The sequence below is a fragment of the Blennius ocellaris genome, assembly GCF_963422515.1.
Source record: "Blennius ocellaris genome assembly, chromosome: 23".
Lineage (NCBI taxonomy): Eukaryota > Metazoa > Chordata > Actinopteri > Blenniiformes > Blenniidae > Blennius > Blennius ocellaris.
In genome coordinates this window covers 16,956,307-17,024,634 of record NC_137672.1, presented here as the reverse complement: position 1 = coordinate 17,024,634, position 68,328 = coordinate 16,956,307, and the positions used below count along the sequence as shown (strand labels likewise).

The 68,328-nt window shown below is 42.2% G+C and overlaps 3 protein-coding genes across 3 annotated transcripts; all 3 read left to right on the top strand.

Moving 5' to 3' along the window:
- Nucleotides 1–13,389: 13,389 nt before the first annotated feature.
- On the top strand, nt 13,390–19,608 carry ccnb3 (cyclin B3; the record flags this gene model as incomplete). Its single annotated transcript, XM_080519330.1, has 11 exons — nt 13,390–13,473; nt 13,636–13,719; nt 14,914–15,035; nt 15,123–15,288; nt 15,370–15,468; nt 15,587–15,679; nt 15,863–16,000; nt 16,782–16,937; nt 17,028–17,177; nt 18,925–19,055; nt 19,138–19,608. The coding sequence occupies 11 exons, from the start codon at nt 13,390–13,392 to the stop codon at nt 19,253–19,255; spliced, it is 1,341 nt and encodes a 446-aa protein (XP_080375456.1). The 3' UTR covers nt 19,256–19,608.
- Nucleotides 19,609–35,107: 15,499 nt separating this feature from the next.
- On the top strand, nt 35,108–39,371 carry LOC308147310 (chymotrypsin-like protease CTRL-1; the record flags this gene model as incomplete). The annotated part of the gene is made up of 6 exons (XM_080519417.1): nt 35,108–35,165; nt 36,704–36,724; nt 37,367–37,529; nt 38,271–38,536; nt 38,618–38,763; nt 39,045–39,371. The coding sequence occupies 6 exons, from the start codon at nt 35,108–35,110 to the stop codon at nt 39,369–39,371; spliced, it is 981 nt and encodes a 326-aa protein (XP_080375543.1).
- Nucleotides 39,372–46,402: 7,031 nt separating this feature from the next.
- Nucleotides 46,403–50,489, top strand: LOC308146872 (tryptase-like). Its single transcript, XM_080518837.1, has 6 exons — nt 46,403–46,516; nt 47,596–47,616; nt 48,325–48,487; nt 48,923–49,188; nt 49,270–49,412; nt 49,741–50,489. Exons 1-6 carry the CDS (start codon nt 46,459–46,461, stop codon nt 50,140–50,142), a joined length of 1,053 nt encoding a protein of 350 aa, XP_080374963.1. The 5' UTR covers nt 46,403–46,458; the 3' UTR covers nt 50,143–50,489.
- Nucleotides 50,490–68,328: the final 17,839 nt, after the last annotated feature.

The window sequence follows — 68,328 nt, the reverse complement described above, 5'->3', positions numbered from 1 at the left end:
GCTCTCATTGCTCTCATTGCTCTTATTGCTCTCATTGCTCTGATTGCTTTCATTGCTCTGGTTGCTCCTAAGCTCTCTATTATTTCTCTAGTTTAGAAAGGGGAAGTGAAATGACAGCAGGAAAACAACAAGTTGTTGTTTTAGAACCATATAACTCACATTTTATCAAAATAAAAGTAATTTCTTACAGGACCAGATGAGAGCAGGTGTGTTTTCTTGTATTTTAAAAAGCCATTATAAGAATAATATTTTTTTTTAAACTTAACAAATTGCTAATAATAGTAAACCCCCGAAAAGCTGAATATTAAAAAGCCTCCTAAGGCAAATGTTTTATTCAATTCATTTCTTATTTCATGTTTCATTTAGTGTCTTGATGTTTTTATTGAAATGAATTATAATTAGGAATGTTGAAGAACAAGATAATAATTTAAATAACAGGTAATTCCTTATTTATTCATTTATTTATTTACTTGTTTATTCATGTATTTGTTCATGTGTTTATTTTTTTATTTTTTTATTTATTTAGGTTGGTTGTTTACTTATTTGATCATTCCTATATTCTTTGCGTAACAATTTTATGAATTATAGCAAAGAAAACAACAACCACAAACTCATGAGAAATGAATTAACCAGAATCTTAATTAAAATCCTCCCATTTCAGCTCCATTCATACAGTAATTCACTTCTCGCAATAGAAAAACGCCTCAAACTGATATCTGGTTATCAAATAAACCTCGTTTGTGAAGCTGCATGATCGGTTTTCTTGTCCCTGCAGTGATTGGGACGTGCTTTGAGCGATTCCAACACGTGTTTGTTTGTATAACTGTGGTCTGTTTGAGAGTTTTGCTCTGTTTGAGAGCAAATATTGACCAAACGCCCTCCAGTTTACCGCCACAGCCCCAGTTAAATATTTGATTTTCAGCCTCCAGAAACACCATGAAGCCGCACCGTTGGGACGCTGAAGAGACGAGACGTCGTTGAGCGACAACCCCCGACGTCGAGATTTCATTTGTGTGTGCAGAAGAGAAGGAACACGAAACCCTCAAATCCCCACTTTCCCCCCACACAACTTTTATCTTGGTGATCTTGGTGGAGAATCATGATGCTGCTCATATCCTCCCATAAACAGAGAATCTGAGGGAAGGAGACAGGCAGAGACAGTGTTTACAGTTCGGCTCTAAACAAGAGCTTTTCCTTTGTTTCCTCTCCATCGCCACAAACAGCTGGAAAGCTGTAAGTATGCGAGTGTGTGTGTGTGTGTGTAGTGCCAAATCTGCTTGTCGTGGATGGGAGACATCAGTTCTGCTCCATCAGGAAATACTTTCCACTTTTGGAGAAACACGACACAGTGTTGAGGACCCAACGGTTCAAAAGTGGGACACTGCTTCACGAGTCTCCGTCTCCAGGAATGGACAGATGTGACGCTTCTCTTCCTCTCCTGGTCGAAACCGAGTCTCGAGCGATTGTGACGAAGGTCGGAAGGAGAATCGAAGAAGAAGCAAATCCGACAGACGTGAAGGTGTTTGCTGAGGACGAGGATGAGGTTGCAGCTCTTGAAGGCGATGAGTTTGACTCCAGGAAGCGTGAAACGACGAGACGACGTCTAAAAAAAAAAACCGACGTCCACACAGGAAATCATTACTTTCTGACAAGCGTCCCTCTGAAATATCGTAAATAAAATAGAAGGTGGATGTAATTCAGTTTGACATTTAAGTAAATGTGGATAGATCTATCTATCTATCTATCTATCTATCTATCTATCTATCTATCTATCTATCTATCTATCTATCTATCTATCTATCTATCTATCTATCTATCTATCTATCTATCTATCTATCTATCTATCTATCTATCTATCTATCTATCTATCTATCGTTAATTATATTAGTTTTTGATCTCTTTGATCTCTTTGATATTGTTTCCCTCATTTAATTCGGTGTTTTTCTATCTTTACTTGTGTTTCCAGGGCTTATGTTCTTTTTCTTTCTTTTTTTTTAGGCGATGAGAGGTCGTTTTTAAAAAGCACCAACATTACACCACTAATCTGCGTCATGAATAAGTATAAAACCAGTATGGCAGCTTCGTTAGTCGTGGAAACAGCTTTTCGTGCCTGAAAGTCACCAAGCGGAGCGAAACGCTCTTCAATCGTTGTTACCATCAGTAAAAAAAGAAAAAAAGTCATCTTGTGGCTCGGAGATTAAACAGTTGCTAGAAGTGCATTCTCCACGCTGCTCCTCCGAGCCAGGAGCCAACCCTTGTAAAACAAACGGATCGGAGCCGCACAAACACACCGACAGAACAAACCGCACCGCGTTTATATGTTCGGAGTTCTGTTCTTTAATCATACTGGCGCTAACTCGCCAGCTCCACACAGGGAGGACTTGAACCGGCAACGCTCTCGCTGTGAGGCGACCGTTCTGTCCGCTAGCGGTGCACGACTCATTCAAATGTCCCGCCGCCGTGTGAAGTAGACCCAGTTCACACGGCGATGGCGAGAACGGTAAACTGTTTACGTGACGACGGTGGTCAGAGCCGCTGGAAACGCAGCTTTTTGAAAACGTTCCACAAAAATGTGAAAAATTCACTTTGAAACGTAGACATGACTTCAGTCAGATCGATTCTGTTTAAATGTAATAAAAAATAAATAAATAAAAAATTGCACAATGATCAAGAAAGAGATTTTTTTTATTTTGTTTAAATTTTTTATCCAAACATCTTCCTCTCACTGTCCAACATTGTAAATCTGATTGGTGTCACATGAAAAATGTTCCATTGTTCTCCGTGCTTTCGTTTTTCTCATTCCCTTGTGTGAGGCAAGTCTGGAATTTGAATTTAAAAACAAACAAAACAAAAAAAACCAACAGACAAAACTCATAAAATCTATTTAGAACTGTCAACAATCTGGATTCTCTGCGAGCCACGTTGTGACACAGCGACTTCTCATACTGTTTCCTCAAACATGTGTCTGATTAGTTCATGTGCGTATTAGAAATGAATATTAGTAATATTGTAATTATGAATCTGCATCTCTGGCTCTTTAGTTTAGTTGATCGACAAAAAAACGGGTGGAGACACGCAATTTGAATTTGGATGTTAAAAAAAATAGAAAACAAATCTGCAGCGTCTTCAAGACAGAAGTGACTCAACGTCTCTGCCGTTTCCCCTCCTCACATAGAGTCACTCTGTTCATCCTCCGTGTGTCATCACACATCTTCCCTTCATTTCCCCCCCTTCAGCTCCTCCCTGGACCCCCTCCTCCCTCTTTCTGGCAGCTGTCGGCCCCATAGCACATGTTTCCAGATGTGCAGATGGTGTTGTGTGCTCCTTGGACACCGCAGCTGTCCAACTCAGCCCTGTGCAGCTTGTCGGGAGCCTCGGCGCGTATATTTGTTATAGTTGTGAGTTGCGACTGTCAGAAAGCATCCAGTGGTGAAAAAAAGAACAAAAAAAAAACAAAAAACAAAACCTCACCGGTGATCAGTGGTGGGAGTTAAACGTTCAGACAAAGCATTCCGTGACATATTGTGTAGCAGAGCTCAGGGATGATCACACAGTGCAGCCAAGGCAGTGTGTGTGTGTGTGTTTGTAGTACACACTGTTGGACTGACCCGTGTATGTAAGCATCTGAAAGTCAGATTATCAGATGGACGTTTCCAAAAGGCTTGAAGTTTCCGTCTCAGTAGAACTGAGGAACTGCGCTGACGCCATTATCTTATTGAAGGACCGGCTTGGAGTTGAAGTAGTGCAAAATGTATGTATGTATGTATGTATGTATGTATGTATGTATGTATGTATGTATGTATGTATGTATGTATGTATGTGTTGATTTAATTTGATAATTAGATATATGAGAAAGTGCTTCAAGGGCTGAAGAAAGCCAGAGTCATAAATTAAATTAAATTAAATTAAATTAAATTAAATTAAATTAAATTAAATTAAATTAAATTAAATTAAATTAAATTAAATTAAATTAAATTAAATTAAATTAAATTAAATTAAATTAAATTAAATTAAATTAAATTAAATTTGAAAAATATCTTTACGGTACCTTTCCAGCTTCCATGGAAGTTGCTCCAAACATCCAATGGGAGCAGTTTTGATTTCAGTGCCTTGCTCAGGAACACTTCCACACAGAGGATCAAACCTGCAATGTTGCGGTTGAGAAACGACCGCTCTTCCTACCACCCCAATGAACTATGGGAGACATGAGATCAACCAAGCCGACAGGCAGTTGCCAACAAGTTCTCAATTTCTCGGTCATTGACGGTGGATTTGTTCCTTTGGGTCCTTAACCCATCGTTTCTGAAGAGGCGGCAGAACAAGAATACGTTCTTTGACTGTGTGACGACTTGTGTCACACATGAATTGAATTGTCACATATGAAAACATTTTATTGTTATGGGTTTGAACCAAAAGGTTAAATCTCAGTCACATGTGCGGAAAAAAAACCCCCAAATGGTTTTTCCAATGTTTAAAAAAAAAAAAAAAGTGATGTATTTTCTCAGTAAATGGCACTAGGGTTTGTCTCACTCAGTAAAAAGGCTCAGTGATAGTACGTAAGTGAGTGTTGGAGAAATACTGCAAACAGATTTTGTTTCTGACATCCATCCACGTTCGGACGTTTGAGTCGTGTGAATGGAGCCAATCTGGAGAGCAGAGATCTCAGAACCCCGTTGGTGATGCGCTCAGAACCAAGCGCCAGGAAATCGTCAGAGAAGCCCAATATTTGTGTCCAGCTCTTTCATGACACGTCTTGTGTAACATTTTATAGAGATGTGCTCATGTCGTTCTGAAAGAATTGTTTAAAAGTGAAGGATTGACATCCTTTGTGGTTCTGCCTTTTTTTTTTTTTTCCATCTTAGTCGTATATTTTCATGGAGATCAAAGAAGAAAAGGCTTCTATGTCCTCCTCACCGTCCTTCAGCTCGTTTGGGGATTTAAAAAACAAAACAAAAACGGAGCTTTTCTCAGATCAAACAAGAGACTTTGGACTAAAAGACAAGTACAAATCTTGACTTTTAACTACTTGCAATACTGAATACCGATATGAGCACTTAGTAAATGTTAGTAGACTGAATTATATTACTCCATACACAAACAGAGTGGGCTCGATTCCCTATCTGTCCACATGTCGAAGTGTAAGAAACCAACGTATGGGCTGCGCGCCTTGCTCAGCAGCTGCCTCCAATTGTCAACTCTGCGTCGACCAGCACACGTCCAACAGCCTTGAAGGCTCCAGTATGATACTGTCTGTGCAGTATGTATAAGTACTGTAGGCCGGGATCGCTGTTGGTGAGTGTATTTGTCACACTTTGATCATGTTTGGCAAGTGGCATCCCTGCTGTGTGAGCCCTGAAGTTCTTTAGCATGTAGCATGTAGCACGGCTCAGAGGGAAATCCTCCTAATCCACTGAGAAACTGAACTGATGAGCGATATCGGGGATCTTTTACGAGTACGAGTAGTCCGTGTCGTATCTGACCAGGTATCGGTATCGGCATCAGCATTGGTATCGGCATCGGTATCAGCATTGGTATCGGTATCGGCATCAGCATTGGTATCGGTATCGGCAGCGGCATCGGTATCAGCATTGGTGTCGGTATCAGCATTGGTATCGGCATCAGCATCCGTATCGGTATCAGCATCGGTATCGGTATCAGCATCGGTATCACCATCGGTATCGGCATCGATATCGGTATCAGCATTGGTATCGGTATCAGCATTGGTATCGGTATCAGCATCGGTGTCAGCATTGGCATCGGTATCAGCATCGGTATCGGCATCGGTAGCAGCATTGGTATCTGTATCAGCATTGGTGTCAGTATCAGCATCGGTATCAGCATTGGTATCGGTATCAGCATCGGTATCGGCATCGGTATTGGTATCAGCATTGGTATCGGTGTCAGCATTGGTATCGGTATCAGCATCGGCATCGGTATCGGTATCTACTCTCACTGGTAATCATAAGCAGGAGATGAGACGAACAATAACTGCCAGAGCTCAAACCTTGAACTTGACTCTAAATGGAAAGAGTTCCAGTAAAACCTCGGTGTTGTTTCACTTTCGTTGCACCGCAGTCAGGCTGTGTTAACACACACTCCGTTTGGAGAACACACACTTTGTTCTCGGCACCACTCCCTCCTCCAAGTGGGTGGTGGAGTCAGCGATATCGTGCTTTGTGTGACTCTTACGTGTTTTGTGAAATCCAAACATGAAAGAGCAAACAAAAAGCAGTGATCACGCACTTTTGAACACTCAAGACGTGTGAGCGAACTGAGCCGATGACCTATAAAAAGTGATGACTAAGAAGAACAATAAAACCCCTGTAATGGAAACTGTTGTTTGGAAGTTCAACAAAATCTCTTCCACTTTGGGTTTTGGCAGACGTCTGTCTTCGAATTAGTGAAGACGGAAGAAAGTCGAGGGCTTTCAGTTCTCCGCTTTTATGGACAACATCGCTGTTTGTTTAAGAACCGCGGCTCGCTTTTGTTCCAGATCTGATCTCAGCGAGAACGCTAGCAATGAAAATGAGTGTTCATTGAGCCAGAACACAAAGTTATCCTGAATGCCAATGTACTCAAGCTTCGTCCCCGGGAGGATTTAATCACGCTGGATCGAGATAATATGAAGCTGATTCACAGAGATGTTTTTATACAAAATTCGAACTGCTTCGTCCCTCTTTTTCTGTAGTTTTCAGACAAATTTGACACTTTGGAATAGAATAGAAACACTTTATTCATCCTTGAGGAATGTCTTATTGCCACTGGAAGGAACATATTTGAGTCATTTTTATCTATTTCGTCTTTGTTCTATGCAATTTTGCTCGTTTGTTTTCTTTTGCTGAGATAAAAGTCCTTCAGAAAAAAGATCCAGGTGTTTAAGTAAAAACAAAAATAAGATAAAATGTTTATTTAGGTGTAATTTAGCGAAAAGCTTCAGGGAGCCACTACAAAAGGCCCACATGTGGCTCCAGATCCACAGGTTGCTGACATCTGGCAGGGCTTTAAACTGGGATTAAGGCAACCCTTTCTCTTGTGCTGCCATCTAAAGGTCAAACATGGTTACTGCAGGTAGATGCGGTTTATAACCCAATAATCCACTTTTAGCTGAAACCATTCGTCCTAATACACAAAAAGTAAATCATTTCTTTGCTGTGTGTGGCATTTCTATGTTTCATGTGTTCGCCAAAGGTAACCAGCAAGATTTTAATCCCAGCAACTTGTAAACTATCTCCACTTTGATTTAAGTAACTGTTGAGAGTAATCCAAGTCACTGAACGGCAATGGCAATTTGTAGATTGAATGAGAGCAATAAATAAAGCAGGAAGTACAGATTTCACACATGTCAGATCATCTTTATGTGACTTCATGTGCATTTGAAAATATACAAACTCTGAAATAAAGATTTAAATCTTGACCTTTTATTACAGCCGATTCCTCAGAGTCTCTGTGTCCAAGTGTCCAGCGAATGTTATTTAAGTGCATAAGGACTAAAACTCAGACATCTTGGCAGCGTCAAGCGACGACGTGATGATGGTTTCAGCCATTTGCTGAGCGAGGAGATGAAGGTCCCCGTCCTCCGCTGCCCGCCCGCTGCTCTTCAAGCCTAAGACCATGATTTGGTCCACGATTTCAAACGAGAGCGCGTCGGCGAAATCTTCCACTCCGGTGGCGCGCCGAGGCTCACAGTCGTCTCCCGACGCGTCGTCCGCGGAGAGGGAGTCCATCAGAAGCTCCGCCAGCGCCGCTCGATGCTCGTCCATGGCGTGGGGTGAGCCGCCATCTTGATCCTTTGGCGTCGGGGGAGGGGGCGACGGCTGGAACTCCTTCGCCAGGCCCCCTTTCAGCTTCTGCGAGAAGCTCTTCCTGCTCCTCTGCAGCTCGGGGAAGAGCGGGGTGGTCGGCGGGGCGTCGGGGTAGTCCAGCGAGCCCACGGCGGGGAGGCCCGCCCGGGTCAGGGGCGGACGGCGGCGCCAGCCGAGGAGCTCGGTGACGGGATCAAACTGTCCGTCTGCGTCCCAGACGAAGGTTTGATCCGGCTCGGGGCCGACCGCGCGGCCCCTCGCGCCTCCGCCTCTGCTCGCCTCCATCACGGCGCGGTCCAACACCGCCGACGCCAGCCCCTCGCCAAACGTCTCGCGGCTCTGGTTGAAATCCGCCTCGTCCTGGCTCACGAACGACTCCATTATGCTCTCCGACATGTTTCGGGCAAACTCCTCGACAGCTTTCTTGTTTTGCGAGCGTCTCTCGGGGCCTCGCGCATCGCCAACACTCCCTGGCTCTGGCACCCTCCGCTCTGCACAGACTGTCTGCATCGGATCCTGCGAGGATGAAAACAATATTCTTGGTAAAAAAAGCGAAGGAAATTATCTTTTTTTTTTTTTTTCTTTCCCCCTGCGGCCATTTTTGTTCGCGGTCAAATTATGGCACCGGGTAGAAGAGGAGCGGCGTCGACGTGCCAACATGCCTTTTAAAGCCAAGCAAGACATACATATTCACACAGCACGGCGTTAAAAGCCTGTCAGCTTTTCCTCTACAACTGTTTCACATCAGCTGACAAATGGATCAAGTTCAACTTTAAAGAGTTCTTTATGTAAAAAGAAAACCCCCAAAAACAGTGACGACAGGAAGTAGACTGAGATAAAACTCCTGAACCACAGCTTGTCACCATATGAGCCGTCAGGCAGGACGTGACAAGCAGGAAGTGGATGAGAGTGAATTAATTCCGCCGCAAACTCTAGGTTTTTTTTTGTCATTTTTAAAGCCGCCAGTCAACTTTCAAATGCATGTTTTTCACAGGGGGAAAACAAACGCACATTTTAGTTGAGAGGACACATGAAGTCCAATTTCAACTGAAGCGGTTAAAACAGTGCCTTAATACTCTTTAAAGTTACTTTTTTTTTAATTTCTATGTTGTAGCGCAGAGTATATGTGATGAAAAATGTCAGCATTTTCACGAAACTAAACAATTACAAATGAAAACGACTACAATCTGAACATAAGTTGATTTTAATGAAACCTTCTGGTGCAAAAATTCTTAAAAAACTTCTAACTGTTGCATTATACTTGTTCGACTCCCCTGTTTTCAAGCCTGAACGTGCATTTTCGAATACTTCTTTCTGTCAATAATGCATAAGAAGTAGGATTTAACAGAAGATTTACAGATTTTGTAATTAAAATCTTCAGTGCAAATGAATCTATTTACGAAAGTGTAAAATACTTTCTTGAGATTGACCACGGAAAGCCATTTAACTTCAATAAGATGTCATAGAAACTGTTGAATATTTGTGGTTTAGTTGATCAGTGAAAGTCGATCCCAACAATCTGAAAGTATTGTAAGTAAAGTATTGACTGAATATTCATGGCGATATCAACACGTGTAAAATAAATAGTCAATCTGCCAAAATCAACAAACGGCACTGCTTTGGAGAGATTATTATTAAATAATTATAATTTTTATTAAAGCAAAATATGTCTTGATTAATACATAATAAGTGTATATTCAGCTTATCTGCAAGTTTTTACACTTTTTTTTTTTTTTTTTTTTACTTTTCCTGTAGCATCCAGGATTGGAATTGGGGTTTTAGCCTGTGAGCTGGATTTTACTCTTTGAAGACAGTTGTTGCTCTTAAAATCCTTTTTTAAAATAGAAACTGACTGGATTAAAGGTTTTGGAGTGTTTGAGCTTCCCAACTGGTTGTATTCTCGCATATTTGGAGACCGCAGAGGTGAAAAAGTGATGTGAAAATCTGCAGCTTCCTCATCTTGGTGAGTTTCACTAATTCACACCGTTCCTCAACTTGACGGTTTCAGTTTCACAATTCCCGTGATTATGAGATGCGAGTGCCGCTACAATGACACTCAGATCCAACCAGAGTTCACCCTCGTCACTCGGCTAAACTCAAATGACACTTTTCGACAGGCGTTACTCGGTGAACCACATCCTGGGTTTTCGAGACGAGGAAGGAATGAAGCGCAGATGGGCGAGGAATTACTGTTAAAACAAAGAATGCTTTCTCTCGGTGAGTTTGGGGGACTTGGACATCCTGATGAGCAGAAGGACATTTAAGGGAGTGAACATCCCTCGGTGATCCTGCGTTGCACAATCCCGTCCAAACAAACCGACGAAGGTGGCGGCTTATTTGTCCACGCCGACACGCCTCGTCTTCAGCCTTTGACGCGCAAGCTTTTGTACTTCTTGAGATCAAAGGCCCGATTGTACAAGCCAAAGACTGTCGGAAAGAAACGGTCCTAAAAGATCCGTTCCTAACGTTTGTCTCGAAGCCATGCTGGAAAGGAGAATTTGTAAAAAAAAAACATGCATAATGCAACAGGATGGAGATTGGAGTCATTTTTTGTGCTTTGAGTTTCTGCGAAAGAAATAGACATTCCCATTGCGCGTACTCAAGAAAGAAAAACTCTAAAGATTCTAGTTAAATGTTATTGTGGCACTATTTTACCACTCGAGGTGAAATTGGGCCCTTGGCTTATAAAAGGCAGCACTTTTCCTGTCGCTTTTACTTTTATTTTCACTATGAACAACTTTCTTCCACTTCCACGTTTAGTGATTTAAGCAAATGTAAAAGGGGTCAAAGAGGTCGTGAGTAATATTTTACCACCCGTTTCCCTGAAAAGAAATAAAATAAGAAACAGGGACGACCCATTATACTTTGCCTTCGAAATAACTGCTTCTCTTGCGTCAGCTTGATGAAAAACAGACCAAATTACACAGAAAGAAATGTTACGTTACGAAAATGAGAATGCTAAAACCCTTACTGTATATAAAAGTCGACATTTTTATTGACGATAACACCAGTTTAGAATGAGAAGAGCTCAGTTGGATGAGATTAGAATCTGAACTTTGGCTGTACGAACAAGAAAAACATGCAAATCAGACGCAGGAAACATCGTTTCCAACTGCCAGCGTGGAAATAAACTCACCGACTCAGGTTGTTGCCGTTGCAGCTTCAGCGTCTCTGACTGCAAATGAGTTGATGTGGAAGTGGTGAGACAAGTTTTACTCTCACTACTTCCTGAGATGGAGAGAGAAAAAGGTGGTGGTGGTGGTGGTGTGTGTGTGTGGGGGGTTGCAGATATAGACAGGCGTAGTTTAACAGCCACAAATAGCTTTTATTGTTTAAAAATGCACAGAATGATTGAAAGTAATTTTGCAAAAGTGACTCTAAAAGGCTCGTCATTGTTGGCAAACTTCCCGTCAGATTCACATCAGTTGGTTAAATTATTAGAATTTTGGGGAGGAAAAAAATTACAATAATTTCTGCTTTATCTGAGAAAATTGCACAATTTTTTCCTAAATTTGTTTTTTTCAGGGTTAAAAGAGAAAGTCACTCGATGAACTCTAAACCTACGCAGTTTCTCGAACAAGTGGTTTTAGTTTGTAGTTCCATAGGTAATACAAATGACTACTATGGTCTTGCATCTTTTTATTGGTCACAATTTTTCAAAATAAGGTTTACGACTTAGGGTGTCGCATAAGATCCCATTGGGGCAGTTAAATAAAATGTTTTTGTACCAACGAGACCATGTCTTTAGAGAAAATTAGTTCTTGATTGACTTACTTAGTTAAATAAAGGTAAAAAAAAAACCAAATACATTAACTTATATTCAGAGTATACGAGGCAATATTGCTTTATAGTTTTGGGGAAAAATCATAACTTGTAGGAGTGGCAATAGAAATGTTTCAGTATGTCAATAATAAGTGGTGTGGTGATGTACCATGCTGGGATGAGCTCCAGCTCAGTGTCACGCTCAGGTGGATCAAGCCGCATAAAAGATGGGCGTGAGAAAGAAATAATGAAATTCAACTCTGGATTTCTTTCTCGTCTTTTCGTGTGGAAACGCCTTGCAATTAAATGTTTTCCTCAAACTCTCGCCATGTGTGCATAACCACATTTCATACCACACATTTTAAAAGATTCGAACAAAAGTAATTTCTCAATGAAAACGCCCATTTTTATAATGTTTTAATGGATTCGTCCTGAAACCAGAGCATTATCTCATACTCAGTGTATGTTTTACATCCCACTTATGCGTTTTAAAAAAAACTTTCCCCGCACAACATATGGTTGTGAGAAAAATACGCTTTATGAAAGGGATTATTGTTCATGTGGAGACAATGTGGGACATTATCTGAGGGAACCTCAGCCTCTACCATGACCATTAGTTTACACTTAATGCATCATGGTCACTTTTATTTTCATTTTTCTTCTTACGCCTAAAGCCTGTGAGTCTGTGAGTGTCAGCCAAGGTCATCCTGGGTCAATATTGAACCTGGGATCTATGAAGTTATATAAACATGTAGACATGTAATCTTTGTTGATGTTTCTGTAAAAAAACAACAACATTTGCTTCAATTAGCGATTATAAAATGAAAAATGTATTGTCACCATTAGATTCCTTCCATGCTTGAACATGTGTGTGTGTGTATGTATACATACATATATATATATATATATATATATATATATATATATATATATATATATATATATATATATATATATATATATATATATATATATATATATATGGTATACATGGTAATTATTAACAATGAAAGTTTGTTACAACGTAAATGTAAAATAATCTGGAAATAAAATGTAAAAAACGTGATTTTTTTTTTGACAGTTGAAGCCAATAAATCTATTATTTGTTTGCTCACGTGTGTCACGTGAGAATGTCGCTCGTGCCTCAGCCATGACAGAAAACGTCAATATCCGGTCTGTATTTAAATTTACGTTGATTTCCAAGCGGTTTGAAAATTTACAAACGCTCCTGCCTTCGGCGTTCCCGTCGGCGGCATGAGATGGGCGGTTATCACGCTAAAAATCACTGCCAATCTAGTTTTACGGTTCAGTTGGACATTATGTTCCTTAAAATATACCATCATTACATTTTGGGACAATAAATAATTTTAACGCTCTTTGTTAAAGTCGTCATTTCATTCACACCGCCCAGCCGGGCGGCGCCATTCAGGTAACCCAGCGCTTCTTTGAAGTTGGCATCCTCACCGACTCCCTGATTGGTCCGCGCAGCTCAAATTCCAGCCAATCAGAGCGGAGAAGCTGCGGCTTTTGATTCGGGAAGCGGAGAGACGGACACTTTTGTGTGTGTGTGTGGACGACTACAACTCAATCTGGATTATTTCCTGCAGGTTTTTCTTCTTCTTGATACAAACACGTGGTTGAAGTAAGGAGCAAATACCACAAAAACAGGTGAGATACGTTGATTTTCTACGTGCATGGATTGTTTTTTCTTTTTTTCGGATTGTTGGAAGGGTGCACCGCACCCGCGCCCTGTTTGGATATAAAGCTGCAGAATTCTAACTATTTTCCACTGTGATATAAAACAGGACTGAAATTATAGACAGTCATGCCTTTTCCGAGGGGAAAGAAGCCGAGCGCTGCAGGCGGGACTAAAACGTCCAAAGTCGGCGCAACGAGCACCGAGAACCAGGTAGAAACCACGCATTGTTGTTTTTCCTCGTTTTTCATGGTTCACTCAATCTGTGCATGCGTGTAACCTCTACACATCACACCCTGTGCAGTGCAAGTAATTTGTGCATGCCTGTCTGGTGTATGTTTTGCAGAAACTTAACTAATGTGTTGTTTATTGCAGGAGGAAGGTTCCCAGGTGAAGAGGTCTTCCTCTCCTCCTCATGGAGCTCCTAAAAAGAGAACTGCCTTCATCGACATCACCAATGTAAGTCCCGATTGAGCAAAGATCTGGGAGTCGTGCGACTTTTGCACCCTCCAGATAATAATGATCTGAAACCACACTTAGGAAATGAGAGTAGAGAGCTTTTATTCCTCCCCAGGGGGAAACACAAACTTACAACAGCTCAAGGTAAAAGGTGCAGAACTGATAAAACTAAGGAATTAAAATATGTAAACATATGTAAATATCTAACAAAGAGCAAAAAAAGAGCACAAAAAATAGAATATGTAAAAATATAACAATCCAGTAAAAAGACAAATCCTCTAAAAATAGAGTAAATTGAACTCAAGACGATGCAGCTTTAAAAAAGCTTCTCTGCGTGATATTTTGACATTTTAGGACCGTTTTCAGTTTCTCCTGCAAAACTGAACTCTGCAAGAATGAAAAATAATGATAATTATTAACTTGGGGGAGAAACAAGCACACTGGCACTAAGTTCCATATTTTTTTTGACAAAGATTAACCCTAACCCATGTGTGAGGATTCTTTCTTTACACATTATCTGATCCATGAAGCTCCAGACTGAGGAGACGTCTGACTTTAAGGGAATTTACTTCTTTTTTTGCTCTCTTCATTTTGGTTTTTGTCCATCGAAGGTGAACCGGGGGAGAGAATTCAGACCAGCGCCGACATGGTGGCCTTAACATCTGATAGTAATGAAACAGAAAATGACTCCGGAAACAAAACCGACACAAGGATCTCTTGTGTTATTTGAACAAACCTCAAAGTTTTGCGATTTCTATCCGGTCCTGATGCAGTCCGCCAGGTTGTGTGCGACTCTTGCATTTCCATCCTAAGCCATCATCTCACTCTGAGTCACATTTTTTGGTTTTTTTTATCACGGTTTGTCTTCGAGATGAGCTCAGCGTTTGGTTTTTGATCGTCTCTCCCCCCGAGGTGCTGCTCATTCCCGGCATGTGCCTGAATTCCCGAACGTCACTTTTAATACCGGGCGTCATCTGCCGGGACGTCCGTGTGTAATCTGTCTTTCGGCGGAGGAAATGTGTCACGTGTTGATTTGTGGTGATTTCACAAGGATGTGGCATCTTCTCTCATGACGCGTAGATTAGAGGCTCTGGTCAGTGTTAACGGAGAAAGAAACGACGAAACGCACTCTCACTCGTATCTAGCGAATCTGGTCGTATCTGACCAGAAGTGTGTCTGTAACTTTGCTCGCAGGCTCACAACTTGCAAATCAGCCTTCCCGTCAGGAAGAAGGACGCCGGGAAGAAGGACGCTGGGAAGAAGGCCACGAAGAAAGTGGCCGCGGTGCCCGCGAAGAATCAGGCCAACCTGACAAAGTAAGTTCCCTTGTCGGGACGTCTGCAGATCTGCCTTTTTCTCCCCGGGGGTCGTCTTCAAGTCTCGGCCTCGCTTGCGCCTTGCAGGTCCTCGTCGGTGAGTTCGGAGGGGACGACGTCCGAGAAGACGGACACCGAGGAGGACGAGAAGAGCGAGGGCTTGAAGACGGACGCCTCGTCCCCGGTCGTGGAGCCGGCAGACGACGCGCCCCCTGCGGTCCGCGAAATCCCCGCACACCTGCGGAAACAACACGTAAGAGGAGGAGGAGGGGGAGGTGGGAAAATGGCGTGTAAATGTTGGCCGGGAAAATTCATGCATTTCTAATTGTCGCAGATTCCGAAGGAGTTTGACATCGACTCCGAGAACTCCGAGGACGGCTTCATGTGTCCCGAGTACGCCAAGGACATATTTGACTACCTCAAGGAGAGAGAGGTGAGCAGTCTCTCTCTCTCTCTCTCGCTCTCTCGCTCTCTCGCTCGCTCGCTCGTTGTAGTCTGTCGACGAAAGCAAAAAAACGCCATCGCTTTGTTTACGCGCCTCCGTCTTGCAGGAGAAGTTCGTCCTCTGCGACTACATGCCCAAGCAGCCGAGCCTCAACCCGGAGATGAGGGCGATCCTGATCGACTGGCTGGTCGAAGTCCAGGTGAGGAGGAGCGCCGCTCGCCGCCCGTCGCCCCCGTTTCCACGGCGTTTCCAGCGAAAATGCAGCGTTTTTCGTTTCAGCGATTTTTCCATGAAAACGCTGAAAACGATGCGGTTTCCCCCGTTGGGTCACTGGTGGGCGCTGTCGTCTGCGATTCACCGGATCTCTTCTTGCCTCGTGCAGGAAAACTTCGAGCTGTACCACGAGACCCTCTACTTGGCGGTGAAGATGACGGACCACTTCCTGGAGAAGTTCCCCATCCACAGGGAGATGCTGCAGCTCGTCGGCTCCACCGCCATGCTGGTCGCCTCCAAGTTTGAGGTGAGGAAACGCGGGAAGCTCAAACATGCTGGAGTTATTTATTTACTTATTTATTTCCCTCCTGGTTTGTCCAATCAGGACAATTAACATGGAGGAAGCTGGAGTTTTCAGGATTTCGTTTTTATTGATTTAAGTTTTAAGTCGTGAAAATGAAGGCAGATGTTCTCTCGGCTTTACACACGTCGTATATATTGTTTTATACTTTAGTTATGTCTGATCTAGATTATTTTCCAATGCATATTAAAATACAAGGTGAAAGTGGCCAATTCGGGTTGAGGCAATGCAGAGAAGATTTTTAATTTAGATCTGTAAAACTGGGAAAGTTGAAAAGATATGAGTTGTTTTTTTTTTGCCTGTTTTTAAAAGTGTATGTTCACAATAAACTGGACATCAAGGAAATGGACAAAAAGAAAGAAAAAGTTAATGTGATTAAAAAAAATCTAACTTAATAAATGTGAATAGAAAAATGACTTAATTAGTTTCACAAAAAACAAATTATTACGACCAGAAATTATTTCAATTTCATCATAGTCAATTTTATTGAAACCCTCTGCTGCTCAGATTAAAATGAAAAATGGGTTCTTCCAATGAATAACAATGTTGTTTTAATTCGTTTTTTTGCAGCCTCAAAATGCAATTTGTTATTAAGATACGCACAAAAAAAGCGATCGGCTCTATAAGCTGATTCAAATCCGTCGGCACAGAAAGAGTTAAATTGCAGCAAAATCGCACGTCGAGTCGTTTTTTTAACACGCGGTTCGTTTCCTCCCTCGCCCCGCAGGAGCGCAGCCCGCCGTGCGTCGACGACTTCCTGTACATCTGCGACGACGCGTACAAGCGGGAGGAGCTCATCGCCATGGAGGCCAACATCCTGCAGACGCTGTCGTTCGACATCAACATCCCCATCCCGTACCGGTTCCTCAGACGCTACGCCAAGGTGTGCGTGCGTGCGTGCGTGCGTGTGTGTGTTTACGTGTTTACACGCTCGCCGTGCGAGACCTCGCTTCACGTTGTCCGTCCTCCGCAGTGTGTGAGCGCCGGCATGGACACGCTGACCCTCGCCCGCTACTTCTGCGAGATGAGCCTGATGGAGATGGAGCTGGTGACGGAGAGAGGCTCGCTGCTGGCCTCCGCCTGCCTGCTGATGGCGCTAGTCACCAAAGACCTGGGAGGCTGGGTAGGTCGCCTTGGTAGATAGATTTGTGGGGGGCGGGGCTTGTGTGACTTCCTGTGACGTATGACGCCCCCAAAGAGAAACACTTTCTTCTCCTCTGATCCGAAAGTATCTACTTTTCTAAATTCTGACATGATTAAGGACAAAGTTCTGGTTCATCTGATCTTTAACAACACAAAAAAAAAATTTGATTGGGGAGAATAAATGGAGTTCTTATCGACGCTCGCAGGAAAACGCGCTTCAGCAACCCTCTTTTCAAAATATTTTTCATCCTTGCATGATTTGTATTGAGTGAATTTCCCTTCCTGTAGGTTCAGATTATAAAGTCTTGTCTAGTTTTTTGGTTTAATGGCGTAGTTTGAAATGTCTGTCGCTTGAATAGATCATTTAAAGGCATTAAAAGGAGTACATTTTCAGTTAAATTACCGAAATCAGAAGTTGTTCAGACGTTCGGCCTTAAAAACGAGCCGAAGACGATTGTTGTTGATGATTTTTATTTTGAATTTCCTCACTCGTTTTGGCGGTGCCGCTTCCTCCGGCGCAGACGCGCGACGTCAATGACGTGGACGTCAATGACGTGGACGTTGCATTTGGACGACGGTTCTATTGAAAGACATCAGATTGGGTGAATGTCGCATTTCCGATTTCTCCACACCGTCACAAGACGGAGTGAACTTGACATCGGCTCAAATAATAAATTAAATAGGCTATGTATTTTATGTTTATCGATAATATTATGAAATGTGGATCGTTGCCGCCGTGCGTCACTGTCTGGTGTTTCGGTTTCACTGGCGCCCGTGTTAACTGGTGACTCCGGCTACGAGCTGCGAGCAGCAGCTGATGTGAAAATAAGACGAACTGGAAGATACTTTAATGGAAATGCAGTTGAACGGCGTTCGCCAGGACGGCTACGGATTTATATTGGGGTTTTTAATATCTGCTTTTAAAAAAAGGGACGCTGGAGGAAGCCGGGTCACCAGTTAACAGGGAAACCAATTGATCCAAAACATCAAAAGCGAGGAGAGTCACGTGGAGTAAGGCCAAGCAGCGCCCACTAGTGCAGTGTTTTTCAACCACTGGTGTTTCCTCCAGATCTCGTCAGGTGTGCCGTGGGAAATTATCCAATTTCACATTTTTTTCCTAAAAAACATTTGCTCTCACGGCGACAGTGTGTTGCAGAGGAATCATGTATAAATACTCTTCACCACTAGAGGGCAGCACAGAACTTTGCCGGTGAAATGTAAAGTGACAGACGTCAGTGTGGTTCATCTCCACCTCCTGCTACCATCTTGTATCAAAGTACTGTGTCAGTGACAGTGATGGAGAAGTTTTTGAAAAGGAAGAATGTGAACCAGGATCTCAGCTCTTCATCCATCAGGTCCAGGTTTCACACTGAGGGAGGCACTATTAAAAAAAAAGGACTTTGTTTCTGTATTTACTTGATTCCTGTTGATAAAACTTTGATGGGAATGACTTTATATTGTTAATGTAGGCTACAGAGTTTAACATTTTAATATTTTTGGGTGGTGGTCGCTCAAACGTCTGCGTCTGGAGAACAAGCCTCTTTCCAATTTGAATATAAATTGTTTTCCTGCGTTATCACAGCGGCGCTCGGGATGTCTGGTAATTTGATTTAGTTTTTTTGGTTGTTTTTTTTTACTCCTGAATCACGTGACCCTTATGTTTATATAAGACTTGATGACTTTCCACATCTGGATGCCGCAGCAAACGCCCCGTCTCGTCTTTGCAGACCCCCTGCCTGCAGTTCCACTCCGGCTACGCGGCGTCGGACCTGGCGCCCGTCGTCAGGAAGCTGTACGGGATGCTCCTCGCGCCGCCCGACGACAAACTGCGAGCCGTCAGGAACAAATACTCGCACAAGTGCGTTTGGGACGAAAACACAAGAGTGAGCTTGCGCAAAAATGGAGATTTGAGAAACTTAAACTCTTCTGGTTTTTTGCAGGGTGTTCTTTGAAGTTGCATCTCTGCCGCTGGTCGACTCCGACGTTTTGGAAAACGTTTTAGCGCCTCCGTGCGACGCCAGTCCACCAGATCTCGACGTGAAACCTAAACTTGAGTGAACGTTTCTTTTAAAAAAAAAAAAAGCACTATGCGTTGTATATAAACTGTTAATATGTTTAATATTTATACGTTTTTGTCTGTCTTTTATATAAATCTTCCAGTGCGTGACGGAAGTGAGCCAGGGCATTTGTTATCAAGTGTTTTATCTATTTTTAATAAGAATAATTAGTAAAAAAAAACAACAACAACAACAACTTTAATTCCCAGTTGAAAACCCCTTTCATGTGTTTTTGTAGTTTTAGACTGAAGCCAAGGTTCGGAGTTTGATGCGTTTCCCCCCCAAGTTTTATAGGTTTGGCAAATTCAGCGCCTCTTAATGTGTGTATTATATTGTACAGTGTTTATCACGTTATCCTATTCTAATTATTTGTATAAAACACAACCACCGGATGAAGCATTGCATGTTTTATTTGGCTGACGATACACATTATTGAAATAAATAAGTGTTTTGTTTTTTTAATGGTTCCTAATATGGTGAATTGTTTGGGTTTTTTTTTTGTCTTCTGGCATTGAAGTCATGTATGTGGGTGTGTAGTTTTGTATACTGACCACTAGAGGTCAGTAGTAGGCCGAGATGCTTCAGGAGCTCCTCCATTCATAGAGAAGCACATTGAATAATATTGAATTTAGAAAATGATTCACCCTTTTTTAAGAATGGGAAGCTTGTGATTTGATTTTCAGCAATGGACTGTCAGTCTAATGCAGCTGGAGCTCAAATAACTTCCATTTAAGCTACTTTGAAGAATATTTTCAACACAAACTCTTGCTCTCAAAATGTAATTGAACGGATGCTGACGTGGTGAAGCGTATAGATCATCGAATATGAATCGAGATCATGACGTTAGTCACTCGGGTGGCGGAGAGACGACTCCAAACTCAATTTCAAGCCAAATTTAATTAAACATTCTGGTGCAAAATACAGTGAAATGTCTAAATAAAATTCTCCTATAGCTGTTGCATGATGGGTGTTTTTACAAATTCGCCCTGACGGCATGACTTGGTTTTTGAAATATTTACCATTTGCTTTATTACTTCACCCGGTTGGATTGGAACCCTCATGCGGGCTGGTTTTTGGCCCATGGGCCTCATATTTGACACTCCATTTCTCATATCGTCACATTTTTATTCCTGCTCATAAACCCGGCCGACTGAAACGGTAAGATCTTTCTCTGATTGATGGACGCCTCGCTTCGTTACGGCGAAAAAGCTTCCGGGTCGAGATAAACGTTCCGTCTCCTGAAATCCTCACCATATGGAGGATCGTGTAAGAAATACAGATTTCGAAAATCGAAAAGAACATCGTTCTCATTTCGAGAAGGTTTGAAGTTCTACTTTTTGTTCAGCGGCGTAGAAAAGATGGCGGAGACCGGCTCGCTGTGTGCGCCGCCTATTAAATCCGATATTCCATCAAAACGGGATGGTCACACGGGAAACCGCTGGGAATTTACGTCCCGTTTACACGACAACGTTTCACGTGACGACATCTAATCCCTTAAAAAAAAAAAAGCAGTGTGTTTCCATTGCAGCAGCAGACACACTGACGACGATGTAATTAGTATGCCGGGGCACTGGAGGGCGCTGTTGCTTGATTTCGTAATGAAACCACAGACGAACTAGACGCTATAAACGTGAAGAAAATGGCGAGAACCAGACGTCCGTATGGACTGGATGACACATCGGATGCGATCGGGGGTGAGTCTCAACTATTAAACTACTGATCTGGACGATAAAACCAGAATACGGACCGAGAGTCGTGGCACTAAGTGTCTGCCATGTTTGTTTACAAGTGGATGATCAGTGACAGGCTCCTGAAACTGGCTTGTGGATCCCTGTCGGTTTCCCTCCAGCGGCCCTTGGTCGCTCACAAGGCTTCCAAACTGTTTATTCACTGGATCAAACCGAATTGCACATGTATGCTGAATGTGGATTTCTGTGGTTGAGTCGTGGCGAAAGATCAAAGGAAGTCGTCCCGATCAAAGTGGTGCCGGTGCAGATTGAGTCCAAGCTGCCAAACTTCATATGATGTATTGATCAGTGGAGGAGATGGAGAAGTAGGGGGAGGATTGTGGGGAGGGGGGGGGGGGGGGTTCCACTCTGTTAGCTTTGTACAGTTGGAAGAAGCTGGAGGAGAGCTGGCAGCCTTCCAGTCTTTATTTCTCCCTTCTGAGCTGCAGCTGCCTTTCAAGATTTCAGCTGAGCAGAAAAAAAAAAAAAAAAAGGAGATTTTCTTGTTCAGTTTCTCTCTCAGCGTTCACGTAAAAGATCTCCATGAGCAGCTCTCGCCAGTCGCCCTTTCTACCTTAAGACATCGACTTGATCGCATCAGTAGACATGGGTTGAGCTCAGATAAGCTTGTTATCGGGCTTCAAACTGCGTGCACAGTCATGATGTTTCTGTCGCTGGCGCTGGATGAATTCCGCCCCCACCTCCTCCTCCTCCACCTCCTCCACCTCCTCCCTGCAGTCTCGCACCCTGCTTCCAGATCCACACGCCACTCAGCCAGTTTACAATTTATTCGGAGATACAAATAGTCCCGACGCCGCGGATGAGACGTTAAACAATGTAAAAAAACAAACAAAAAAAACATACGTATGAGGAGAGTTGGCTCTGTGGAGCTCTGAGGTACGAAGCATTTGGAGGATCATTACTTCTCGTCTGGATCAAGAAGCTTTTCCTTCACAGATATTCAGAGCCGTTTCTCACTTCCTTACTTCACATTGTACATAAACTATAGAAAAGGTTTTGAGGGAAAAGGTGGAAAATTGGGGGGAACGAGGGCCAAAGGCTGCAGCCTCGAGAAACACAGGGATTCAGAATGCTTGAGGCATTACTGCTTTTTCCTTTTTAACTTGTTTTCAGAACAGAATCTGTGGACGATTGTTGGACAACTCGTCCACGGATGAGATTTCAGAATTTTTTGGAGAAAATAAATTCTCTCCAATGTCCTTTTACAAGTCGTTATTTCTAATTGATATTTTATATATTTTTCATGTATCTAGTATTTGTCCATATATATATATTTAGTTTAGCCTTTGTTTCTTTGTTGATACTCTCTTAAGGCAAGTAAATACATTTTTAGGAATTACGTTTGATGAAAAGCTCAGTTGGAAGCCGCATATAAAGTAGCAAAATTTGCAAAAAAAATATGGCGCCATAAATAGTTGTGCACATGTGCGAGTAGAAGGACAATGACAACCGATACAATAAGAATACTAATAAATGTGTAAATGCGAAACTTTTCCAAAACAAACACTTTTCACTCGAAATGTTTCAATATAAACATTTCCTAAGAGATTTCCAGATATCCAAACTTTACAAGCATGACAAAAGTTACACTTTTCATGACTCTGAGTAGTTTTTTTCTTGTTCTTCATGGTGATTCTGGAACGATCCACTTCAGGAATTCTTCTCCCTGAAGTGGATTCAGAACTCTTCAACTTTTTAATAGAATACTGTAATCGCTATTCAGGAACTTGTCTTGATTGTCTTAATCGTTGTGGAAGTTTTAATTTCTGATTACTTCTTTTGTAATGTACAAACATTGTGTCTTGACAAGGCTCCTTTAGCTAAAGAGAGTCCAATTACTTAAGCTTGACTCAGTGTCAAACGTTTGGTTCAGAACTGGTTTAAAATCCATAATGTTTAGGGATTGAAACATCTTCAACTGATTCTTTAATTTGATTTTATTGTCATTTAGCAGGATTAGCTGCAGCCAGTTAGGACCGTGACTTGAAATGAAATGAAGCAGGCGTTGGTGAAGCTACTCTCCTCCAATACCCAAATTCACCCCAATTCAGACAAACTTTCTCGTGAGAATATTTAAGTTGTCGCTTCCAGTTGTTGATACTTTTGCACGAAAGTCCCGTATTTGCTCGTTATCTAGTGTTTGTCCATGCAAATCCCAGTTCTTGGTCTGATATATAGATTTGCGAAAAAAAGACACTTCCTATTGTCTCTGCTTACATGCGTTTCACTTTAAATAATTGTCTTTGCCGCCATTAGCATCCCCCCCCCAGCTTGGACGGCGAGGAAAAGGGCAAACCTCACCCTGTCCGAGGAAAGAGGGATTGAGCCTGGAAAGACGGAGGAGGCAGGGGAGAAATCGGATGAGCCAAAAACAATGGAGCTTCTCGGATTTAGCCGAGGTTTTTCGAGTGGCGATTGTGTTTTGTGCGCGAGCGCCAGACGTTTCAGCCCCTGAAACAAGTCGCATGAATATGGATGCGGCGGCAGTGGCGGCGACCCGAGCCGCGGAGCCAATGAATAAATATATCATCAGAGACACTCATGTGGGTGTGAGAGTGTTTAAAAATTTAACAATATCCTTAAAAGGTCACTTGAAAACTGCTGAGTGGCTGAAGGAAAGATTGCAGATGGCCTGAAGGGGATTACAAATGGAATAAAAAAAAAAAAAAGCCAAACGTCTTACTTTCTGACCCGTGCAACCAAGTTCTTTAAAACTGTAATGAAAAATCTCCCCAAACAAGAGCGAGGTAGGAAAATAGAACTTACGTTTTTTTGAACACTTTCTGTTCCCGGGCTTTGCTCCCTGATGTCTTTCTGGTCTTTCCAGCTGATGACAGATGGCAGCGCTAACGTGTCCTCATATTGTCGTCGTCACAGTTCACTGGCAAAAAACTTCACTGTTGGTAGAAAAAAAAAAAGTGCTTTAACCCTTGGATGCACAACCTACCAATGCCCACACTCTTCCACAAGTGGGGTCAAAAATGACCCCAATTCAAATCAATGCATTTTTGCAATATACTGGGTTGTTAGCTTCAAAATCTTTAAAACAAAGAGTGGTAATATTTTCATATTCTAGGTATTCCTCATAAAACATGTTTGTGACATGAGCCCATTTGCATTTTTATTTATTTCTTCATTAATTTTAAGAAATTGCAGTTTTTGTATCACGACCCCACTCTTCCACAAGTGGGGTCAAAAATGACCCCAAGCAGTTCCTATGGAATCTTCGATGAAACTTAATTTTTAGCAACTCTGACAGTCCCACTTACACATCTGACGTCAGCGGTCTCACCACCCTGGAGGTCATTTTTTACCCAGCAATGTACATGTAAGTATTATCTCCATTTATGAACTTATTTTTCATTGACAGATTATGATGTGTGATGAAATTAGTGATCATTTTTCCCACCGCCAGTACGTCCAGTTTGTTATATTAATTTTGTAATGAAATGTGATTCTAGTCTGATCACATCGTGCTGAACGTCAGACCAAACAAAGAAATGAGTCATGTCTTTGTTGAAGTGATGTGTCACACATACAACACAAAGTAAGTGAACTTGTCTTCAGGTGCTTTTAATTGTTTTAGGCTTAAGTGTTTTAAGTGTCTTATTGTTGCTTGCTTCTTTTCATCAATATGTCCCACAGACACTATATGCTCATGAAAGGTGAGGGCTATTTGGCGAGCCAAATAAACAAAGCAAAAGGATTGTTAAAGGACACCAATCAATTGACTGAGAGCTCAGCTTAAATCTCTGCCATTGCTGAATAGAACTCAGTTTATATAGACAACAGCTACTAGAATAATCTCTTATTTCGATCAGTTCATGACTTCTCTTCACGCCAAAGCACTGCAACCTTTGAAGCTAAAATATCCCTTTTACATCAAGAGGAGGGCTTTTTTTTTGTTAACATGTAAACGAACGTGTAGATTTCACATTTTATATAATAATAATAATAATGATGTGGCGGCTGTTAGGATCCAGGCCTCTCACCCAGAGGACTATGGGTAAAGGCGTGTTCCAAGATTCAGCTCTGCCTCATCCTTCGTCCTGCCACAATGATAATTCTCTTTGTGTTGCACACAAACACAGTGTCCATAGTCACACTATAAAATCAGCGAAAAGTTTAATTTACACCCTTAAAACTGGTCATAAAACGCATCAGGAAAATAGATTTTTACTCTGCATTAAAATCAGTCACGGATGTGGCGGTAGTGGAGAGTTCCAGAAATTGGCGAAGGAGGCTCCGTCGCCCCGGGTTCTGCGCTCGGCTCTGAGTGGCGTTGATGGATTTGTCCATGAAGGACACGCCGCATCACGACTGGCGCTGAATACCAACGTGCGAACATCGACCCGACAGTGAGGCGACACCACGGCGAGAGAGAATCATGGGTTTCGGCTTTTATTTTTTTCCTGCCCCGGGGGCTTCAACAGGCAGCCGCCGCCGTCGAGCGGTAAAACGAACTCCCGGTTCATCAGGACATCCAACAGGAAACTCTGGGAAAAGTTTGTGTGATGCAGCGAGAGAGCGAAGTGGAAGTGAGTCTCCAATAAAAAGGCTCCAAATTTTTTTTTTTTAAATCACTGGTGGTCATGAGGGTCGGAGGTAATCTGAGTTCACTAGGAGAGGAAAACATACACACATTCCCGCCGAAGGCCCCACACAGGACGCTTGATCGTATTTGTTTTTGTTAAATAAATTCATCACACTGTTTATTATTTTTTTCTCTCAGCTATTATGAATAACCGACACTGACTGGGTGAAAAAACACTTTTCAAATCCAACAAAGAGCAGCATTTCAAAAAAGGGGCTTTTCTTCCGTTCCATCATTATTATCTGTCAGGACCAACAATGCATCTGGGTCTTGAAAAGAGTGTGTATACGTGTGTGTGTGTGTGTGTGTGTGTGTGTGTGTGTGTGTGTGTGTGTGTGTGTGTGTGTTGAGTTGTGTACTTTCTACGCTGCTTTCATCTCCGTCCCGGATCGGGAGAACGCAGCACAGAGGAAGGATCCACTTATCCTCTCTCTTCGCCAAGTTAGGACCCAAGTTCGCCGTCCTGAAAAAGAGGAGAGAGAGTAATGATATGTGTGGACAAAGAAAAAAAAAAAAAAGAGAGCGAACCCATCGCGGCGCCCAGCAGGACCGACGTCTGTAAGAAGGATGAAGGATTTGGATATGAAAGGGGAGCGTGGCGGCAGAAGCTGCTGTGAAATCAAATAAAAAAAACCTGGCCCCGGCACGGCTCAACTTTCCATAATTAAGTGTTTGATCTGCTTAGAATGGATTTATTCCCCTCACCTGTGATTTTTTTTTTTTTTGTGAGGCCAAGGTGAGAAATCAAACCTATCGAAACTTCGTCCCCCCCTCCTGAGCACAATGGCTCTACAGCAGTATAAGATGAGACCGGAAAGAAAACTTCTAAAGTTATAGAAGTACAACAGGGAGATTAAACAAACGCCTATTGTGTGTTGTTAATCCCATAATTAATTGATTCCGGCTGAATGTGGGCAAGAATAGATCAACTTCACATCATCTTTCTTTCTTTCTTTCGAGCGGTGGGAATAGTATAGACGAGCGAGAACCAGCAGATGGCGGTAGTGCAACTTCACGGATGCCAACTGTCGTTAAACCCAAATGAAGAAGAAGAAGAAAGGGGGAAACTGTCATCAGGGATGAAAAAGTGCAGTTGAGAGAGAGAGAAACAGTCATCAGGGACGGTGAGAGAGGTGGGAAACAATGTAGAGAGATAGAACCAGCAGATGTCGTGTTTTTCTCACGCGAGCTGCAATTTATTAATTTCGTTGTGCTGAGATTCTATTGTAATGCAACTTTGAGGATGCAAACTGCCATTTAACCCAGAAGAAGAAGAAGAAGAAGAAGAAGAAGAAGAAGAAGAAGAAGACTGTGGGTGATTTACAGAACAATAAGGTCCTAATTACACAGCGTTTAAAGTGAAAAATCCTTTTGATTTAGAAAAGTTTTGCATTTACACAGCAGAGTTTCGTTTTTGTCAATATCATTTTATTTTGAAAGTCCACAGGAGCTGGGGTAGATAACGTCCCCCAAAGTAATCGGAATAAAGTTTGGCGTGCCGCCGCTCAAATCCTGGTCTTCCTGTCAACTTCTTTAAAGCACAAAGCCGAACATCACGCATGGAAAAGGTAGAAACTGTGTGTGGGAGGAGTGGAATTGCAGCCACCTGACGCTCATCAGGGGCTGATTGCTTCCTCCCTATAAAAGGGAAACGCCGAGCGACACACAGCAGTTGAGCACCAGGAACCAGATCAGCAAGAGCGAGATCGGAGGGGGTTTAATTCATGAAATGGTGATCGGTGAAGCCGACGTCTCTGTGTCCATCTGAGGCAGTGAACCAGAAGACAAGAGTTTTCTGAAAGCAGGGTTTAAAAAAATGGGATTGAGAGGGGATACCATTTAAAATGCCGCCTTTGCTTTGAAATATGGACGGGCAAGGCACACATTTGCTGTGAACGATGATGTCATCGCCCTCACCGCCTGCTCGGAAAAGTCACTTAATGACAACAACAATATACAAAAGAAACTACTGATGCTATTTGGTTTAATAAGGCCAGATGCAAAATTTCTCAAAGACGAGTTTTCTTTCATGCTGTGCGTCTTCTCTGTTTTTGATGCATTTCTGTGGCAGCACCCCCTACAGGCCTGGCATGTGTACTACATCATTTTCAATGATTATGTCCGCCAATATTATATAATGTGTATATTCGTTTGTCGGTCTGTTCGCAAGTCTACGTCAAAACCCCTGCAGGGATTTTGTTGAAAGTTTCGCCATTAAATTTTTGATCTGGAAATTTTTTTCCTCGGAGTCCAGGTCAACACTTGGCGGAATATCTATATTATCTATAAATATCTGATTGCTCTTGTTTTGATGGTGCTTTGGATGTGGTAAAAAAAAAAACAACCAAAAATGTTGAAAAAACTTTCACGTAGTGTTTCTGTTGTCACAGCCGAGGCAAACACACACATTTACACTTATTTACTCACATTCTCATGTCGCCGCAACCTGTTTTCACTCTGCAGTTGTTTGTGTTTGTGTTCGTTCGTGTGACGGAGAGTGGTGACAATCCACCAAACTAATGATGCAGGAAAACACTGCTTGAGGGAAAACGACGCTTGCACATGAGAAAAAGGATGACAAAGGACAACAAAGCGAGGGAGAGCTCGTCTTTGTCTAATGAGCCTCAAACACACAAAACCTGCGCGATTAAATGTGTGAAGAGCTGATAAGAGCGGAGTGTTCTGTCGACTCGCGAGTGAATATAATCACACACTGGAATGCTAATGGATCAATACGATAATTAAACACAGGCAACCATCAATCATAATAAATTAATCTATGATGATGAATAAATGACATTAATTAGAAATGAGATCCAATTATAGCCGGACATTCTGAACCTTGGAACAAAAGAAGCAGTATCCAGGGTGAATGGCCAATATTTCCTCTTCTTAATGTCGTGGATTTTCGAGTTCCTATCTGACCAGAATCAGTTCTTCCCATTAGGAATAGTTCATAAAATATGAGTGTGCATTTGAAGGACAAATTGCAGCATTATCAGGACGTGACATGGCGATAAAGAACTTAACATGGGAGTGATGGGAAGAACGACCTTCTCCGATTCAGGCGGCTCTTTAAAAACGAAGGCGAGGGAAGATTACATTGCCAAGACAAGAGATGAATGCAGGGTTTAGTCCTTAATCCTGAATGTAATTTGCTACTTAAACCTATATTGCAACGGATACATTCACACATATTAGCCTTTTAACCGTGAAATGCCGGGGCTTTGTCACGTAGGGTGATGTAAGACGCTTGTAATGAGAGAAAAATCTGCTGCTGAGGAGGATTTCCTGTGCAACTGGGAAAAGTCGACCTGTTCAGAGGAGAAAAACTGGAGTGGGAATGATGACCACCGCCACTAACGCTAGGATTTGATATGATGGAACATATAGTATTGCAAGTTTCTCTATTGTCAGCGTTTCTTGTAGAATATAACCACACAGTTAAGAATTGTGTCCTGCTTGGGCACCAATTGTCCTGCTGGCTGGTGAACGTGGCGCCGTCAAGCTTCTGCAAGTCGTACTGAATGGCGAACAAGACACACGGAGAACCACAATTCTCTTGCTGGTATCTTGGCTGATTTCTTGTGATATTCTCATCCTGCCATACAAGGCAGCAGGGTGTTTGAGGTGTGGCTTTAAAAAACATTCCTGGGTGGCGTCCAGTTCACTCAGTTGGTGTCAGTTAACTGAATTGGTGTAAATTAACTTAATTAGATGCACCCAAAGCCATGAGATCATCACCTGGGATTTTCCAAGTTGTTTATAATAAACTTTGCATATGGAAACTTTTGACTACATAGAAAATAATAAATACATTCTCGAGAAATTCAATCAGTCATTATTTTGGCATTTGACAAATAGGAATAATTACTAATATGAACCGACCTAAAACAAGAGATGTTTAGTCTGATTTAACTTCTGACATTTAAAAAAGACAAACAAAAACCTTACGTATGTTTTTATACAGTGTGTGTAAACTGTGGTTTCAGTTGTCGGATTCAGTGACAGAATTAACATCTGTTCAAAAACCAGTGGAGAAAGTTGTGTGGTGTCACTAAAGAAGCCTGCGGCTGATGTAAAACCAGTGGGAGGAGCTAAGCGTGTGGTAATGTGTTTAATGTTCAGGACAAGGTGGCAGAGGTTTAGTCACGATGGCGGTGCTGCAGGTCGCGCGTGGTTTGACGTTGATGCTCCTTGTGTTTAACCAAGGTGAGAGAAAGTTTTACAATCTACTCACATTACCTTTCTTTTCCTGTGCTAAAAGAGAAATGTTTTGGGTGATTTATTACCTGTTTTGCAGGATTACATTTTTTTTAAATTTCAACTTGAAATGCATTACCCGCAATAGTTTATTTTTACAACTCTAATGCGTATTCAAAACTACAGATTTTGTGTTTCTACTCACAAACTGTTTAAACTGCAACTTTTCAAAAAGTGGAGGGGGAGGGCAATGCTGCCGATCTTTAAGAACAAGGTTGATGTGTGGAGCTGCAGTAACTACCGAGGTATCAAGTCGACCAGCCACACCATGAAGGTGTGGAGGAGAGTTGGTGGAGACGAGTTTCAGGACTATTTTGTGACAGAAGATTTGCAGGAAGAGTGAAAGGGCAGTTCAATAAGACGGCGGTGAGACCGGCTATGATGTCTGGTCGAGAGACGGTGGGACTGTCCAAAAGACGGGAGGCCGAGATGAAGATGTGAAAGATGAGACTTTCATTGGGACGGACCAGGATGGACAGGATCTGTGCTGGTTATCACAGCAGCAGCCTCAAAGTTGCAGTTGCAGTTTAACTTGGCTCAGGTCGATCTGCTTAAAATCTGTTTTATATTGTTATTGTTTTGAACATGTCACCATATATCAGTTAGTCGTCTGCATACAAACGTTAATCACTGAAGCTCACAAGTGTGTCTTTATGTTCTTAATTTCAGGTTGTCATTCACAGCAGCCCCGTAAGTATCAGAGTTTTCCTTCTATCAGCAGTAATTTAGAAACCACTGTCAAAGGAAGGTGCGGGTAAATTAGCTCTGAAAGAAATGATTCACCAAACACTGGACCTGTACAGTCGCTTAAACAGTGTTAACTGGGAGACAAAATAACCTGATCTGCTGCATTCATCTCATGATTACGGCTGTTCTGGTGAAAACACACATTTTTCACAGGAGAAAACATCCAGTGAGAATTATGGTCTATTTAGAGATTTACTTTACCTGCAAATTGGGAAATACAATGTCGATTCATCTGGAGATTCTAAACTGGTTTGGAAAAAAAAGCAACAAATGTAAAGTAGGAGGTCTTGAAATGGTAAATAGACTTCACTCCTATTGCACTTTTCTACGGCGTGAGACGTCCCAAAGCACTTTACATCACCACACACACACACACACGCACACACACACACACACACACACACACACACACACACACACACACACACCAATGGAAGATGCAGTCACTCCAATGAGAGCAATTCGAGGTTCAGTGTCTTGCTCAAGGAAACTTCGTCATGTGGACAGGTGGAGATGGGAATCGAACCTGCAACCTTCCAATCGGGAAGGTGAATAATTCTGTAACAACATCTCGGTGATAAAAATATAAATTTCCAAATACTTCAATGAGTGAGACTGGAGCAAGTTTGAAATGAGACAATTGGTGCAGCTTGACCTCTCGCGGGGTGCTCCTGCCCTGGGCAGTGCCCACCGACAGTGGTACGAATGAAGCACAAGCGTTGAGCCAATGCCCACTGATGTACGACTCAGAAAATCAGAATGCACTGAGACGGTTTTGGTTCCTCAGCCCGTGATCCGCAACACAAACTCCCATGTCAAACATCCATACTGCAGGGTTGCATCATCAATGAGAGCGCGTGCCGAGAACTGAGGTCTGTTGTATTTAAAGAATGAGAATCGCTTTGCTTGTAATAGTTTGTTTTCATTTTGTTTTTTCCAGAATGTGGCGTGGCTGTAAATAACAACAGAATCGTTGGTGGTCAGAACGCAGTTCCAGACCATTGGCCCTGGTTTGCAGCTCTAAAGATTTCTGGTGTCTTCAGATGTGGGGGAACCCTGATCAATAACCAATGGGTTCTAACAGCCGCTCGCTGTCTGTTAGCGTAAGAGAACAACTGCCACACATTGACATTATATATATATATATATATATATATATATATATATATCATATTGCGTTTTCTACCAATAAGTCATACATAGTCAGTTTTATGTACAACATACTTGAGGACAAGTTATAGATGCATCCCCCGAAAAATACAGATGAAAAATGAAAAATGCTGCAAATAGAAGACTTGGTTTTGTGACAGGAAGCAAAGAAAAAAAAAAACTTTTTTAATTTCATCTTCAGGTTTTGGCAAAAGATGTTTAATTGAAAATCAAATTTCATCTTACAGTAACAACTCCTTGCATCAAAACAAAGAGAATGACTTTGAGTTATGTATGATTAAAGCTGTCATGTTGCTGATGCAGATGTCTAAAGATGGAAAGGGCCTCTGTGACCCCATTTACACCACAGCGGTGCTCGAAAACACAACTTTAGAAAACAGCTCCCTGGGTGAAACTTTGTGAAAATGCTCTGAATGCATCAGTAATAACTCATATAAGAAGTAATTATACCACCCAAGACGAAAGAGGTCCTAGAAAGTGTGCCAACCTTTAACTTTGATAAAAAATAGCACATTTATATAAAACTAGTAACTCCATGACTCAGACTTTTTTTTTGTTTGTTCTATTTCTTTCTGTCCTTCAGAAATCAGGCGAATGACACAGAAGTCTTACTCGGCCTTCACAGCATATCCAATCCAGGCGCCGATGTCGTGAACATGACCCTTGATGAGGTCATCTGCCACCCTGACTACAACTCCTCTGATTCCACCTTTGAGAATGACATATGTCTTCTGAAGCTCTCGGCTCCAGTAAATTTCTCAGAGAGCATCCAGCCCATCTGCTTGTCCTCGAGAAACAGCACCTTCCACACTGGGGTCCGCAGCTGGGTGACTGGATTTGGTTTCACTGGTAGGATGCACATTTTTGAAGGTTCCTTTTCGTTTACCCGCCGCTGGATTCCTCACAAAGTTCTGAAATCTGTCCAATTAGGTAACTACACTCTGGCCGACGTCCTGCAGGAGGTGAACGTACCAATAATGGGAAACAATCAGTGTGCCTGCTACAGCAGCTACCTGCAAATCACGGACAACGTGATCTGTGTTGGCAACGAAACGGGGAAAGGCTCATGCCTGGTGACCAAACCTTTCTGTGTTCTTTTTAAGTAGTGCATGACAGCAATGTCTTCACATAGTGCAGGAGAGCCTCTCAGAGAGGATTCTGGGAACGTGACGCCTCCACTTGAAATAAAAAGGCTCTCTGATATAGTCTGATATCGAAGATGATATATTAAAACTCCTCACAACGATCACACCTCATCTGAATGTGAAAATATTTTTTCACCAGGGAGACGCTGGAGGCCCACTGATGATCAAAACGTCCACATCCTGGGTCCAGGTCGGAGTTTCGAGTTTTGATAGAAACTGCGGCTTTTTCCAGAATCCCGGAGTCTACACTCGTGTGTCCCGGTACGAGGACTGGATCAAAGAGACTGTCAACGGGTCAGACGTTGGCTTTGTGAACTTCACCTCTCCAGGCGTTGACCCAGACTCAAGCTTCATCTGTCACCCAACATCCACTCCTCCTCCCTACCCCACATCCCCTCCTCCTTACTACACCACATCCCCTCCTCCTTACTACACCACATCCCCTCCTCCTTACTACACCACATCCCCTCCTCCTTACTACACCACATCCCCTCCTCCTTACTACACCACATCCCCTCCTCCTTACTACACCACATCCCCTCCTCCTCCAAACACCGCACCTCCTCCTCCTCCCAACACTGAACCCCCTCCTCGTTTCCTCACCAAACCCTCTCCTCCTCCCTCCACCACTTATCCCTATGACGTAACCGTCAGAGAGGACGACAGCATCTTCGGCAGCGGAGAAATCTGATCCACTTCACTCATTTCTTCTCCCTCTGTGTCGTCAGTTTGTCGCTGCACATGTTGGTTGATGGTGATGTGATGTGATTTCAGTCATTTACTCTGCTGCTTTACTTTTCACTTTATGAAACTTTGTCGGGGATATTTCTTCTGGAGTCTTTTGAAATGTTAAAAAACATAGAAAAGGTAAACTAAGATGTTTTTTCACAAACGATACCACTCATTGATCAAACTATGAGTTGAGTGAATGATAAAGGGGTAATAAATCAAGTAATTTTGTGATTTCATCTGTTAAAATGTTGATTTGTCACAATTTGATTCACTTCAGCCTAAATCACTGAATCTTGTGAAGGGATTTTTACTTTTCTGTCGTGTGTTGCAAACTAAAAACTCAAAAAAAAATAAACGATGCATAAACCCGCAGTGGCTTTCAGTTTTCTTATTTAATCATGGAGATGATGTTTCACACCTTCATTTGGTTCGGGTGGCGTTCACATTCACATTTGAGACCGGATCAAACCACCTGGAAAATGTCATGCAATTACAACAGCTGCTGGTTTGGGGGCGCTGTCGCCTGGAACAAACACTGACCAGAGAGGAAGTTCAGAAGAAACGTGGCTCATTGTTTGGTCCAAATAAAAAGTGGAAGTTCCGCCGCTTTTGCCGATGGCGGCTATGCTAATTAGCTCAACGCTCATAGGTGGCCACAAAAACCCGCTATATATTTAGACGTCAGCTCAAGTATCATTAAGTCTTCCTCTCTACTTCTTCCTCATTACTCCACACCATATATCCAAAGCTTGACTAGTTATTATTACTTGTTATTATTGCAGAAAACGTTCAAGTGAAAATAAATAACATGAGGATCAATTTTCTTGCCAATGGTACTCAGACTCTCTGAAAACGACTCCAAGGTGGAACTTGTTGATTTATATACATATTTCTCTGGCATCTATCAGTCTTGGAAGACTATAGTCGTGAATTAGTCTGTGGCAGAGTTGATACACTATGACTGTGTCATCCAATCATTGAAGGCGGGGTCTGCCACAGTGGCTACAGGTAAACATGCTGGCCGGGGTCCTGCAGGGTGCTGGATGTACTCTCTGCTGCCTCCTGAGCCGCCACTCTCCCCATTGGGTGTCTCTCCTCAGATCTGCTACTTTGACATCAGCCTTCATGGTGGACCGCCAACTGGTCCGGTGTGGGTCCTTACTTCGCTTCCATTTTAGGAACAACTGTCTGATTCAGTGCCAGGATTGTCAGGTGTTCAAAAACCAGTGTGGAAGAAAGGTGTAACAGGTTGTGCTATGCCAATCTAAAGACCTAAATACCAATCTGATGAACCACAGTTCAATGGGTGCAATCGCATTGAGCACAACATGTTTGACAGCTTCTTCCCAGAGGCCTGTGACTGATAAGAAGTCATTGGTCGAGCCATTGTCCATGGGAGGAGCTTTTGGAACTATATTAATTGTTGAAGGCCAGGTGGCAGAAGTTTGGTCATCATGGCTTTCCTGCAGGTCGCGCGTGGTTTGGCGTTGATGCTCAGTGTGTTTTACCAAGGTAAGAGAAAGTTTTACAATCCATTCACGTTACCTTTCTTTTTCTGTGCTAAAAGAGAAATGTTTTGGGTGATTTATTATTGTGCATTACCCACAATAGTTTATTTTTATAACTTTTATGTGTATTTAAACACAACACTACAGAAGAGTTCGTGTTTTTACTCACAAATAGTTTTAACTGCAATTTCCAAATGTTCAGAGGGGCCATTTCATTGTGATTCAAGTTCATATAAAGTAGAAAAAACTCTAGAAACACTAAATGAAAATTTATGTTAAGGTAAAAAAAATTACAATTGCAAAATAAAAAAGTCTCTCTGATATTAAAACTTCATTTTGACCTTTGATTTGTTGAATTGATATTATGGTGTGTAGCAAGGCAGCAGAGGATGGTCGTCTACAGAATTAGGTTAGAAAGAAGGAAGACGAAGAGAAAGAAGGTGGAAGCAAAGATTAAATGGTGGAGGCTGAATGAGGAGGAATGTTCTGGAGGAATTGCAAACGGCCCTTGCGGTGGAGAGAAGCTACCAGAGGACGGAAAGTGCAGAGATGGTAGAGTGAGTGAACAAAGCAGGTGGAGGCAGCACTTTGAAGAGCTGATGAATGCGGAAGAGGGAAAGAGGACTGACAGTGGATCAAGAGATGCACAGAATTGCTAAAGAGGAAGTGAAGTCAGCTTTAAAGACGAAGAGTGGAAAGGCAGCGGGTCAAGATGGAGATGTCTCAGGGACAGGGCAGTGGACGTTTTGACCAGGTTGTTTAAAGCAATCCTGAACAGTGAGACGAGGCCTGGTGAGTGGAGGAGGAGGAGGAAGAGGTGGTGGTGGTGGTGGTGGTGGTGGGGCAGGAGGAGGAGGAGGAGGAAGAGGTGGTGGTGGTGGTGGTAGTCGAGGAGGAGGAGGAGGATGTGGAGGTGGTCGTGGAGGAGGAGGACAAGGAGGAAGAAGAGAGGAGGAGGAGGAGGTTGTGGTGGAGGAGGTGGTGGTGGAGGAGGAGGAGGAGGAGGAGGAGGAGGAGGAGGAGGAGGAGGACGACAAGGAGGAAGAAGAGGAGGAGGAGGGCAATGGTGCTGATCTTTAAGAACAAGGGTGATGTGTGGAGCTGCAGTAACTACCGAGGTATCAAGTCGACCAGCCACATCATGAAGGTGTGAGGGAGAGTTGGTGGAGACGAGTTTCAGGACTATTTTGTGACAGAAGATTTGCAGGAAGAGTGAAAGGGAAGATCAATAAGACGGCGGTGAGACCGGTTATGATGTCTGGTCGAGAGACGGTGGGACTGTCCAAAAGACAGGAGGCTGAGATGAAGATGTGAAAGATGAGACTTTCATTGGGATGGACCAGGATGGACAGGATCTGTGCTGGTTATCACAGCAGCAGCCTCAAAGTTGCAGTTGCAGTTTAACTTGGCTCAGGTCGATCTGCTTAAAATCTGTTTTATATTGTTATTGTTTTGAACATGTCACCAAACATCAGTTAGTCGTCTGCATACAAACGTTAATCACTGAAGCTCACAAGTGTGTCTTTATGTTTTTAATTTCAGGTTGTCATTCACAGCAGCCCCGTAAGTATCAGAGTTTTCCTTCTATCAGCAGTAATGTACATACCATTGTCAAAGGAAGGTGCGGGTAAATTAGCTTGCAAAAACAATAATGCAACACAAACTGCACACCTACTTTCACTCAAGTGATGTCAGGACAAAAACCTGATCCGTAGCATTCTTTTCATATCAAGATTACATTACATACATACTTACATCTTGTTGTGAAAGGTCAATGTGTTCGAGATTGACCCTTTACAGGTGCAAGAAGCCATACTGCCACCTGTTGGTGGCATTAAGAAAAACTCACCCAGCAGGAACGGGTTCAGACAGTGAGCAGCAATTAAAAAATCCACACCTTGACATGTCAGGCAACAAAAGGTTAACGTTATGATCATATGATGACATTTGATGGTCATAATGTTTAGCCTGACTAGTATATTACCACTGTGGGAGACTAAAGTGATAAATTATAGCTTTATGTATAGAACAACTTTCAGAAATGAAATGCAGCTCAAATTGTTTCACAGTGTAAAAAAGTGAAATACAGCAAAGTTGAAAACATAATTTCAGCTAAACAAACGAAACAAGATGTTTAACATCCATACTGCAGGTTTGCAAGAATGAGAACCAGTAACAGTAACGGCTTGTTTTAATGTTTTTCAGAATGTGGCGTGGCTGCAAACACCAACCTGTTTGTAAGTGGTCAGGGTGCACTTCCAAACAGTTGGCCCTGGAATGTCGCTGTAAACATTTCTGGTTCCTATGCCTGTGGAGGAACTCTGATCAACAACCAGTGGGTTCTGACAGCCGCTCGCTGTCTGAGCGGGTAAGAGAACCACAGCCACACATTCTAATAATACATATATAAAATAAACACAGCACATCACCATTAATGCTCATCTTGCCGTTTATTTTTTTTTTTTTTTAGTTATAAGCATTGTTATTTTTTTTCTAAGTTATTAAGTCACACATTCAGTTTTATCTACAACACAATAAAAAGCATCAACTTTTTTCATCATGAAGCAACAACTCCCTGCATCAAAACAAAGGTAACACACCTTTAGAGAACAGCTCCCTGAGTGAAACTTTTTTTAAATGCTCCGAATGCAGTAATCAGTGATGACTCATATAAGACGTATATTATATATGATCATATATAATTACATATATATATGTGTGGATGTCACTACACGTACGTGTAGTGACATCCACTTGTCTCTTGTTCTTTATTTCTCTCTCATTCTTTCCTTTGATCTTTTTTTTCCGGAATATTTAAAAGTCTCCCAATATTTAAATAAATATGCAACTACTTACAACATGTACTTGTGTGTTTTTGTTTTAGTTTTTTTAAATATCACACTAATATAATAAGGCCACATGCTGCACAAGGTTCCCTTATTTTACACTGCCGCCCAGAATGTCTGCACGCCGCTGAATATCATGTTTTTGTCCATATTTGTACAAGAGCCTGACGGCAGGTCACCAATGGGAGTAGCAGCACTTAAAACCGCTGATAACTACTTCATGACTGAGAGACTTTTTTCTTCTATTTCTTTATGTCCTTCAGAAATCAGGCGAAAGACATCAGAGTCTTACTCGGCCTTCACAGCATGTCCAACCCAGGCGCCAATGTCGTGACCATGACTGTTCAGAACGCCATCTGCCACCCTGACTACAAAAATTCTCGTTCCACCTTTGAGAATGACATATGTCTTCTGAAGCTCTCGGATCCAGTAACTTTCTCACAGAGCATCCAGCCCATCTGCTTGTCCTCGGGAAACAGCACCTTCCAGACTGGGGTCAGCAGCTGGATCACTGGATTTGGTTTCGCTGGTAAGCTGCACATTTTTGAAGGCTCCTTTTCATTTACCCGCCGCTGGATTCCTCACAAAGTTCTGAAATCTGCCCAATTAGGTAACTACACTCCGGCCAACATCCTGCGACAGGTGACCTTACCGATAATGGGAAGCAATCAATGTGACTGCCTCTTCAGGCAACTGAACATCAAGGACAACATGATCTGTGCCGGCAAGGAAATTGGAGGGCTCGACTCATGCCTGGTGATCAAACCTTTCTGTGCTCTTTTTAATTTGTGCATGACAGCAATGTCTTTACTTGGTGCAGGTGAGCCTCTCAGAGAGGATTCTGGGAACGTGACGCCTCCACTTGAAATAAAAAGGCAACACAATGAAAAAGTTCTTTTCATTAAAAAGTCCATTATTCTTGTAATTCTGCATCATCTGTGGTAGATTTACTCGTATAGTCTGGTCTCGAGGATGAAATATTAAAACTCCTCACAACGATCACTCTTCATCTAAATGTGTCAATCTATTTTCACCAGGGAGACGTTGGAAGCCCACTGATGATACAATCATCCACATCCTGGGTCCAGCTCGGAGTTTTGACTTTTGATTATAACTGCAGCTCTCTCCAGAATATCAGAATCTTCACTCGTCTGCCCCGGTACGAGGACTGGATCCAAAACACCGTCAAAGGGTCAGACGTTGGCTTTGTGACCATCACCTCTCCAGGCGTTGACCCAGACTCAAGCTTCATCTGTCCGATAGCCCCTCCTAGTCCCAACAATTTGCTCCCTCCTCTTTCCAACAATTCAATCCTTCCTCCTCTCAACATCCCACCCCTTCCTCCTCTCAACACCCTGCCCTGACACACCCCGTCCTCCTCCCTCACACTATTATCCCTATGACGTAACCGTCAGAGAGGATGACAGCATTTTTGGCAGCGGAGAAAATCTGATCCACTTCACTCATTTCTTCTCCCTCTGTGTCGTCAGTTTGTCGCTGCACATGTTGGTTGGCGGTGATGTGTTGTGATTTCAGTCATTTACTCTGCTGCTTTACTTTTCACTTCATGACACTTTGTCGGGGATATTTCTTCTGGAGTCTTTTGAAATGTTAAAAAACATAGAAAAGGTAAACTAAGATGTTTTTTCACAAACGATACCACTCATTGATCAAACTATGAGTTGAGTGAATGATAATGGGGTAATAAAGGGGTAATAAATCAAGTAATTGTGTGATTTCATCTGTTAAAATGTTGATTTGTCACAATTTGATTCACTTCAGCCTAAATCACTGAATCTTGTGAAGGGATTTTTACTTTTCTGTCGTGTGTTGCAAACTAAAAACTCAAAAAAAAATAAACGATGCATAAACCCACAGTGGCTTTCAGTTTTCTTATTTAATCATGGAGATGATATTTCACACCTTCATTCACGTTTGAGACCTGATAAACCGCCTGGAAAATGTCATGCAATTACAACAGCTGCTGGTTTGGGGGCGCTGTCGCCTGGAACAAACACTGACCAGAGAGGAAGTTCAGAAGAAACGTGGCTCATTGTTTGGTCCAAATAAAAAGTGGAAGTTCCGCCGCTTTTGCCGATGGCGGCTATGCTAATTAGCTCAACGCTCATAGGTGGCCACAAAAACCCGCTATATATTTAGACGTCAGCTCAAGTATCATTAAGTCTTCCTCTCTACTTCTTCCTCATTACTCCACACCATCTATCCAAAGCTTGACTAGTTATTATTACTTGTTGTTATTGCAGAAAACGTTCAAGTGAAAATAAACAACATGAGGATCAATTTCCTTGCCAATGGTACTCAGACTCTCTGAAAACGACTCCAAGGTGGAACTTGTTGATTTATATACATATTTCTCTGGCATCTATCAGTCTTGGAAGACTATAGTCGTGAATTAGTCTGTGGCAGAGTTGATACACTATGACTGTGTCGTCCAATCCTTGAAGGCGGGGTCTGCCACAGTGGCTACAGGTAAACATGCTGGCCGGGGTCCTGCAGGGTGCTGGATGTACTCTCTGCTGCCTCCTGAGCCGCCACTCCCCCCATTGGGCGTCTCTCCTCAGATCTGCTACTTTGACATCAGCCTTCATGGTGGACCGCCAACTGGTCCGGTGTGGGTCCTTACTTCGCTTCCATTTTAGGAACAACTGTCTGATTCAGTGCCAGGATTGTCAGGTGTTCAAAAACCAGTGTGGAAGAAAGGTGTAACAGGTTGTGCTATGCCAATCTAAAGACCTAAATACCAATCTGATGAACCACAGTTCAATGGGTGCAATCGCATCGAGCACAACATGTTTGTCAGCTTCCTCCCAGAGGCCTGTGACTGATAAGAAGTCATTGGTCGAGCCATTGTCCATGGGAGGAGCTTTTGGAACTATATTAATTGTTGAAGGCCAGGTGGCAGAAGTTTGGTCACCATGGCTTTGCTGCAGGTCGCGCGTGGTTTGGCGTTGATGCTCATTGTGTTTTACCAAGGATAGAGAAAGTTTTGCAATCCATTCACGTTGCCTTTCTTTTTCTGTGCTAAAACAGAAATGTTTTGGGTGATTTATTATTGTGCATTACCCACAATAGTTTATTTTTATAACTTTAATGTGTATTTAAACACAACACTACAGAAGAGTTTGTGTTTTTACTCACAAATTGTTTTAACGGCAACTTCCAAATGTTCTGAGGGGCCATTTCATTGTGATTCGAGTTCATATAAAGTAGAAAAACCTTTGGAAACACTAAATGAAAATTTATGTTGAGGTGAAAAAAATTACAATTGCAAAAGAAAAAAGTATCTCTGATATTAAAACTTAGTTTTGACCTTTGATTTACGGAATTGATATTATGGTGCGCCGCAAGGCAGCAGAGGATGGTCGTCTATAGAATGAGGTTAGAAAGAAGGAAGAGGAAGAGAAAGAAGACAGAAGCAAAGATTAAATGGTGGAGGCTGAATGAGGAGGAATGTTCTGGAGGAATTGCAACAGGACCTTGGGGTGGAGAGAAGCTACCAGAGGACGGAAAGTGAAGAGATGGTAGAGTGTGTGAACAAAGCAGGAGGAGGAGGAGGAGGAGGGCAATGGTGCTGATCTTTGAGAACAAGGTTGATGTGTGGAGCTGCAGTAACTACCGAGGTATCAAGTCGACCAGCCACATCATGAAGGTGTGAGGGAGAGTTGGTGGAGACGAGTTTCAGGGCTATTTTGTGACAGAAGATTTGCAGGAAGAGTGAAAGGGAAGATGAATAAGACGGCAGTGAGACCGGCTATGATGTCGAGAGACGGTGGGACTGTCCAAAAGACAGGAGGCTGAGATGAAGATGTGAAAGATGAGACTTTCATTGGGACGGACCAGGATGGACAGGATCTGTGCTGGTTATCACAGCAGCAGCCTCAAAGTTGAAGTTGCAGTTTAGCTTGGCTCAGGTCGATCTGCTGAAAATCTATTTTATATTGTTATTGTTTTGAACATGTCACCATACATCAGTTAGTCGTCTGCATACAAACGTTTATCACTGAAGCTCACAAGTGTGTCTTTATATTCTTATTTTCAGGTTGTCATTCACAGCAGCCCCGTAAGTATCAGAGTTTTCCTTCTATCAGCAGTAATGTACATGCCATTGTCAAAGGAAGGTGCGGGTAAATTAGGTTGCAAAAACAATAACACAACACAAACTGCACTCCTACTGTCACTCAAGTGATGTCAGGACAAAAACCTGATCTGTAGCATTCTTTTCATATCAAAGTTACATTACATACACACTTATATTTTGTTGTGAAAGGTCAATGTGTTCGAGATTGACCCTTTACAGGTGCAAGAAGCCATACTGCCACCTGTTGGTGGCATTAAGAAAAGCTCACCCAGCATGAACGGGTTCAGACAGTGAGCAGCAATTAAAAAATCCACACCTTGACATGTCAGGCAACAAAATGTTGACGTTTTGATCATATGATGACGTTTGGTGGTCATAATGTTTAGCCTGACTACTGTATTACCACTGTGGGAGACAAAAGTGATAAATGATAGCTTTATGTATAGAACACCTTTCAGAAACAAAATGCAGTTCAAAGTGTTTCACAGTATAAAAAGGAGAAATACAATAAAGTTGAAAACATCATTTCATAGAAATAAATGACACAAGAAAATATCCCGGTAAAGAATTACATTCAAATCACTTTGAGCAGCTCGTGATCCACAACACAAAGTGCCATGTTTAATATCCATACTGCAGGGTTGGAATGAATGAGAACCAGTAACAGTAACGGCTTGTTTTAATGTTTTTCAGAATGTGGCGTGGCTGCAAACACCAACGTGTTTGTAAGTGGTCAGGGTGCACTTCCAAACAGTTGGCCCTGGAATGTCGCTGTAAACATTTCTGGTTCCTATGCCTGTGGAGGAACTCTGATCAACAACCAGTGGGTTCTGACAGCCGCTCGCTGTCTGAGCGGGTAAGAGAACCACAGCCACACATTCTAATAATACATATATAAAATAAACACAGCACATCACCATTGATGCTCATCTTGCCTTTTTTTTTTTTTTAGTTATAAGTTGTGTTATTTTTTTTCTAAGTTATTAAGTCACACATATTCAGTTTTATCTACAACACAATAAAAAGCATCAACTTTTTTCATCATAAAACAACAACTCCCTGCATCAAAACAAAGGTAACACAACTTTAGAGAACAGCTCCCTGAGTGAAGCTTTTTTAAAATGCTCCGAATGCAGTAATCAGTAATGACTCATATAAGACGTATATTATATATTATCATATATAATTACATATATATATATATACATGTGTGGATGTCACTACACATACGTGTACGCCGCTGAATATCATGTTTTTGTCCATATTTGTATAAGAGACTGACGGCAGGTCACCAAGGGGAGTAGCGGCACTTAAAGCTGCTGATAACTACTTCATGACTGAGAGACTTTTTTCTTCTATTTCTTTCTGTCCTTCAGAAATCAGGCGAAAGACATCAGAGTCTTACTCGGCCTTCACAGCATGTCCAACCCAGGCGCCGATGTCGTGACCATGACTGTTCAGAACGCCATCTGCCACCCTGACTACAACAACTCTCGTTCCACCTTTGAGAATGACATATGTCTTCTGAAGCTCTCGGATCCAGTAACTTTCTCACAGAGCATCCAGCCCATCTGCTTGTCCTCGGGAAATAGCACCTTCCAGACTGGGGTCAGCAGCTGGATCACTGGATTTGGTTTCACTGGTAAGCTGCACATTTTTGAAGGCTCCTTTTCATTTACCCGCCACTGGATTCCTCACAAAGTTCTGAAATCTGCCCAATTAGGTAACTACACTCCGGCCGACATCCTGCGACAGGTGACCTTGCCGATAATGGGAAGCAATCAATGTGACTGCCTCTTCAGACAACTGAACATCACGGACAACATGATCTGTGCCGGCAAGGAAATTGGAGGGCTCGACTCATGCCTGGTGACCAAACCTTTCTGTGCTCTTTTTAATTTGTGCATGACAGCAATGTCTTTACATGGTGCAGGAGAGCCTCTCAGAGAGGATTCTGGGAATGTGACGCCTCCACTTGAAATAAAAAGGCAACACAATGAAAAAGTTCTTTTCATTAAAAAGTCCATTATTCTTGTAATTCTGCATCATCTGTGGTAGATTTACTCGTATAGTCTGGTCTCGAGGATGAAATATTAAAACTCCTCACAGTGATCACTCTTCATCTAAATGTGTCAATCTATTTTCACCAGGGAGACGTTGGAAGCCCACTGATGATACAATCATCCACATCCTGGGTCCAGCTCGGAGTTTTGACTTTTGATTATAACTGCAGCTCTCTCCAGAATATCAGAATCTTCACTCGTCTGCCCCGGTACGAGGACTGGATCCAAAACACCGTCAAAGGGTCAGACGTTGGCTTTGTGACCATCACCTCTCCAGGCGTTGACCCAGACTCAAGCTTCATCTGTCCGATAGCCCCTCCTAGTCCCAACAATTTGCTCCCTCCTCTTTCCAACAATTCAATCCTTCCTCCTCTCTTCATCCCACCCCTTCCTCCTCTCAACACCCTGCCCTGACACACCCCGTCCTCCTCCCTCACACTATTATCCCTATGACGTAACCGTCAGAGAGGACGACAGCATTTTTGGCAGCGGAGAAAATCTGATCCACTTCACTCATTTCTTCTCCCTCTGTGTCGTCAGTTTGTCGCTGCACATGTTGGTTGGCGGTGACGTGATGTGAGTTCAGTCATTTACTCTGCTGCTTTACTTTTCACTTCATGACACTTTGTCGGGGATATTTCTTCTGGAGTCTTTTGAAATGTTAAAAAACATAGAAAAGGTAAACTAAGATGTTTTTTCACAAACGATACCACTCATTGATCAAGCAATGAGTTGAGTGAATGATAATGGGGTAATAAAGGGGTAATAAATCAAGAAATTTTGGGATTTCATCTGTTAAAATGTTGATTTGTCACAATTTGATTCACTTCAGCCTAAATCACTGAATCTTGTGAAGGGATTTTTACTTTTCTGTCGTGTGTTGCAAACTAAAAACTCAAAAAAAAATAAACGATGCATAAACCCACAGTAGCTTTCAGTTTTCTTATTTAATCATGGAGATGATTTTTCACACCTTCATTTGGTTCGGGTGGCGTTCACATTCACGTTTGAGACCGGATCAAACCACCTGGAAAATGTCATGCAATTACAACAGCTGCTGGTTTGGGGGCGCTGTCGCCTGGAACAAACACTGACCAGAGAGGAAGTTCAGAAGAAACGTGGCTCATTGTTTGGTCCAAATAAAAAGTGGAAGTTCCGCCGCTTTTGCCGATGGCGGCTATGCTAATTAGCTCAACGCTCATAGGTGGCCACAAAAACCCGCTATATATTTAGACGTCAGCTCAAGTATCATAAAGTCTTCCTCTCTACTTCTTCCTCATTACTCCACATCTGCCTGTGAGATATTTTCCAACTATTTCATTCTTTGTGTAATTCTTCTGATTCATTAGGTGAGCTTTGTTTGTTCGATACACAGAATACATTGTGCACTATGTCACATCCTCTCACCCCGCCCGCGAGAAAGATTGTTTGCAAGCGAAGCAAGACTTGATTTTCCGTCGCCAAAATAAAGTGTTTTTGTCTCTGAAGAGAACTCTGGGTGTACCAGTTGTCCTTTAGGGTGTGTTCACACTCCTCTGTTTAATTTCGTCCAGGCAGTGAATCTCTGCACCTCTTATCCACATAAACACCATCTATCCAAAGCTTGACTATTTTTATTACTTGTTATTATGCAAAACGTTCAAGTGAAAATAAATAACATGAGGATTAATTTTCTTGCCAATGGTACTCCGACTCCCTGAAAACGACTCCAAGGTGGAACTTATAGATTTATATATATATTTCTCTGGCATCTATCAGTCTTGGAAGACTATAGTCGTGAATTAGTCTGTGGCAGAGTTGATACACTATGACTGTGTCGTCCAATCCTTGTCTGCCACAGTGGCTGCAGGTAAACATGCTGGCCGGGGTCCTGCAGGGTGCTGGATGTACTCTCTGCTGCCTCCTGAGCCGCCACTCCCCCCATTGGGTGTCTCTCCTCAGTTCTGCTACTTTGATGTCAGCCTTCATGGTGGACCGCCAACTGATCCGGTGTGGGTCCTTACTTCGCTTCCATTTTCGGAACAACTGTCTGATTCAGTGCCAGGATTGTCAGGTGTTCAAAAACCAGTGTGGAAGAAAGGTGTAACCTGTTGTGCTGTGCCAATCTAAATACATTCCTCTAATGAACCGCAATTCAATGGGTACAATAGCATTGAGCACAACATGTTTGTCAGCTTCCTCCCAGAGGCCTGTGACTGATGAGAAGTCAGTGGTCGAGCCATTGTCCATGGGAGGAGCTTTTGGAAATATATTAATTGTTGACGGCCAGGTGGCAGAAGTTTGGGCACCATGGCTTTGCTGCAGGTCGCGCGTGGTTTGGCGTTGATGCTCATTGTGTTTTACCAAGGTAAGAGAAAGTTTTACAATCTATTCACGTTGCCGTTCTTTTCCTGTGCTCAAAGAAAAATGTTTTGGGTGATTTATTATAGTACATTACCCACAATAGTTTATTTTTATAACTTTAATGTGTATTCAAACACAACACAGTGATGAAACTACAGAAGAGTTTGTGTTTTTACGCACAAACTGTTTTAACGGCAATTTCCAAATGTTCTGAGGGGCCATTTCATTGTGATTTGAGTTCATATAAAGTAGAAAAACCTTTGGAAACTCTAAATGAAAATTTATGTTGAGGTGAAAAAAATTACAATTGCAAAAGAAAAAAGTCTCTGATATTAAAACTTCATTTTGACTTTTGATTTACGGAATTGATATCATGGTGTGTAGCAAGGCAGCAGAGGATTGTCGTCAATAGAATGAGGTTAGAAACAAGGAAGAGAAAGAAGACGGAAGCAAAGATAAAATGGTGGAGGCTGAATGAGGAGGAATGTTCTGGAGGAATTGCAACAGGCCCTTGGGGTGGAGAGAAGCTACCAGAGGACGGAAAGTGCAGAGATGGTTGAATGTGAACAAAGCAGGAGGAGGAGGAGGAGGAGGAGGAGGAGGAGGGCAATGGTGCTGATCTTTGAGAACAAAGGTGATGTGTGGAGCTGCAGTAACTACCGACGTATCAAGTCGACCAGCCACATCATGAAGGTGTGAGGGAGAGTTGGTGGAGACGAGTTTCAGGGCTATTTTGTGACAGAAGATTTGCAGGAAGAGTGAAAGGGAAGATGAATAAGACGACGGTGAGACCGGCTATGATGTCGAGAGACGGTGGGACTGTCCAAAAGACAGGAGGCTGAGATGAAGATGTGAAAGATGAGACTTTCATTGGGACGGACCAGGATGGACAGGATCTGTGCTGGTTATCACAGCAGCAGCCTCAAAGTTGAAGTTGCAGTTTAGCTTGGCTCAGGTCGATCTGCTGAAAATCTATTTTATATTGTTATTGTTTTGAACATGTCACCATACATCAGTTAGTCGTCTGCATACAAACGTTTATCACTGAAGCTCACAAGAGTGTCTTTATATTCTTATTTTCAGGTTGTCATTCACAGCAGCCCCGTAAGTATCAGAGTTTTCCTTCTATCAGCAGTAATGTACATACCATTGTCAGAGGAAGGTGCGGGTAAATTAGGTTGCAAAAACAATAATGCAACACAAACTGCATTCCTACTTTCACTCAAGTGATGTCAGGACAAAAACATGATCTGTAGCATTCTTTTCATATCAAGATTACATTACATACATACTTGCATCTTGTTGTGAAAGGTCAATGTGTTCGAGATTGAACCTTTACAGGTGCAAGAAGCCATACTGCCACCTGTTGGTGGCAGTAAGAAAAACTCACCCAGCAGGAACGGGTTCAGACAGTGAGCAGCAATTAAAAAATCCACACCTTGACATGTCAGGCAACAAAAGGTTGACGTTATGATCATATGATGACGTTTGATGGTCATAATGTTTAGCCTGACTAGTGTATTACCACTGTGGGAGACTAAAGTGATAAATGATAGCTTTATGTATAGAACACCTTTCAGAACTAAAATGCAGTTGAAAGTGTTTCGCAGTATAAAAAGGAGAAATACAATAAAGTTAAAAACATAATTTCCTTGAAATAAATGACACAAGAAAATATCCCGGTAAAGTATTACATTCAAATCACTTTGAGCAGCTCGTGATCCACAACACAAAGTGCCATGTTTAATATCCTTACTGCATTTTTGAATGAATGAGAACCACCTGTAACAGTTTGTTTTTAATGTTTTTCAGAATGCGGCATGGCTGTAAGTAACAACAGAATTGTAGGTGGTCAGGGTGCACTTCCAAACAGTTGGCCCTGGTATGTTGCTCTAAGAATTTATGCTATCTATCCCTGTGGAGGAACCCTGATCAACAACCAGTGGGTTCTGACAGCCGCTCGCTGTGTGAGCGGGTAAGAGAAAAACAGCCACACATTCTAATAATACATATATAAAATAAACATAGCACATCACCATTGATGCTCATCTTGCCTATTTTAGCTATAAGTAGTGTTATTTTTTTCTAAATTATTAAGTCACACACATTCAGTTTTATGTACAACATAATGAAAATAATCAACTTTTCTCATCATAGAACAACAACTCCCTGCAAAACAAAATATCACACAACTATAATAAGGCCACATGCTGCAGAAGGTTCCCTTCTTTTACACTGCCGCCCAGAATGTCTGCACGCCGCTGAATATCATGTTTGAATATCATGTTTTTGTGCATATTTGTATAAGAGACTGACGGCAGGTCACCAAGGGGAGTAGCAGCACTTAAAGCTCCTGGTAACTACTTCATGACTGAGAGACTTTTTTGTTCCATTTCTTTCTGTCCTTCAGAAATCAGGCGAATGACACCAGAGTCTTACTCGGCCTTCACAACATGTCCAACCCAGGCGCCGATGTCGTGAACATGACTGTTGATCAAATCATCTGTCACCCTGACTACAACTACATTGGTTCCACCTTTGAGAATGACATATGTCTTCTGAAGCTCTCGGCTCCAGTAAATTTCTCAGAGAGCATCCAGCCCATCTGCTTGTCCTCGGGAAACAGCACCTTCCACACTGGGGTCCGCAGCTGGGTCATTGGATTTGGTGAAAAATGTAAGCTGCACACTTTTTAAGGCTCGTTTTTGTTTACCCGCCGCTGGATTCCTCACAAAGTTCTGAAATCTCTCCAATTAGCTGACTATACTCTGGCCGACGTCCTGCAGGAGGTGAACGTACCGATAGTGGGAAACAATCAGTGTGCCTGCTACCGCAACTACCTGCAAATCACGGACAACATGATCTGTGCCGGCAACGAAACGGGGAAAGGCTCATGCCTGGTGACCAAAACTTTCTGTGTTCTTTTTAAGTAGTGCATGACAGCAACGTCTTCACATAGTGCAGGAGAGCCTCTCAGAGAGGATTCTGGGAACGGGTTGGGATTATGGTTGAGGTTGTTGCCTTTTTATTGAAAGTGGGTGTGAGGCCTCCACTTAGAATAAAAAGGCAACACAATGAAAAAGTTCTTTTCATTAAAAAGACCATTATTCTTATAATTCTGCATCATCTGTGGTAGATTTACTCGTATAGTCTGATATCGTGGAGGAAATATTAAAACTCCTCACAACGATCACTCCTCATCTAAATGTGTCAATCTATTTTCACCAGGGAGACGCTGGAGGCCCTCTGATGATCAAAATATCCACATCCTGGGTCCAGGTCGGAGTTTTGAGTTATGAATATAACTGCGGCTATTTCCAGAGTCCCGGAGTCTACACTCATGTGTCCCGGTACGAGGACTGGATCAAAGAGACTGTCAACAGGTCAGACGTTGGCTTTGTGAACTTCACCTCTCCAGGCGTTGACCCAGACTCAAGCTTCATCTGTCCAACACCCCTTCCTCCCATCACCGCACTCCCTTACTACACCACTTATCCCTATAACGTAACCGTCAGAGGGGATGAAAGCATCTTCGGCAGCGGAGAAAATCTGATCCACTTCACTAATTTCTTCTCCCTCTGTGTCGTCAGTTTGTCGCTGCACATGCTGGTTGGTGGTGACGTGTTGTGAGTTCAGTCATTTACTCTGCTGCTTTACTTTTCACTTCATGACACTTTGTCGGGGATATTTCTTCTGGAGTCTTTTGAAATGTTAAAAAACATAGAAAAGGTGAACTAAGATGATTTTTCACAAAAGATACCACTCATTGATCAAACTTTGAGTTGAGTGAATGATAATGGGGTAGTAAAGGGGTAATAAATCAAGAAAATTTGTGATTTCATCTGTTAAAATGTTGATTTGTCACAGTTTGATTCACTTCAGCCTAAATCACTCTGAATCTTGTGAAGGGATTTTTACTATTCTGTCATGTGTGGCAAATAAAAAAATCCCCAAAAAATAAACGATGCATAAACCCACAGTGGCTTTCAGTTTTCTTATTTAATCATGGAGATGATATTTCACACCTTCATTTGGTTCGGGTGGCGTTCACATTCACGTTTGAGACCGGATCAAACCACCTGGAAAATGTCACGCAATTACAACAGCTGCTGGTTTGGGGGCGCTGTCGCCTGGAACAAACACTGACCAGAGAGGAAGTTCAGAAGAAACGTGGCTCATTGTTTGGTCCAAATAAAAAGTGGAAGTTCCGCCGCTTTCGCCGATGGCGGCTATGCTAATTAGCTCAACGCTCATAGGTGGCCACAAAAACCTATTTAACTAAAAAATATTTAGACGTCAGCTCAAGTATCATTAAGTCTTCCTCTCTACTTCTTCCTCATTACTCCACACCATATATCCAAAGCTTGACTAGTTATTATTACTTGTTGTTATTGCAGAAAACGTTCAAGTGAAAATAAATAACATGAGGATCAATTTCCTTGCCAATGGTACTCAGACTCTCTGAAAACGACTCCAAGGTGGAACTTATTGATTCATATATATTTTTCTCTGGCATCTATCAGTCTTGGAAGACAATAGTCGTGGATTAGTCTGTGGCAGAGTTGATACACTATGACTGTGTCGTCCAATCCTTGAAGGCGGGGTCTGCCACAGTGGCTACAGGTAAACATCCTGGCCGGGGTCCTGCAGGGTGCTGGATGTACTCTCTGCTGCCTCCTGAGCCGCCACTCTCCCCATTGGGCGTCTCTCCTCAGTTCTGCTACTTTGATGTCAGCCTTCATGGTGGACCGCCAACTGATCCGGTGTGGGTCCTTACTTCGCTTCCATTTTAGGAACAACTGTCTGATTCAGTGCCAGGATTGTCAGGTGTTCAAAAACCAGTGTGGAAGAAAGGTGTAACTTGTTGTGCTGTGCCAATCTAAATACATTCCTCTAATGAACCGTAATTCAATGGGCACAATAGCATCGAGCACAACATGTTTGTCAGCTTCCTCCCAGAGGCCTGTGACTGATGCGAAGTCAGTGGTCGAGCCATTGTCCATGGGAGGAGCTTTTGGAACTATATTAATTGTTGAAGGCCAGGTGGCAGAAGTTTGGTCACCATGGCTTTGCTGCAGGTCGCGCGTGGTTTGGCGTTGATGCTCATTGTGTTTTACCAAGGTAAGAGAAAGTTTTACAATCCATTCACGTTACCTTTCTTTTTCTGTGCTAAAAGAGAAATGTTTTGGGTGATTTATTATTGTACATTACCCACAATAGTTTATTTTTATAACTTTAATGTGTATTTAAACACAACACTACAGAAGAGTTCGTGTTTTTACTCACAAATTGTTTTAACTGCAATTTCCAAATGTCCTGAGGGGCCATTTCATTGTGATTCGAGTTCATATAAAGTAGAAAAAACTTTGGAAACACTAAATGAAAATTTATGTTAAGGTGAAAAAAATTACAATTGCAAATGAAAAAGTCTCTGATATTAAAACTTAATTTTGACCTTTGATTTACGGAATTGATATCATGGTGTGTAGCAAGGCAGCAGAGGATGGTCGTCTATAGAATGAGGTTAGAAACAAGGAAGAGAAAGAGAAAGAAGACGGAAGCAAAGATTAAATGGTGGAGGCTGAATGAGGAGGAATGTTCTGGAGGAATTGCAAACGGCCCTTGGGGTGGTGAGAAGCTACCAGAGGACGGAAAGTGCAGAGATGGTGGAGTGAGTGAACAAAGCAGGAGGAGGAGGAGGAGGAGGAGGAGGAGGAGGAGGAGGAGGAAGAGGAGGAGGAGGAGGAGGAGGAGGAGGAGGAGGAGGAAGAGGAGGAGGAGTGCAATGGTGCTGATCTTTAGGAACAAGTGTGATGTGTGGAGCTGCAGTAACTACCGAGGTATCAAGTCGACCAGCCACATCATGAAGGTGTGAGGGAGAGTTGGTGGAAACGAGTTTCAGGGCTATTTTGTGACAGAAGATTTGCAGGAAGAGTGAAAGGGAAGATCAATAAGACGGCAGTGAGACCGGCTATGATGTCGAGAGATGGTGGGACTGTCCAAAAGACAGGAGGCTGAGATGAAGATGTGAAAGATGAGAGTTTCATTGGGACGGACCAGGATGGACAGGATCTGTGCTGGTTATCACAGCAGCAGCCTCAAAGTTGAAGTTGCAGTTTAGCTTGGCTCAGGTCGATCTGCTGAAAATCTGTTTTATATTGTTATTGTTTTGAACATGTCACCATACATCAGTTAGTCGTCTGCATACAAACGTTAATCACTGAAGCTCACAAGTGTGTCTTTATGTTTTCAATTTCAGGTTGTCATTCACAGCAGCAACGTAAGTATCAGAGTTTTCCTTCTATTAGCAGTAATGTACATACCATTGTCAGAGGAAGGTGCGGGTAAATTAGGTTGCAAAAACAATAATGCAACACAAACTGCATTCCTACTTTCACTCAAGTGATGTCAGGACAAAAACCTGATCTGTAGCGTTGTTTTCATATTAAAGTTACATTACTTACATACTTACATCTTGTTGTGAAAGGTCAATGGGTTCGAGATTGACCCTTTACAGGTGCAAGAAGCCATACTGCCACCTGTTGGTGGCATTAAGAAAAACTCACCCAGCAGGAACGGGTTCAGACAGTGAGCAGCAATTAAAAAATCCACACCTTGACATGTCAGGCAACAAAAGGTTGACGTTTTGATCATATGATGACATTTGATGGTCATAATGTTTAGCCTGACTACTGTATTACCACTGTGGGAGACTAAAGTGATAAATTATAGCTTTATGTATAGAACAACTTTCAGAAACAAAATGCAGTTCAAATTGTTTCACAGTGTAAAAAAATTGAAATACAGCAAAGTTGAAAACATAATTTCAGCGAAACAAATGAAACAAGCTGTTTAACATCCATACTGCAGGTTTTCATGAATGAGAACCAATAACAGAAACGGCTTGTTTTAATGCTTTTCAGAATGTGGCGTGGTTGTAAGTAACAACAGAATTGTAGGTGGTCAGGGTGCAGTTCCAAACAGGTGGCCCTGGTATGTCGCTCTAGACATTTATGGTTCCTATGCCTGTGGAGGAACCCTGATCAACAACCAGTGGGTTCTGACAGCCGCTCGCTGTGTGAGAGGGTAAGAGAACCACAGCCACACATTCTAATAATACATATATAAAATAAACGCAGCACATCACCATTAATGCTCATCTTGCCTATTTTAGCTATAAGTATTGTTATTTTATTCTAAATTATTAAGTCACACACATTCAGTTTTATGTACAACATAATGAAAATAATCAACTTTTCTCATCATAGAACAACAACTTCCCTGCAAAACAAAATATCACACTACTATAATAAGGCCACCTGCTGCAGAAGGTTCCCTTCTTTTACACTGCCGCCCAGAATGTCTGTACGCCGCTGAATATCATGTTTTTGTCCATATTTGTATAAGAGACTGACGGCAGGTCACCAAGGGGAGTAGCAGCACTTAAAGCTGCTGGTAACTACTTCATGACTGAGAGATTTTTTTGTTCTATTTCTTTATGTCCTCAAGAAATAAGTTGAATAACACAGAAGTCTTCCTCGGCTTCCACAACATGTCCAACCCAGGCGCCGATGTCGTGACCAGGACTGTTGATCAAATCATCTGCCACCCTGACTACAACTACGATGATTCTACCTTTGAGGATGACATATGTCTTCTGAAGCTCTCGGCTCCAGTAACTTTCTCACAGAGCATCCAGCCCATCTGCTTGTCCTCGGGAAACAGCACCTTCCACACTGGGGTCCGCAGCTGGGTCATTGGATTTGGTGAAAAATGTAAGCTGCACATTTTTGAAGGCTCCTTTTCGTTTACCTGCCGCTGGATTCCTCACAAAGTTCTGAAATCTCTCCAATTAGCTGACTATACTCTGGCCGACATCCTGCAGGAGGTGAACGTACCGATAATGGGAAACAATCAGTGTGCCTGCTACAGCAACTACCTGCAAATCACGGACAACATGATCTGTGTTGGCAACGAAACGGGGAAAGGCTCATGCCTGGTGACCAAACCTTTCTGTGTTCTTTTTAAGTAGTGCATGACAGCAACGTCTTCACATAGTGCAGGAGAGCCTCTCAGAGAGGATTCTGGGAACGGGTTGGGATTAAGGTTATGGCTGTTGCCTTTTTCATTGCAAGTGGGTGTGAGGCCTCCACTTAGAATAAAAAAGCAACACAATGAAAAAGTTATTTTTGGTCATTAAAAAAACCCACCATAATTCTTATCATTCTGCATCATCTGTGGTAGATTTACTCTGTTATTGTCTGATATCGAGGATAAAATATTCAAGTCTGTCACAACGATCACTCTTCATCTAAATGTGTCAATCTATTTTCACCAGGGAGACGTTGGAGGCCCACTGATGATCAAAACGTCCACATCCTGGGTCCAGGTCGGAGTTTTGAGTTATGATTATAACTGCGGCTATTTCCAGAATACCGGAGTCTACACTCGTGTGTCCCGGTACGAGGACTGGATCAAAGAGACTGTCAACGGGTCAGACGTTGGCTTTGTGAACTTCACCTCTCCAGGCGTTGACCCAGACTCAAGCTTCATCTGTCACCCAACATCCACTCCTCCTCCCTACACCACATCCCCTCCTCCTTACTACACCACATCCCCTCCTCCTTACTACACCACATCCCCTCCTCCTTACTACACCACATCCCCTCCTCCTTACTACACCACATCCCCTCCTCCTTACTACACCACATCCCCTCCTCCTTACTACACCACATCCACTCCTCCTCCCTACACCACATCCCCTCCTCCTTACTACATCGCATCCCCTTATCCTTACTACACCACACCCGATACTCCTCCCTCCACCACTTATCCCTATGACGTAACCGTCAGAGAGGACGACAGCATCTTCGGCAGCGGAGGAAATCTGATCCACTTCACTCATTTCTTCTCCCTTTGTGTAGTCAGTTTGTCGCTGCACATGTTGGTTGATGGTGACGTGATGTGATTTCAGTCATTTACTCTGATGCTTTACTTTTCACTTTATGACACTTTATTGGGGATATTTCTTCTGGTGAAATGTTAAAAAAACCCAAAACAAAACCCAAAAGGTTAAATCGTATATTTTTTCACAAACGATACCACCCAGTGATCAAACTATGAGTTGACTGAATAACATGGGGTAATAAAGAGGTAATAAATCAAGCTTATTCTAAGTAATTTCGTGATTTAATGTTTTAAAATGTTGATTTGTCAAAATTTGATTCACTTTAGCTTAAATCACTTTGAATCTTGTGAAGGTATTTTTTAGTTTTCAGTCATGTGTTCATATTTAACCCACTAACCCTCTATTATGACCCTAGAAAATACATTATTTTCCCTTCCAATGTTAACCCCCTCTATTTTATATATATATGTTTGCTTATTTTCCCCAAAAGCATCAATTTTGTCTTATTGAAATACAAATCATTTATTTCTATGTATCTATTTAAATTTTGCTTTGACCCTCTGTGTTAATGATTGCAGAAGATACTGGTGTCATCAGCAAATAACACCATCTTCAGTGTGTGTGACATCTTGCATATATTCATTGAGTTAAAGGATGAATCATTTATGGTCCAAAAACTGACCCCTGGGGGACGCCGCAAGTTATGTCAAATATACGAGAACAACAATCACCAACCTTCACACACTCTTTTCTGTTTGTTAAATAATTCTTCAGCCAATCCAACACCTTGTCCCCGGATACTCTACCATTCTGGTTTATTGAATAAAACTGGAGTTTGTTATTTGTCATATTGTTTGGTATTTGTCAGCTGTGAAAGGAGGTATAACGTTTGCTATTTTCATTCTGTTGGGAAAAAGTTTGAAAGGAAAAGTTGCACAGATATTTAAGAGGTTTTAAAATCCCCTCAATCACCACCATCATCTCAACATTGTCGCAGTCAGGTGATGTCTTATTTTTAAATTTTCACAACCGTATAATTACTTTCTCGTCCACTGCTGTGAGAGAGCCATTGAACTCAGGCTATTTATGTATTTATTATTATTTACTACAGTATTCATTTATCATTTGTCTTATTTGGGACACAGTTATCTCAGCTCAAGGGCCCTCGATGTGATTTATCATAAAATGTGAGTGATGAATTTTGAAACAAAGCTCCTAAAAGCGTAATCAGTCATTTTGACCATAAACCGAGGCACGTGGAGAAGGAGGACGGGGGGAATGAATTAATATGATTTCATGTTTGTTACAGCATACATATCAAATACAATCAGTTTTTCATTTCCGACTGGCGCTGCGTGGCGTCTCAGCACAGGCCACTGTCTTATCCAATTTTCTTCCTCTGTGACAACCTTGGAGATTAAATTTGCATAAAATATTTACGTGAACCAGTCATAATGTGCACATTTAATGTAATTGCTCCACTCGGGGGTTGTGGCTCTAATTTAAAGAAGGAAAATCCCCCCCGGAAACATAGGACAAAAGCCATAAATATTTGAAATGAAGAGTTTCATCTCATCTTTCCTCAATGTCTTTAATTGAAATTGACCCTTCGGGTTTTACTGCTGGCACAGTCGCTGCTTCACAGTGGAGGTAATAACATATCAAGCTGACTGATCCATTTAGTAATGAGTTGCTTTAAGTACCGAGTGAATCTGATGGCGGGAAAGAGGACAGGAAAATGAGGAAGGTGAAATAATCAGTGGTTGAAGGGGCATTTGGTGAAAGTCACAGTGAGCTTTGTTGTCATTCTGCTAAACATAATAAAGAAAATCAGCAAAAACAGAATACAAATGAGAAAATAGAGAATATAGGCAAGAAAAACAGAGCAACATTTTGAAATAGAAGTTAAAAAACTGAAATGTGTGATTCAATACGATAAAACACTGAGTACACAATTATCAGGATAGAAATAAATATACTGTATATCACAACTATTATGAGGAAAATTTGTATTTTTAGTGGTACCCTAAAATTAAGGGAGAGGAGAACTGTCATAAAAAGCATAGAAAGAATATGAATTGTTGTACAAAAATCCAAATAACCCAGCACAGAGATTAGGAGATAATCAATTCTTATTACACTCAAGAAATCCTGCTGCTTTCTTCAAGATCACAATATTTCCTCCTTTCTCATTTCCCCTCTCATGAAGAGCCTGTATAATATCTTTGCTGGTGGTGAGGAAAAGCCTCAAATCATCTCTTCATCATGCTCTTCCCATTCGCCCTCACCGGGGGCTGCTGCTTCTCCATTTTAGTCACTTTAGATTTTGGCGTTTCTCCAGCAGCTTCCCACAATTTAGTTCTCTTCATATGAGGAGCTTCTGCTTCATGCTGATACCATAGTTTAGTGCAACGCTGTCTGGCCCGGAATAAAACCGTCAATATGTTTTGTATCTCAGCTGTCATTTCAAAATATAAATTTTTATAATGCTTGCAGGCATGGATTGATGAACATTAAGCTTTAATACCACTAAAAATTGCAATCAATTGTATCTTTTACAAGCAGCTTATTGTATTAAATTGGATGTGTGTGTGTGTGTGTGTATATATATACTGAATATTGGGACATGCTTCCAAAGTTAACACTAGAATGGAGTTTATAAACCAGGCCTTCTCGTCTAACATCCAAACATTTGTTCCAGAAAAAAAAAAGAAAAATTCCAAATATTGACGTATGATTGCGGCCTGTGAATAGACGCGAAGTGAAAATGCATCGTATTTTTAATTTTTGTTTTGCATTCAACGCTTTGAAAACGATGTCCATTCACATGGAAACGGCGAAAAACGATGCAGTTTTCATGGCGGGCCACTCGAGAGTGCTGTTGTTTGATTTTTATGATGACGCCAGACACACATGCTCACAGACAACAATCCACTATAAACATAAACAATGGCGAGCACATTTGTTTTGACCGTGATTGTTGTCACGGTGACTGTCGACTATGAAGCTACCAGGAGAATATGGACTGGGAGTCACGACCCTCTGGAGGCCGCCATTGCTGTTACTGTTGGAAGCATGCGCTGGAGTGTTTCCCCCCCGTTTCCACGGAGACGGTCGGAGCCGTTTTCAGAAAATTCCGTTGTTCGTGGCTCTAAGCACCATTGAAGAGACGAGCAAAACAAAACCAATTTTTGCATTTTCAATGGAAAACATTGTCGTATAAATGGAGCCTGAGACTGAATGAACCTTAAAATCCTCACCTGAAACACAGAACCAAAGAGGCGAAAAAAATCCAGATTTCATCCATATTAATTCATTGGTTTATATATATATATATTTCTCTGGCATCTATCAGTCTTAGAAGACTATAGTCGTGGATGAGTCTGTGGCAGAGTTGCAACACTATGACTGTGTCGTCCAATCCTTGTCTGCCACAGTGGCTGCAGGTAAACATGCTGGCCGGGGTCCTGCAGGGTGCTGGATGTACTCTCTGCTGCCTCCTGAGCCGCCACTCCCCCCATTGGGTGTCTCTCCTCAGTTCTGCTACTTTGATGTCAGCCTTCATGGTGGACCGCCAACTGATCCGGTGAGGGTCCTTACTTCGCTTCCATTTTAGGAACAACTTTCTGATTCAGTGCCAGGATTGTCAGGTGTTCAAAAACCAGTGTGGCAGAAAGGTATTCACCTGCTGTGCCAATCTAAATACATTCCTCCAATGAACCGCAATTCAATGGGCACGATAGCATCGAGCACAACATGTTTGACAGCTTCCTCCCAGAGGCCTGTGACTGATGAGAAGTCAGTGGTCGAGCCATTGTCCATGGGAGGAGCTTTTGGAACTATATTAATTGTTGAAGGCCAGGTGGCAGAAGTTTGGTCACCATGGCTTTCCTGCAGGTCGCGCGTGGTTTGGCGTTGATGCTCAGTGTGTTTTACCAAGGTAAGAGAAAGTTTTACAATCCATTCACGTTGCCTTTCTTTTTCTGTGCTCAAAGAAAAATGTTTTGGGTGATTTATTATTGTGCATTACCCACAATAGTTTATTTTTATAACTTTAATGTGTATTTAAACACAACACTACAGAAAAGTTCGTGTTTTTACTCAAATTGTTTTAACTGCAACTTCCAAATGTTCTGAGGGGCCATTTCATTGTGATTCGAGTTCATATAAAGTAGAAAAAACTTTGGAAACACTAAATTAAAATTTATGTTAAGGTGAAAAAAATTACAATTGCAAAAGAAAAAGTCTCTGATATTAAAACTTAATTTTGACCTTTGATTTACGGAATTGATATTATGGTGTGTAGCAAGGCAGCAGAGGATGGTCGTCTATAGAATGAGGTTAGAAACAAGGAAGAGGAAGAGACAGAAGATGAAAGAAAAGGTTAAATGGTGGAGGCTGAATGAGGAGGAATGTTCTGGAGGAATTGCAAACGGCCCTTGCGGTGGAGAGAAGCTACCAGAGGACGGAAAGTGCAGAGATGGTAGAGTGAGTGAACAAAGCAGGAGGAGGAGGAGGAGGAGGAAGAGGAGGAGGAGGAGGAGGAGGAGTGCAATGGTGCTGATCTTTAGGAACAAGTGTGATGTGTGGAGCTGCAGTAACTACCGAGGTATCAAGTCGACCAGCCACATCATGAAGGTGTGGAGGAGAGTTGGTGGAGACGAGTTTCAGGACTATTTTGTGACAGAAGATTTGCAGGAAGAGTGAAAGGGAAGATCAATAAGACGGCGGTGAGACCGGCTATGATGTCTGGTCGAGAGACGGTGGGACTGTCCAAAAGACAGGAGGCTGAGATGAAGATGTGAAAGATGAGACTTTCATTGGGACGGACCAGGATGGACAGGATCTGTGCTGGTTATCACAGCAGCAGCCTCAAAGTTGCAGTTGTAGTTTAGCTTAGCTCAGGTCGATCTGCTGAAAATCTGTTTTATATTGTTATTGTTTTGAACATGTCACCATACATCAGTTAGTCGTCTGCATACAAACGTTAATCACTGAAGCTCACAAGTGTGTCTTTATGTTTTCAATTTCAGGTTGTCATTCACAGCAGCAACGTAAGTATCAGAGTTTTCCTTCTATCAGCAGTAATGTACATACCATTGTCAAAGGAAGGTGCGGGTAAATTAGGTTGCAAAAACAATAATGCAACACAAACTGCACTCCTACTGTCACTCAAGTGATGTCAGGACAAAAACCTGATCTGTAGCGTTGTTTTCATATTAAAGTTACATTACATACACACTTACATCTTGTTGTGAAAGGTCAATGGGTTCGAGATTGACCCTTTACAGGTGCAAGAAGCCATACTGCCACCTGTTGGTGGCATTAAGAAAAACTCACCCAGCAGGAACGGGTTCAGACAGTGAGCAGCATTTAAAAAATCCACACCTTGACATGTCAGGCAACAAAAGGTTGACGTTATGATCATATGATGACATTTGATGGTCATAATGTTTAGCCTGACTACTGTATTACCACTGTGGGAGACTAAAGTGATAAATTATAGCTTTATGTATAGAACACCTTTCAGAAACAAAATGCAGTTCAAAGGGTTTCACAGTGTAAAAAAGTGAAAAACAACAAAGTTGAAAACATCATTTCAGTGAAATAAATGACACAAGAAAATATCCCGGTAAAGTATTACATTCAAATCACTTTGAGCAGCTCGTGATCCACAACACAAAGTGTCATGTTTAATATCCATACTGCAGCGTTGGAACGAATGAGAACCAGTAACAGTAACGGCTTGTTTTAATGTTTTTCAGAATGTGGCATGGCTGCAAACACCAACCTGTTTGGAAGTGGTCAGGGTGCACTTCCAAACAGTTGGCCTTGGTATGTCGCTCTAAGAATTTATGCTACCTATCCCTGTGGAGGAACCCTGATCAACAACCAGTGGGTTCTGACAGCCGCTCGCTGTGTGAGAGGGTAAGAGAACCACAGCCACACATTCTAATAATACATATATAAAATAAACGCAGCACATCACCATTAATGCTCATCTTGCCTATTTTAGCTATAAGTAGTGTTATTTTTTTTCTAAATTATTAAGTCACACATTCACTTTTATGTACAACATAATGAAAATAATCAACTTTTCTCATCATAGAACAACAACTTCCCTGCAAAACAAAATATCACACAACTATAATAAGACCACATGCTGCAGAAGGTTCACTTATTTTACACTGCTGCCCAGAATGTCTGTACGCCGTTGAATATCATGTTTTTGTCCATATTTGTATAAGAGACTGACGGCAGGTCACCAAGGGGAGTAGCAGCACTTAAAGCTGCTGATAACTACTTCATGAGTGAGAGACTTTTTTGTTCTATTTCTTTATGTCCTTAAGAAATAAGTTGAATTACACTGAAGTCTTCCTCGGCCTTCACAACATGTCCAACCCAGGTGCCGATGTCGTGACCAGGACTGTTCAGAAAGTCATCTGCCACCCTGACTACAACTACACTGATTACACCTTTGAGAATGACATATGTCTTCTGAAGCTCTCGGCTCCAGTAAATTTCTCAGAGAGCATCCAGCCTATCTGCTTGTCCTCGGGAAACAGCACCTTCCACACTGGGGTCCGCAGCTGGGTGACTGGATTTCATTTCACTGGTAAGCTACACATTTTTGAAGGCTACTTTTCGTTTACCCGCCGCTGGATTCCTCACAAAGTTCTGAAATCTGCCCAATTAGGTAACTACACTCTGGCCGACGTCCTGCAGGAGGTGAACGTACCGATAATGGGAAACAATCAGTGTGCCTGCTACAGCAGCTACCTGCAAATCACGGACAACGTGATCTGTGTTGGCAACGAAACAGGAATGGACTCATGCCTGGTGACCAAACCTTTCTGTGTTCTTTTTAAGTAGTGCATGACAGCAACGTCTTCACATAGTGCAGGAGAGCCTCTCAGAGAGGATTCTGGGAACGTGACGCCTCCTGCTGAACGTGACGGGTTAGGATAAGGGTTAAGGTTGTTGCCTTTTTCATTGCAAGTGGATGTGAGGCCGCCACTTAGAATAAAAAGGCAACACAATGAAAAAGTTCTTTTCAATAAAAAAACCCACCATAATTCTTATCATTCTGCATCATCTGTGGTAGATTTACTCTGTTATAGTCTGGTATCGTGGATGAAATAGTAAAACTCCTCACAACGATCACTCTTCATCTAAATGTGTCAATCTATTTTCACCAGGGAGACTTTGGAGGCCCACTGGTGATCAAAACGTCCACATCCTGGGTCCAGGTCGGAGTTTTGAGTGATGGTTATAACTGCGGCTACGTCAAGAGTCCCGGAGTCTACACTCATGTGTCCCGGTACGAGGACTGGATCAAAGAGACTGTCAACAGGTCAGACGTTGGCTTTGTGACCTTCACCTCTCCAGGCGTTGACCCAGACTCAAGCTTCATCTGTCACCCAACACCCCCTCCTCCCATCACCATACTCCCTTACTACACCACTTATCCCTTTTACGTAACCATCAGAAAGGATGAAAGTATCTTCGACAGCGGAGAAAATCTGATCCACTTCACTCATTTCTTCTCCCTCTGTGTCGTCAGTTTGTCGCTGCACATGTTGGTTGGCAGTGACGTGTTGTGATTTCAGTCATTTACTCTGCTGCTTTACTTTTCACTTAATGACACTTTGTCAGGGATATTTCTTCTGGTGAAATGTTAAAAAAACAAAACACAAAAAGTTATATAGTATGTTTTTTCACAAATGATACCACTCAGTGATCAAACTATGAGTTGACTGAATAAAAAATGGGGTAATAAAAGGATATAAAATCAAGCTTAGTCTAAGTAATTTTGTGATTTCATGTGTTGGGATCTCACAAGTCCACAGAAAGTTTGTCCGTGGCTCTGAGCACCATTGAACAGACGAGCAAAACAAAACCAATTTTTGCATTTTCAATGGAAAACATTGTCGTATAAACGGAGCCTGAGACTGACAGCCTGAATCAGCCTCAAAATCCTCACCTGAAACACAGAACAAAGAGGCAAAAGAAAATAAATCCAGATTTCATCCATATTACAGCTGTTTTGTAACTATTGAGAATCCCGATTAATTAAGAAACGTGTGGTTTATTTCCACGCTGTTTCACAAAACACTGACGGGCTCTTATGTGTAATTTCCCCAATACTTTCTCTATAGTTCCAGTCATAACCACTTTAACACTAATAACCACAAGAGGGCGTCTTCTATTAAGCAAATAGAAGCAAAGTCACACCAGCTGTCATTTGTTCTCACAGAACTCCTCCAAACTGCACTCAGCCTTCAGGCCAAGTGGGGGAGAAAAAAAAAGGCGACTCAGACAATGAACACACTTGGATAGAACAGCGTGATTTTGAATTTCACAAATATTGAGGTCGAGTGGAAAAAGGAATAAAGGATGTTTCAGTTCGGTGACGCTGTGTGGAGCCGAGGATGAGCTGCAGCGGCATCCCTTCAAAACACTGCAGGGGCTTTCCTCTGCGTAAAGAAAGGCTGTGTGTGTGTGTGTGTGTGTTTTCCTGAAGGGCTTGGCACTTGTCTTGCATCCTAACACTGTTAACCTCGCTCAATAGCCCGCGCAGACAGGACACGTCAGCATGATTTATAACTGCGTTGCGTCGGCGAGCGCAACCTACAGAGGAGTGTGTTTCCGTCGAGGAAAGCGGAGACACCGGTGGCTGCTCAACCAAACGGTAACCCGCTCCGAGCCGGGGGTTTGCAAAAGGGGGAACATTAAAGCGACTCGCCCGAGCGTCTCTCCTGGCTTCGCCGCTTCTCCCCGCGTCTCTTTGACGCAACCGCGGAACCGGCATCAAAGGACCGACAGATGCTCACGCCGGTGGATTTTTTCTCTCTCGATTTGTTTGCGAGCCTGGAGCGAGACGGGGAACGGAGAGGCGGGGAACCCAGGCGGGAAGATGAAAATGGGGGTAGGAAAAAGACAAGGGGAGGACAAAGAAAAACAATTAAAGAAAACCCAAACAAAAATTGAAAGTTTTGAGGGTGAAGAGAAACGCAATGGGTTGACTGAGTCCAAGCGGCAGAATCGGGCCCCGCGGTGACTCGGCGCTTCGTCACATTTGTGTTCTGCCCCGAAGAAAGCGTGTTGCGGGTTCCCCAGACGCTTCGCTGGAGTGAGTCGAGGAAGTAAAATCTGAACCACGGATATGGGATTCAGCCGGTAAGAAAAACTGCCCCTGTTGCGAGCCGGAGAAACGACGGCTGCAGGATGCAAGTCACCCGATGTGCCGTTTGCACGGACGATGATTGGATCAACACCAGACCGACCTGCTATAGTCTCGTCGTGGCTTCAATCGGATGGTGCAAATATAGTCACATTTAAGTTTCTAATATTGTGCAAATGTAATCAGGTTACAGGCTGCTGAAGAAGCGGAAAAGCACAAATCACATGAAATACATTTATTTATCTTCTTATGGTTTAAGGTTCTTACTTCTTGCATTCGCAGCTCTTCTCGATTCATGTTGCAGGTTAGTTTTGACTCGTTGTCTCTGATTGGCGCTCGTCCAGCCGTTCTTGCCTCCTGCGTGTTTAAAAGCAATCAGGCCACGTTTACACGTCCCTGCGCTTTTTACAAAAACGGATATTTCCCCCTCGATGTAAAAAAAAAAAAAATCTTCATTTACACGGATCCATATCTGGTTCAGAGCTGCTGTGAACATGCCGAGCCTGCAGGGGGCAGTGTAGCGAGACGCACGAAGCCATGATACCCAATCAGAATCCTGGAAAAAATAAATAAATCACAAATTGTGACATAAATATCCATCTGCCCGCCTTTAGATGCAAACAAGGAGTTTATCCAGAAGTCCACTGTGGGCGGAGTTTTCAAGAATCATTGTTTGTGGCAAGTCGCAGCTGCGTTTATGTGTAAATGCGCGGCCCAAACACAGACAAATATCCCCGTTTTTCACAGTTGTAGCCTGGTAAAATAGACCTTTGCTGTATTTATCTGTTGTTTAAAAGGAATCCATACATATGTAGTTAGGACAAAATGAACATAATTCAACCACAACGCACCTTCCGGAAGGCGAGTTAGGATCAGGATACGGTGACGAGGCAGAAAAGCCAAATATGGGCACGACTGTAAAGCAGATAAACAAAGCCAAAGGTGATTTAAAACCACTGTGAACTGGGTGCATCAGATTGGTCCAAAGTAGTCAAGAGTTTAAACAAGTGGAAAAACAAACAAACAACAAAAAAAAACAAAAAAAAAACAGGACTCGACAAACAAGTAGACTTTAATTCAGAAGGGTGTGGGGAGTTTATAAGACACTGGTGGGAAACAATCAGAGGGTTTTGTTGGCCTGAGCTCAGAGGAAGGCGGGGCAGAGGACAGGCCTCCAAACACAAAGGACCCACACGGAAACGTGCAAATAAAACTAAACAAAAAAAAAAAAAATGTCAAGATCGGGTGGAAGATCTGACACATAGTTGGCATCACTGCCAGGGTGTCTCAGACTGGGATTGTGTAACATGTTCCGCGTAAGGGTGGCACGCCATCATTCACAAAGGTATTCAAGTTGCTTTGTGACATTTCCTTCTTTCTTTTTCTTTCTGAAAGGCGACTTCAGAAAATCTTCCACGTATAACAGGTTCTGTAAGTCTTAGAGCTGCACTGGAGAGACTCCAGAAGTGTAGATTCACATCAAATGTAATGTGTGACGGTTCTTCCCTCTGCCATTATCGAGAATTTCCCTCTGGGATTAAAGTTAATTCATTTATTTGTTTGTTTGGACGGTACAGTGCGTATTAGTGTCCAAGCTTCACGAGGTTGCTGTAAATATGTCGGATTTAGCACAATGCTAATTTCCATCCATTGTCCCACATAAAACCATACAAGTTTACAAACATATTAAAACAATATGGTAAAACAAAGACAATGATGATTAAATAATTCTTCCTAAAAAGCTATCGTAAAGTGCAAATAATAAAGCGCTGACTCAGCAGTCTGACATCGGTAAAGTGCCATTTAGAAAAAAAAAAAATAAATTATGTGGAATACTAAGACATTATTTCTCTTCTAAAATTTCAAGTTTTGCTTTCTACTCTTCAGAGAAGTTCTGAACTCGATTGGTGCAGAGCTGGTGCTTTAATATACTCACACTTTAATATAGATATCTGCTGAAGAGAAGATTTAAAATGCTGCTCAGTGGAATAATCCCTTTTTTTATTGAAGCCCCCTTTTAACGTCGTTTTTATGTTTTCCTTTCAGAAAAGTTTCTGCGTTCACACGGAAACAACGGAGTCCGACTAATTCTTTTCAAGTTTTGCGTTTCCCTTCATTTTTACGGAGACTCAGCCGGCGCGTTTTCGAAAAATTCCACCCGTTCGTTCAGTTGCGCAACGGGGATGATCCGTCTGCAATTCCAAATTAGCTCAACGACAATGACGGCCTCTTAAATCCATTGTTTCGCATGAACAGTGAGTCAACGTGTCGCTGTTGTTTTGACCTTCAGCTGCAATTCTCAAGTCAAATCTTTCTCATTTCTTGAAATAAGGAAACTCTGAAGAGTTTGCATGCGCCAATTGATGACTAAGTGGTATTTTTTTTTACGTTACAGGTGAATAGAAAACATTCCACTAGAATATCCTGCAAAAATAAAGCCGACATTTTCTGCTACGGCGAATACACCGTTGTTCCTCACAGAAATCCAGCCACAAGTTTCATAAAGCGTGCTTATCATGCTTATTTTAGGGATTAAGCTTGGTGATCAAGGTAAAGCTTGGGCGCCACACAAGGCGTGTACCAAAGGCAAGACGATAAAAAACACCACTTTGTCATCAATTGGCGCATGCAAACTCTTCAGAGTTCCCTTATTTCAAGAAATAAGAAAGATTTTTGCATCCAAACAAAGCGAAAATAGTTGTTCACGCAACCACAAATGTCAAAAAACACGCAACTGGATGAGTTAAAAAAAAAAAAAAAAGTTGACCTGATTGAGCAAAACCAATGTTATTTTTTGGATCCATCAAAATTAATCTGAATCAGTGGAAAAATCCCAGACAATTTTGAAAATCTGATTTTGACACAGCAGCACTGAATGAAAAGACGTTCAGTCACAGTAAATTAAGTTAAAAATCCTGGACTTTAATAGTTTTAAATGGCCAGTCGGTTGTTAACGTCGTCGTTTAAAAGAGGAGATCTTGTCTCCAGTAGTTCAACTTGACATGATGAAAGGCAAGAATGTAGCGATAGCCTGAAGCTACGTCATAATGGTGGTGGTGATGGTGGTGGTGGTGATGGTGGTGGTGGTGGTGGTGGGGTTCAGTCATGTCTCAAAATAAAAAAAGAAGCTGATTATAAATTGCTTGTATCCTTGATTCACCATGACCGAACCCCATCTACCTGTCTGATTCATTTCTCATTTCTTTCTTTTTTTTTGAAATATGAAATGCACGCCTCCAATTTAGCAGTATCGACGTTCTGTCGCTTCACACGCCGCTGTTGTTTTTTGAAATCCGAGCCCGTGGGTTTGATTTTAGTCCGTTATGAACGTCTTTTAATGAAACGTTAATTTTCCACATTGTTCTTGGCTTTCCCGCCTGCAGCCATGAAACAGTTTTCACGCTGCACAGGTTAATTGCTCGGTTATTTGTCACAGCGGTGAATGTAGGATGGACTGTTTGAGGGTATTTCTGCAATTTTATTTATTTTTTTAATTTACAATAATCAAGCGTGCACACCTATTATTCTTTCTCTTGCTCGATCCGATTGTATTAATTCAGAATGTCAGCGGCTGACTGATAATACAAGGGAAGGGGAATTCTTTTCTTTCTTTTTGTATTTTTCTACTGGCTCTAAGTAGAAAGAAAAAGTCTAAATTCAAAGGGTATTATGACACAGAATTTCCAGTCTGCCTCTCTTAATTTGAAATTGGGCTTTATATGCA

What these genes read in the sequence shown, in the direction of transcription:
- LOC308146872 (XM_080518837.1), top strand. Translation starts at nt 46,459, where the DNA reads ATGGCTTTGCTGCAGGTCGCGCGTGGTTTGGCGTTGATGCTCATTGTG. An exon ending in TTGTCATTCACAGCAGCCCC is followed by an intron (nt 47,617 to 48,324) that starts GTAAGTATCAGA and finishes AATGTTTTTCAG; the next exon opens with AATGCGGCATGGCTGTAAGT. An exon ending in CATTGGATTTGGTGAAAAAT is followed by an intron (nt 49,189 to 49,269) that starts GTAAGCTGCACA and finishes CTCTCCAATTAG; the next exon opens with CTGACTATACTCTGGCCGAC.